Raw genomic sequence first — 60,948 nt, 5'->3', positions numbered from 1 at the left:
AACAAGTCACTAACCAACCAATAAAGGTTTAGGGGTAGAGAGAAGCAACTCAGCCAATGGGCTGAGTACAATATTCTAATTATTTCTCAATCTGTCAATCTGTCACTCGTTCTACTGTGTAACTCCCACTGGCAGGGAAACACTGTGCCTGTCTGGCCTAGCCCTTCTGAGAGATCTTGTCTGGGTACTGTCTGTCTGGCCCCTGGGTATGAGACCAGCTCACTGGGCACAGATCTCAATTCATTGTCTATTCCACATTGGTTACACGTAATTTCATTGAAATTACGTGGAAACAACGTTGATTCGGCCAGTGTGTGCCCAGTGGGAGGGTGCTTGTGATCCATGGTCTACTTTGGGGACTGGCTTGGCTAGAGGAAATAGGGGGGCAACATAATTAATTAGTTCAGACTTAATTGCCATGACATTTCAAATGAGGTGTTTTCATTGGTAAACAACACAGAATGATGCATGTATCGTTGACATTTATGAAAAAGCAGCTACTTACGTGCTGACTTGTGCTAGATTGTGGTGTATAGGAACAGGGCCAAAGTAATAACAGCCACAACATAAAATGTTGTCCTTGGAGTAGCCAACAGAGGGCTTTTGGCAATATCTTGGTAATACAGATGGGTCGTTTCACTAATTAAGTGCCTTTTGAGTAGTGTAACTTTTTATTTCACCAAAATTTTCCCATCTCATCTTAAATAAACAAATTACTATAGTAAGTGCCTATTAAGTGCCAAATAAAGTAACAGGGTTGACAGTAACAGGATTGATGATTTCAACTTAAATCAGCCATATATCCCTCGTGACAGGGGGAATGAAAGCTTCTCTGCATAACATTTCTAGCCTGTATATCTATGAGTAACAGAGTTGACCTGTAATGCTCGACCCGCTCAGTCTTCTACCACAAAACACCAGAAAATGTCCAAAAGAGTAGAACCAGCTCACCTGCATACTTTTACACTATGATTTGACTATTAGATGTTCAATGTTTCACCATATTACAATGGGAGTTCTGTTAACGTAACAGGGTTGACCTTAAAAAGTTGGACATGTATTTTTTTACCTTAAAATGAATCACTCATCACATTAAATCATCTGTAATCTTCAGAAATTACTTAAATGTAAAAACAAGTAGGGCTTTGCAATGATGGTGAAAACTTAGGAAAATATTAGGGTTAAAATCTTCCTAAAAGTCACAGAGGATGCACAAAGGGACAAAAAGCAGAATTTTATTCACATAACAATATCAGATTTAATTGCATTTTCCATGTGGTCTATAAAGGGCAACTCATTTAATAACCGGTTTTTCTAATTCAATATTTGTGCACCATTTCGACTTAAAATATCAAAAGGACGCAAAAGGCACTCATTTCGTGGAATGACCCAGAGAGAAATGCAAAAACTCAAGTGCAGCTTCAATTCAATAAAAGTCAACAGCAAAAGCTCTATGTTGACATTGCATGGAGCCCATGAGTGTTCTAATCTAAAGGTATTTTTGGAGAGGGATGCTGACCCTGTCCCATGCCTTGGCCCTGTCTCTTTCCAGCTGGATGATCTGTAGAGGAGTGTGAGAGAGGGAGTGACATGCCTGGGTGGTGGTACCCAGACCCTCAGGGCAATACCAGAGTTCAGGCGAAGAGATGGGAGGAGTCAAGCTGGCCTCGCTGCCTGCTGCAGATTGGCTAAATACCGAGGCCTCTGATTTCTGTGGACAATTACATATCAGCCACATAAAAATATAGACTACACCCTCGCTCTCTCGCTTCAGTTTGTATTTGAATCTCTCACATGAACAAGTTAGCTAGCTATTACAATGGTAAGATCGACAAGTACAGTTGAAGTCGGAAGTTTACATACACCTTACCCAAATACACTTAAACTCAGTATTTCACAATACATGACATTTAATCCTAGTAAAAATTCACTGTCTTAGATCAGTTAGGATCACCACTTTGTTTTAAGAATATGAAATGTCAGAATAATAGCAGAGATAATTACTTATTTCAGCTTTTATTTCTTTCGTCACATTCCCAGTGGGTCAGAAGTGTACATACACTCAATTAGTATTTGGTAGCATTGCCTTTAAATTGTTTAACTTGGGTCAAATGTCTCAGGTAGCCTTCCATAAGCTTCCCACAATAAGTTGGGTGAATTTTGGCCCATTCCTCCTGACAGAGCTGATGTAACTGAATCAGGTTTGTAGGCCTCCTTGCTCGTACACGCTTTTTCAGTTCTGCTCCCAAGGATGAACCAGACTTGTGTAGGTCTACAATTTTTTTTCTGAAGTCTTGGCTGATTTCTTTAGATCTTCCCATGATGTCAAGCAAAGAGGCACTGAGTTTGAAGGTAGGCCTTGAAATACATCCACAGGTACACCTCCAATTGACTCAAATGATGTCAATTAGGCTATCAGAAGCTTCTATAGCAATGACATTTTCTGGAATTTTCCAAGCTGTTTAAAGGCACAGTCATTTTAGTGAATGTAAACTTCTGACCCACTGGAATTGTGATACAGTGAATTATAAGTGAAATAATCTGTCTGTAAACAATTGTTGCAAAAATGACTTGTGTCATGCACAAAGTAGATGTCCTAACCAACTTGCCAAAACTGTAGTTTGTTAACAAGAAATTTGTGGAGTGGTTGAAAAATGAGTTTAATGACTCCAACCTAAGTGTATGTAAACTTCCGACTTCAACTGTAAGTACTGATGACGCCCAACCTGCTTGATACAGTAAACAATTCAATATTTGAGCTTTTAATTCATTCAGTGTTGACAGTAAAATACTAAAATACGTATTGATAGTTTATCAACGGCACTAAACCTATTGGATGTCCTTTTAGCTGCTCATCATGGTTTTAACCAATGTTGACATACAGCACTCTAAATATTACAACCCGATTGGTAGATTCCACCACTTCAGCAAGCCCGAGGACAAGACTTGACTGTTAATAGTGATGGTATGCAAATTGAAATTGCAAACCATTTTGTCAGACCCCTGACAGAAAACCTGTTTTATATGTCAGCCCATTTACATGCCAGTCAAAAATCCATCCAGTATGAAGCACTTGATAGTCAGCTTGACTTGTACTGTAGGCCTATTATGCAGCAAAAGAAAAATCGGAGTTATGGCTTCTGTAACGCTATCACAACCTGCATCAGTGTAATCAATAGTGTTGTGGTAAACAAACGTAACCTACCACTACGTGTCTTTTATAGTCTCAAGCTTTTAATGTTTACAATTTCCCCCGTTGATGATATTGGTGGTTGTCCCGTTCCCTTGTCGTCCTTCAGTTTTTGCCCCTTGACAGACTGAATGTTCTCATTTTAAATGTACCTGATGTAGCAGATTTAGTTTGACACAGCTGGCTGATAAACATTCCACAGATACACTTGCTTTGCAGGGCTGCTATCTGGCTGTGGATAATGAAGGTCAAACAGGTCTTGTGGTGCATGTTAAAAAGCCGTTCCCTTCCCCATCATCACCAACCGTGTCAAACTACCCCAGAGGTCAATTCCAGAGCAGATAGAGCAATAACACAATTGATCTAGCTTGACTGAGCTTGAAATAAAACTTTATATTTCATGACAACAATTCTGGCTTAGGTTAACCTAAATACCACGACCTGAGGGTGTGTGTTATATGTCAGGAAAACATGTTGCCATATAGTATATTTCTTATTTTGTTCATTTCATCAGGAACCCCGTCTCTTCAGGGCACTCACTGGATGGTTGGCCTAAGCAGGGGGTACAAATACGAGTTCTATCTTTTGGCAGTGTGCCTTGCTCTGTTCCAACGCCTGCCCTGTGGCACAGAAACACCATCACAGCAGTACCCATAAACCTGCAGGCTCTCCCTGCCCCCTCTCCACTTGTCTCTGATCCTGCTGCTGTACTGATATCTATCTCAGACAATGGCTGCTTTCGCTTCCCAAAACATCCTAGAGACAAGCACAAGAGAGTTCATCTGTCACAGGACATTAGCAGCCATGTCAGAAGCTGACTCATCTGACTTAGTATTGGAGTGAAAAACAGCAATACACGTATGATTATTCATATTTGAGCCGTCAATAGGCTGGTTCAAGCTCAAATGTTTTGAAATACTCTTAGACCGTAAAATGTCAAGGCTGCTCCTTTTTTAACAAACATGATTTTTATGCAAACAATAGAGTGAGCATATACATGTAAGTCAATAAGCACATTGCATTTATTCTACACCAGGTTTCAATTTCAAAGGTCTGAGTTACACTAAAGTTCTTGCTCTGCGTGTTTTTCAGTCTGAACAGTGAATAACAGTGGCCGCTAATCATAGCGCTTGGCGCCGCAACACACAGTGGGCCACATCCTTTATAATCAGTCCCACATTAGTCATAGCCAACGTACACAAAGTGATATTCAGTCATAATTCACTGACACTGAAGACAAACGCAATTAAGGGAAAACAATTCATATCTCAAGTCAAATCTGAAGTTTATTGTTAATGATTGTGTATGATTCATTTACTGTAGAAATACTTCACAATGATACCTGGAGGGGAAACTATCTTCAGTTTGGAAATGTCCAGTGCTGAAGCGGTGCCTCTGGGGCTGTACTGATCCAATCCCCCCTAAACATTCCAGTAACTATGTCAACCCTGCAGTTACTCTGAGGACACAACTACCTCCCTTCCAGCAAGCATATCAGGAACATTTTGGATAAAAAGCATGACAGAACCATAGTAGATGATTGCAGGGCTCTCCAACCCCATTCCTAGAGTTCTACCCTCCTGCAGGTTTTCGGTTCAACCTCAGTTTTAACTAACCCGATTCAGCATATAAACCAGCTAATTATTAAAATCAGGTGTGCTAGATTAGAGTTGGTGTGAAAACCTAGTGGTTTATTGGGTGTTTAAATATATATATATTTTTCCCCCCAGACAGAAATATACAGTTAAGAGCATGCACCTCCAGACTCTGTGCAATGAAGCGATGCCTCTAAATATAACTGGTTATTTAAGCTGTAACCCTGTTATCACAGTCTTGAAATGTTATGCACACACCCACACGGCCACACACCCACTCATACTTCTCTGTTTTAAATGAATGTGCAACTGAGCATTTAGCCCTAACATAGATTCATAAATAACTGTAGCACAATAATGGGGATGTAAGCAGAGCTTTCTGCTGTAACAGTCACATTGACGCAAACACATTTGATGGCTTATACAGCCAAAATCCCAACACTCAATACTAAAACACTTCAACGAACAAACAAGTAGTTTTCATTTCTTCCGTGGAACCTTGTCTCCAAGTGGTACTTCATCAATAAGTTTCTGAAATAAGATTAGAAATGTTCAAACCAAGTGACTAAATATTTGGAAAAAGACAAATCATCAAAGCATACCTCCAGTATTCGAGTGTAGTACGTCACATCGTCTTCCAGCTCCCCCCGGGCGTCATCCACTTGGTATCTCCGACAGGCCAGCACCAGCTCGTTGGCATTGAAGAGAGGGGCCGGGTCGATGGAATGGCTATTGATGAGGCTCACCAAGTACTCTCTGTAGTGTTTCCTGGAATAGATTAGACAAAAACCAGTTAGGTTACATCGATGCATGTTTATCATGGGAGAACTCTGTTGTTCTCTAAAGCGCCTTTGAGTCCTTGAAATATACTGGTGGTGGCAGTGAGAGGTAACATACTCGCACAGTCCTGCATGGCCAGGCTGAGTTTGAGCCCCACAGGCCGAGTCCGTCTGCTGCCCACTCTCATCCTTCTGCTCTATCACTCCGCACAGCCCTGAGAGAGAGAGAGAAAGAAAATGATATCTTAGTATTTCTCCATTTCAGTTTTTCTGAGTAAAAATAAAATAACACATAGAATCTTACCTGCTTGAGTTCCTGGAGGGGTGTCCGTATTGAACTCAACACCCTTGTTCTGCAAACAGACAATAACAATAAACAATTATTTGAATGCGGTCCATCTACAGATATTCTTGCAATAAAATCAGTTATGTGAGTCAGGGTGCTATAATGTGGTTATGGTGATTGTAATGGAGTGTGAGCATCCATGTGTGTGTCGTGTGAGTCTCTACCTGCAGCAGGGCTTGTAGTCTGCCAGGCTCCCAGTCCCTCAGGTAGAAGAGACAGTCTCGAGGGTGATGGGCATGCAGGCCTGTCACACTACAATGGATCACTGCACAAGTCTACAGAAGAGGGCGGGAGGAAGAAGAGAAAGAGAAGGAGCAAGAGAGAGAGAAAAGAAAGAGAGAAATGGTGGGAGAGGAGGAGAGGGAGAGAGTGGCAGAGAGAAGGAAAGAAAAACACCCACATTAAAGTGACATTCAAGTCAACTCCCATAAGATAAAACCTTGCCAGGAACTAGCACAATCGATGACACACAAATGAACGACCCACAAATGAAGAACACAAACACACCAAGCCATTTAAGGGACTTACAGTGTGGAAGGGGTTGTTGCATCCGCTGCAGAACTGGTACCTGCACTGGGAGCAGCTGAAGTGCATACAGCCTCCTTTGGACAGGGCATACTGGAACCTGCAGTTTGGACATGCTGAGGGAAAGAGGGAGTCAATTCATGGAAACGATTCCCGGGTATTGGGAGAGTACACATGAGAATGCATCAGGGAAAGGAACTAAATGAGATAATTCCCACAAATGAAGGTCATGGAAGCCGTAAATACTTAGAGGGTCTAACTCGCTCTAACTTGGTAAAAACCGGGTTTAAAGGTAAACACAGTAGAACACCTGCTGAGGTGCAGTAGAACACCTGCTGAGGTGCAGTAGAACACCTGCTGAGGTGCAGTAGAACACCTGCTGAGGTGCAGTAGAACACCTGCTGAGGTGCAGTAGAACACCTGCTGAGGTACAGTAGAACACCTGCTGAGGTGCAGTAGAACACCTGCTGAGGTGCAGTAGAACACCTGCTGAGGTGCAGTAGAACACCTGCTGAGGTGCAGTAGAACACCTGCTGAGGTGCAGTAGAACACCTGCTGAGGTGCAGTAGAACACCTGCTGAGGTGCAGTAGAACACCTGCTGAGGTGCAGTAGAACACCTGCTGAGGTGCAGTAGAACACCTGCTGAGGTGCAGTAGAACACCTGCTGAGGTGCAGTAGAACACCTGCTGAGGTGCAGTAGAACACCTGCTGAGGTACAGTAGAACACCTGCTGAGGTGCAGTAGAACACCTGCTGAGGTGCAGTAGAACACCTGAGTGTCGATGAAAGGTAACAATTCAACATGAATTGTCGAGAAATGAACAGAAAATGACAGACAATATTCAACGTGGTCAGATGCGATAGGAGGGCCAAATGCTGCTTTTAACTGTTTGTCGGCACTGTCCGGTTTGTCCTTATTCTTCTGGCTTAGTTCAGGCAGAAGGCCCACAGTACCTCTATAAGAGTGTTATTCATGATGCTAATGAAATGTACCGGTTTGGAAGAGGAACTATGAGTAAGACCAATTTGATCTCTCTCAGTCCAACACCTAGTAAAGTGTCTGGTCGTTCATACCTCCGCAATGTACCTGCCTTTCCTGGTTAAACGCTACAGTAGCTCTCAATGGAAGAGGTGTTTAAGAAGGTGTGTGTGTGAGAGAGAGACTCACTGATGCCGTTGTCACGCAGGTATCCGGCCAGGCCTTGCCTCTGGTATTCTGGGTCATTCTCTCTCTTCCAGGACTGGTACCGCTCACACGACAGACCACCGTGCTGAGACTCCCACTAGAGAATGCACGGTGACAAGAGAGGATGATATACAGATTAGGCTCCAGCTTCACTCCAAAGAAAAATCCCCTTCGATCACCTGCTCTCACACATAAATAGAGTGGATGTTTGTCACTTACAGGTTTCTTGCATTGTGCGCAGAAGCTGTTCCTGCACTGGAAACAGGTGACCTTCAGTTGGTCTCCATCATAGATGAACCCATAGGAGCACTGATCGTAGGAAGGGGAGGGGAGGAAGGGGAGGGGAGGAAGGGGAGGGGAGGAATAGTTAATGAAATAGAAAAAAACAGAAATACCTTTGCTATCAATTGAGCTCAGGTGCATTCTGTTTCCATTGATTATCCTTGAGATGTTTCTAATTTTAGTCCATCTGTGGTAACTTCAATTGATTGGACATACCTGCAAATGCACATTGCACATACCTGTCTATATAAGGTCCCACAGTTGACAGTGCATGTCAGAGCAAAAACCAAGCAATGAGGTTGAAGGAATTGTCCGTAGAGCTCCGCGACAGGATTGTGTCGAGGCACAGATCTGGGGAAGGGTACCAAAAAATGCCTGCAGCATTGAAGGTCCCCAAGAGATCCTTGAAGAAATCCTGCTCAGGACCTCAGACTGGGGCAAAGGTTCACCTTCCAATAGGACAACGACCCTAAGCACACCGCCAATACAATGTAGGAGTGGCTTTGGGACAAGTCTCTGAATGTCCTTGTGTGGCCCCAGCCAGAGATCGGACCTGAACCTGATTAAACATCTCTGGAGAGACCTGAAAATAGCTGTGCAGCAATACTCCCCTTCCAACCTGACAGAGCTTGAGAGGATCTGCAGAGAATAATGTGAGAAACTCCCCAAATACAGGTGTGCCAAGCTTGTAGCTTCATACCCAAGAAGACTTGAGGCTGTAATCGTTGACAAAGGTGCTTCAACAAAGTACTGAGTAAAGGGTCTGAATACTTATGTAAATGTAATATTTCAGTTTTCTTTATTTGATAAATTTGCAAACCTTTCTAAAAACGTTTTTTTCTTTGTCACTGTGGGGTACTGTGTGTAGAATGATGAGGGGGAAAACTATTTGATACATTTTAGAATAAGGCTGTAACGTAACAAAATGTGGAAAGGGGTCTGAATCCTTTCCGAATGGACTGTAATACTGCCATTTCTTAGCTAGTGAACTGTGATTTTGTATTTTATTATGACAGCCTCAAATGGGGATTATCAAATTATGTCTGGAAACAAACATAACATTTTTCCTTTGCCTTTGTACACAGGAAATAAACTATAAAAACCCGCTCAAGGCTTTTATGTGATTAGAACTCACATGACTACACCAGAGGAACTTGGGGTCTTTGATGAGGGCTTGTTCAGTCAGCTTCTTATGAAACAGATCATACACTTCCGGCTCCAGACACTCCCGCAGCTGCACACACACACGCACAGGAAAACATGATTACAGGTGTTACCATCATACACACACCCAGAAAACTAATCTATGGTCTCGTGAGACAACACTGACAACACCAAAAACTGCATTTGGAAGGGAGAGAAGCCTTGTGTTTTTTTCTCACTGTTTCTTCTCTCTTCAAATAGAGAATCTGAGGGAGATGTTGTGTGACGTTGTTCTCTGTGTGATGTACTACCTGGATGTCCAGGGTGGAGAAGTAGCTGTTGAGGTGTTCGGGGTCGTTGATGTCAGGTTCCCAGCAGACGGGACACACCATGTCTCTGATGTGCTTGTCTCTCACTGCGATAGTGAAGTGCTGCTGGAAACAGCCACAGCACACCGAGCACTGACAGGAGGTCAGAGACTGCATCTGAAACAGGGAAGGAGAGAGAAGAGAGAGGAAGAAAGAAAGGTTTAGGAGAGTTGTGGGGGTTGGATACTGCAAAAGAAAAGAAGAAAAAGGAGAAAAGCTTTGCTACATTTTGAGTAAAGACAAGCTTGTGCTATGACACGCACACAGACACACACACACACACTTGAGAGAGTACCTTGCTGTGGGGAAAGTCTGACAGGCAGATGGGGCACTCTTTGGCCAGCACCCGGCGGATGAAGTCTCGGTCATGTGACTCGCGTACGGCCTGTACCACGTCGTCTAGGGAGTAGGGGGCGGTACGCTCCTGCAGCAGGGACAGGGCCAGCTCACAGCGGCCCCAGCTGGGCAGGTCATACACCGCCAGCAGCCTCCGGCACACACGCTGGCCCCAGGGGGAAGAGGGAGGGAGTGGTGGGGGAAGAGTGAGAGGAGAGAGAGATCAGACCAGTGAAGAGGACAAACAGATACAGAGGAATGACGAAAGGAGAGATATGCCACACTCAAAAATAACTCTTATCACTGTAAAACATCAATGTACATGAGACATCAAGCAATTGTCATGGTGACTAAAAGAACATGTATGACCTGTGGGCCTTTTTTAATGGTGGTAGGTATAAACAGATTATCATCAATAATATAATATAGCTATTCTGTGTTCAGCTAAATGTATGGCCAGAAAAATATAGTGGAGTTCAGAGAGCCCCAGTGACCCACCTGTTTGTCGGGGTGGTTGATGTCGATGGGTGGCTCAGGTTGGTCGCTCCACATGCGTTGGTGGAAGGGCTCCATGAGCGGTCGCTGCAGCAGAGACAGAGCCCCCCGCACCTCTCCCTCGCTCTGCCTCAGAACCTCCTGACACCGCACCTCGTCAGTGAACCCCAGAGAACACAGCTCCTTTACCTGCAAAGGTACATGAGAGACCAAACCCTTCCTTGAGTGTTCGAAGGCTAATCTCCTATATATGGGGCCAATTTCCCACACCAAGATTAAGCCTAATTTGGGACTCAAAATAGTCAGTAGAGAATCTTCATTGAAGGTCTGTTCTAGTCCAAGACTAGGCTTAATCTAGGTCTAGGAAACCAGCACATAGCTGTCAGCAAAGTGAACAAAAGTGACAGTACAACTGACCTTAGACCAGTTCTTAGTGGGCAATAGACTTTCTGACCCGTCTCTCACCTTAGAGTGCCTGTCTCTGAGAGCCTGTTTCACTGCTCTCTCAGTGTCTCCCCCTGCAGACAGCCAGGCCAGCTTGGCCTCAGCCCTGGACAGTGTCACTCCTCCCCTTCTGGTCTGCTCCTCCTCCACACCTGTATCCTCTGAAGTACCAGTACCATTCTGGTTCTGTCCGGCCTTCAGGTCTGCTGCTAGAGACGAAGTGACCGTGGCACAGATCTGGTCGAGCAAGTGAGGTAGCTCCGCTTTGAGCCAATCACAGGGAAGGATGTTTCCGACCCCGGAGACACGCATGCCTGTGTACACCTCCTCTGGACTCACTCCTTTCTTCTCTCCATCCTGACAGACAGACAGACAGGATGGAGAAAGAGTTAACAGAGACAGGAAGAGAGAGGGAAATAAAGAAACCAATTTGTCATACATATTCACTAGGCCTCAGCTGCTGCTACTCACCACGATGTATATTACACACCTAGAGGATGTTAAGGTTATTTTTACACAATGTTTGTTTTCTGAAATCGTTTGTTTTCTGCAACCAAATTGGCCAGCAATGGTACAATAAAGACTTTACCGAATCAAAATCTTAAATTAGCTAATAGCTTGTAATATTACAAGTAGTGGGGTAATGTGATTATACACCATATTATAGATAAAACAGAAAGCACTCACTCTAATGAGCTGGATCAGCTTTAGCCCCTCCTCCTTCATCAGTTTCTGTCTCGTCAAATCAGGGTCCTCCATGGGTGGTTCTTTGGGTTTGACGGACAGCACGGGGACCTTTTTGACCTGGGACGGAGGGTGGAGTTTGACTCGCATTTTGGTGGGCTCGGGGCGGGGGAGGTCACACATCTCACACACTGACGCTGGAGTGTAATTGATGTAAGTACAGAACTGACACATCCACTGCAAAAGGATGGGAGAAGAAGAGATAATTTGCATGAGCTTAGACACTCACAGGAAGAGGAACAACATCAACTGTAATACATGGTGATAAAGGCACAATCTGAAACTTTCATTTCAACTGAAAATGTGCTGCTTCTGCATTGACTTTAACAGTAGTTTACCTGGCTGTCTGGGTCTCCTGGCATACCCAGTACCGGAGCAGCAGGCCGGTTGGGTGTAGGAGTGGGGCGTGTGGGGGTTGCCGGAGGCTTGGTGGCCAGGCGGGGGCGCTCACACACCGCACACAGGATACTACTGCCCGCGTTCAACACCGTACAGCTTTTACACTGCCACTCTGGTGACATACATAGTGAAAACACACTCAACACAGGACTATGGAAGAGGTGAATATTAACTCAACAGCTCATATACACCAAGAGTGTCTTTCCATTTTCAGACAATAAACAAGTATACATAGAAATACAGAGGAGTGAGACTGATTGGAGTGCAAAAAAGGCAAACCACCACTATTAAAACACAAACATTGTTGGTTGGTTGCGTGTGTGTGTGTATACTGACCAGTGATAGTGAAGGGCTGTGGGAAGTCATCCTTAGCAGAGCCAGAGGAGGCCAGGCGTGGTCTCTCACATGTCTCACACAGTATGTCCTGGTTGGAGTTGACCCTGGTGCAGTGGGTACAGTGCCATGACAGGAGGGAGCTGCTGGGAAAGAGAGGGAGGAAGCGAATCTAGTGCCCAACACAGGGACTTGCATTTCAGCAATAATCACCACTTTTGAAAATGTAGCGATTCTCACCCTTTCCTGTCAGTTTCTATTTTGTCTTACTTGTCAGGTCTTACCTGTGGTTCTTTCGCATTTTAGAGGATGTCACGACAGTCCTGTGGTGATTGGCTCGTTCTGCAGAGGAGTGGTACAGTCTATCACATTCAGTACACAGCCATTGGACACAAGAGTTACAGTGGGCAGCCACTGGGAATATAGCACAGATAGTGCAGTTGTCTGCAAAGGGGAAGAGAAACAAGGAAAGTTGAATGCAAGTTTCAGATGTAAAAAATACACACACACACACTTCCAACCTGTGTGTCTGGTAGAGATAGAGGTGGAGGTTGAGGCGTTAGCGGTCCGTACTGGAAGAAAGGCACTAGTGGGAGACTGAGACAGGGAGGCCAGAGACATGTACAGGGGCTGGCTCTCTCTGAGGCTGGAGGGAATAGCTACCGCATCAGAAATGGGTCCGAAGTCATCCTGGAATCATAAAGGAGAATTCAGTCATCTGATGGTGGTGGAAACAACCAGGCACAAAACCACACAAATATAAAAACTGCCAGAAGTAGAGAAAGGTAAACAAAAAAAACATGTAGAAGGCAGAGAGGAAGAGGATAGGTTATGGGAGATAGGAAAAATACCTTTTGGTTCAGTGATGGGATAATTCTCTCAAAGAACTCTGGGTGGGGGTGAGCCTCCTGTGAAAACATCAACGACTCAGTAGTACAACTGACTTTAGAAACCTCTGAAATATTTCAGAATAACTGCCATTGGACCAGACCTTGATGAGCATGTCCAGTTCCATGCGTAGACTCATGACCTCCAAGGTGACCGCTGCGACCTTCTCAATGTCAGGTTCCACGACCTCATCAGGGAAACTCAGGCCGTCTGGCTGCTGATTGGAGTAACCATAGAGACAAAGCACTGCCCTTCCTCCCTGGGGTAGAACAGAGGAGAGGAAAGGATATAGAGGGTTTTATGCAATACTGTTGGCATAACATTAGTGTTGTGGTGTGTGCACAATTAACTTCATTAACAAGGTAGTAGGCTATAGACTCATATTGAACTAAGCCTATATCAACATGATGCCAATAAGATAATAGTGACAAGACAGTAGACTACATATCATCACCCAGAATCTCACCTGCCTGTATTGAAGACATCCTCACCTGAATGGCATCTACTGTTGCTCTGAAGACGGGGTTGTTGTGCTTGACAGCGCGCCAGTACTTGGGCCTACTGGAGCTGGTGAGGTTACAGCCATACTTCTCCAGAATGTTCAGTGCTGTGGACAATCTCTGCAGGGAACCTATGGTCTGGCAGGAGAGAGGACAAAGATGAAAAAAAGTTTGATACAGAAAAAGGTTGAGAAAGGAATAGACAGTGAACAAAAATATGAGCACAATGTATAGAGAGAGAGGGGGGTCACTATTCCAAGATGTAGGCTAAGTGAAGGTAATTATGTCATTGTGATATGGACATTGTTTACCGTTTCAAGCACACTCAAACTAACTCACTTCTTTCCTGATGTTATTGACGCCGTTTTCAATTATCATGGTCTCCGCAGCAATGTAGCGGTATTTGACCGATGGTGGTAAGGGTATGTTGGCCATGGCTGATATTCCTGCACGGACCTCCAGCACTGAGCCAGTGGAATACAGACAAGCTTCCGCATGGCATCGTACCTCCTCTAGCTGGTCTGAAAGGGTACTAGCCATCCTGGAAAAGAGACATCAGTCATCGTCATCACCATCACACAGATCAGATAGCAAATCATTGAGGGCACTGCCACACACACCACAGGCAGGGTTGATGAATATGAGCAAGATGCTTGCCTTACTGACATCCATTCAATCATAAAACGTTACCTGTAAACCCCCGACAAGTGTGTGGCTTATAAATCAACAATGCTGTCATATCAAGCGACACGCACAGCAACCAGAGACTTTTACTGCATCTGCAGTACTCTATATTTGCAACAACACAATTACTAGCTAACTAAAGTTGAAGTGGAAATGATATCTATGTTGAAGTGGAAATGATACCTATGTGAAAATACTGTCATATAAGCAATCTGCTTACCCAGTGTTTTTGCTCAACTGTCCGCAGTGACAGCCATTGAATCACGATGAGATGGCATTTCATTCAAAACACCATGTCACGCACCTCAATACAGACTTGTGCGCTACAAACATGTATTTATATATATATTGTTATATATCAAATGTCATTCTAAAACAAGTAGTAACGGGGTCGTAGTAAAATCTAGCTGCAGTACTAGCTACGAATGTAAACAAACTGCGTGAGAAAAATGCCGTATTCTGCTTTGCGCAAAGAAACTAACCCCCATGCATCGCCATTGTGTGTCAAAACCTAAATCTCAAACAGAGATCCCCGGAGCCAATATGGCTTGGTCTGAGGAAGCGTCGCAAAACTGCACTGCAGTGCAGTGCAGTACATTGTTTGTGAAGTTTTGGTGTCACCTTGTGGTGAAAATGACTAATTACCTAATTTGCCTGTCGGCTCACCTGAAAAATATCCAATTTGATTACACGCTAATTGGTGTGGGGCACGGGTGTTGCATTGCCCACGCGCAGTAGGTGATAAATATGGTGGGGAGGGTGAAGAACGGGAGAGTTTTGTGTTGCTCTCGTTTCGTGCACGCCTACGGTCTCACGGTTTTTTGTTGAACCGTCACGGTCACATGTAAGTCCTTATACACCCCCCACGTCATTTTCATGTGTGTTACTCTGATGGCATAATACATATTTATTGTTGTTCGTGGATGCAGTCAGATTGTCGCCTTATTTGAATGGAAGGCATAGCCTCTGCAACACTACCAGTTTCTACACCGATTTGGGATGCCGATCTAATGACGTGTAGGCTTACGTTAACTTCTTGTTTCCTCTTTGCACTAGACTTGCGGTGTATAATATCCTGTGCTGTGTCTTTCAGCCTTGACCAAGCAATGGAAGGTGATTATTTATTAGTGTACTGGGTTTGATAAATTGTGACATTACTCAATTGAATATTTGTGGTGGGAAGTGTCAAATCAACTAATTAATTTCTTCTTTCATTCAGATATGAATCATTCTTCACACTCAATGGGAGTTGGGCAACCACATCATCCAACTAATCACACAAGACCATTTTTCTATGTTCAACCACCAACTCAACCTTATTATAATATGTACCAATGGAATATGAACCCATATGGCCAGTATGGTCTTCCCCCACCAGGTACAATGGCACACCATTTTTCTTGATCTTAAACAAATGAATTTACATATTAATTTAAAATGTCTTTATTTCCAGTGATCCCTTATGGGCGTCCATATATGGCTCCATATCTATACACTGGTATGCAGTATCCTGGCTATGTGGTTCCCCAGGCTCCGATGCAGCCTGTTGATTACAGTAGGGTGTTTAACCCCCACATCTCCTCTGCGACCTATGGCGTCCAGTACCGCCACCACTACCAGCAACAGGCCTGTGTACTGCGAGAGACCGCATGTTCAGAGGTTCAAACTGATCCGAGCGACACTGTCCACAAGCTGATCGACAGTCTGGACAGGCTCAGAACCAATGAGAAGCCACCTGAAGACAGTGAGTTAAACCCTAAATCTGACCAAGGGTCCCTAACCTCTGAGACAATCACTTCTTCCTCTGGAAATATGGAAGAATTCAGTGGAACGGGTAGGGAGCTGGAGTTGAGACCTCTGCCACAGAGACAACCCCAACAGGGTAAGAGGAGGCAGAGGGACTCTCCTCTGCCCAGCAGTGTATTCAGTGACTCTGCTATTACAGCAGTGGTCTATCATGCAGAAACCAGTCAGAGTTGCCTGGAGGAGATGGCCACGCAGGATTGCTGGTCCCCGGGCTCTGTGGTACTGCCCATCGACAGCTCTTCTGTCCATGAGGAGAGTCTGGAGGAGTCTAGGCAGCAATGCCACTCTGAGAAGAGCCACCTGAATACTGAAGAACCTGGGATGGAGGGGCAGTCCAGAGAACATCCTAATGCTCCAGAGGATGTCAAATGTGACTCTGTGGCCTTGACACAGAGCCTTGAACTGAATGGGGCTTCACATGACCACCACTCACTTGACTGTCTGGCTCCAGAACAAGATTGTGACAAGGTTCTGATACCATCTGCCTCTGAGCTGAAGGACCCTGTAGAAAATGTAGCCTCCAAGGCAGAGTCCTCTGACTTGCCTTACAGAATCCTCAGGCTGCCCTGTGATCAGGTTACAGGCATACTGCTGGACGATCCACTGTGGTATGTTGACTCTGCTGCGTCCAGTCTGGTGCCTCCACCGCAAAGCCATCTGTCCCCGCTTGGGAGTGCCTACTACTGTAGCTACTACCCCCAAGTGGCCCAGGAGCGCCAGAGTGTCCTCAGCCCATCCATAGACGAGCTCTCCTCCAGAGACGAGCTCTTCTCCACTGATATCGAAGATGTGGACCTTATCTCTGGTGGTCACATGTATGTGGGAGGCAGCAAGCTAGCTGAGGCAACCTGCAATACACCTGACCTCTCTGTTAAGGAAAACGTACCAACTCAATCCAACCCAGTAGAAGGGTTTGCAGCTTGTTCAAAGACCTGTCTCAGCTGTGGCCTGAGCCTGGCGGAAGAATTGAGGCCAGACGACTCACAAGGGCTATGTCGTTATGTTGAGCGGGAGGAAACGGATGACGATGTGCTAGAGGAAGATGACTACAATGAGGGAGGGGAGCTGTTGAGTGCCTGTCAGGTGCCTGTGAAGAAACCACATCACCCTAACGGCGTGCCTCAGCCGCCTGCTCGCCAGTTTCATAACAGTAAACCAAAGAGGGGCTGCTGTGAGGACCACCATGAAGTCATGTGTCATGAAGAGCAGGAGCACGGTTACCTTTGGAGTTTTGACTGCTGTGAGGACCACAAAGCGACTGGCAAAGCTGACAAGTATAAAGGGAAAGGAGGACGAAGAAATGCCCCATGCAGGCCTTATAATGGTAAGATTCTTTCCATCTCTTGACATGGTCTGATGTCCCCTTCTAAATAGTGTTTTTACTTTTAATCTTTGTCATTCATTACAAATGTGATGTTGTGAATTTGTCATGTTTCCCAGAGAAACCTTGGAGAGTGGGCACTGTGGCATCAGACCAAGATAGCTGGGGGAGTTCTGGTGCCAAATATAAGCCAAAGTCTTGGAGATCGTACAATGGGTCACAAGAACAAAGTGAGTTTCCTTTTCAAACTGCTGAGTTACTCATTGCCTTAATCAGTTCTCTACTTTTTACTGTTTGACCTGGCTGTTATTGTTGTCCCAGCTCATGCTTCCCTCTCTGTATCCTTCAGTGAGACCCCCACGCAGAAGGCCATTCGTTCAGCAGAGGCCCCGAAGGACTGACTATGACGATCATGAAGAATCCGACTTCTCTCGCTGCCAGAGGGGCCGAGGTAAGGGTTGTTGCAGTATAGAGATACTACTACTTTTGTCACGTTTCAAAATTATCACTAACTTTTTTTTTTCTTTTTTTTTCAGGGACCACAAAGAGAAGGGGCACAAGATATTAGCCTATTTAAGAATTGCACCGCTCCTAATATATTTATTCTAAATGTATTACCTAATATATAAATTCACTTGCACTATGAAATGCACACAAAACACATTGTAATAAATTAATAGACACTCGTAATGTTTTGTATAGGTGGTTAAAAAAAAGAATCTCAGGTGGCAGTTCAACAATGAGCTACACAGTAGATGCCTGCATTTCCACTGCTTGATAATGGTAGCCATGTTGGACGCTGTGTGTTCATCCTAATCACAGCCTGGGCTGCAGCCTCACAGACCGTACTGTGACCCCCATGTTGACCTGCAGACCAGAATGGACCTGGGAGGTGTAGGTCCAGTCTACTCTGCAGCTTTTAAACTCTTTTTCAGTGTCTGTCGTTCACTGAGGATGAAGCCCAGGTAATAAGATGTATCAAGCAGTGGAAATGCAGTGGCTTGGAGAGGAGATGGAAAAGAAAAAAATAGCTGGTTTAGTTTGAAGCTAAGAGCCAGTCAATCTAAATGTGTCTTTTTATTATTGTGCAGATATTTTAAGCATTGCAGTGTAATGTTGACAAACTGACATCTACTTGTCTGCACAGTGTTGTTGTGTCATTAAAATCCTTGCATTGCACTTTAAAAAATGACTTTTTTTTTAATAGACTTGGGCTACATTTGTCCTGAAGAATAGTTTGATGCCTCAGTTTCATGAATGTTGTGGCTAGTGCTCTACAAGTTGGATCAGTAATTGAAAGACTGCCGTAATTGCTGGCTGTCCTTGTATTATGGACTTCATGGAAGAGCAGACCACTTGTCATCTGTACTATTATAACAGCCTTAATCATTGGCTTGTCTGACTTGTTCAAGGTAATCTGGAAGCCAGCACAGCCTTATGCTCACCATTTAAAAATGTAAAAACAAATCTGACTAATGGGTGACGTGTACATAAGTGCACCTTGTGCTGGGGACAAAAGGCCACAAATCTGGAGTTTGTCATAACACAATGCCACAGGTGTCAAGTTGAGGGAGCATGCACTTGGCATGCTGACTGCAGGAATGCCCTTCAGAGCTATTGCCTCCAATGTGGTTTTAGACTTGGCAGTACGTCCTATCGGCCTCACTTAGGCAGATCATGTGTAACCATGCCAGCGCAGGAACTCCAGATCTGACTTCACCTGCAGTATCATCTGAGACTGGGCAGCTGATGTAACTGGGTTTGAACAACCAAAGGATTTCAGCACAAACTGTCAGGAAAGCTTAACTGTGTGCTCGTCATCCTCACCAGGGTCTTGACCTGACTTGTTTATTGTGACCTACCTACTTCACTGGGTAAATGCTCACCTTCGATGGCCACTTGCACGCTGGGGAAGTGTGCTCTTAATGGATGAATCCCGGTTTCAACTGTACCGGGCAGATGGCAGACAGCCTGTATGGTGTCGTGTGGGTGAGCAGTTTGCTGATGTCAACGTTGTGAACAGAGTGCCCCATGGTGGCGGTGGGGTTATGGTATGGGTAGGCATAAGCTATGGACGACGAACACTATTGCATTATAATGATGGCAATTTGAAAGCACAGATACTGTGACGAGATCCTGAGGCCCATTGTCGTGCCATGCATCTGCCGTCATCACTTCATGTTTCAAGGATGCATGTCACAAGGATCTATACACAATTTCTGGAAACTGAAAATGTCCCAGTTCTTCCATGGCCTACATACTCACCAGACATCAACCGTTGCGCATGTTTGGGATGCTCTGCATCGATGTGTGCTACAGCGTGTTCCAGTTCCCTCCAATATCCATCAACTTTGCAGAGCCATTGAGGAGTGGGACAACATTCCACAGGCTACAATCAACAGCCTGATCAACTCTATGCAAAGGAGATGTTGCTGTGCATGAGGCAAATAATGGACACACCAGATACTGACTGGTTTTCCTATCCATGCCCCTACCTTTAAAAAAAAATGTTTCTGTAACTAACAAATGCATATCTGTATTCCCAGTCATGTGAAAACAAATGAGGGCCTAATGTTTTTATTTCAATTAACTGATTTCCGGTTATATTTTTGTGATGTGTGTTTTGTAAAGCAAATGAGTCTGGTTTAATCTGGCTTTTCAAAATGTACCAGTAAACTACCAAATGTTGGTAACATTCAATTCTTTTAATAACATGACATCTAGTGGCCTTTTGAGGTACTTCAGATTATCACAGGTGTACTTATCTCTGGCCCCTCTGAGGTTTTATCATATAAAATAAAAATAGAATGACGGCTGTAAAACGTTATCCTAAATACAAACCAACTTAGTGAATACAATTGGTGTCTAAAATGAGTGTTTTGGCATGAATTTTGAATAGTGATGTTAACCTTTCTGGTTGTAAACTTTTTTTTTCATCAAGACAGATTTTCCAAATGTGGGGGAGTTGAAATCTTTACCAAGGATCACCTTCAGTGCTTGGTTGTCTCCAAGTCTGTCACCAAACAATTTGATTTGCTGGTTTTAAGCATTACACTTTCAAATAGCTCTTTGACGGTTGCTGGATGTTATCGTCCTCCATCAGCACCGGACTGTACCCTACCTGCCCTAAGCTCTCTCCTGGCCCCTTACACTGTCTAAATTTGCCCTGCTAGGTGACCTAAACTGGAACATGCTTAAACCACCTGACCAAGTCCTAAAGCAATGGGACTCCCTAAATCTCTTTCAGATAATTACCAATCCCACAAAGTATGACTCCAAACACCCAGAAAAGGCTACTTTCCTCAATGTTATCCTCACATATAATCCTGATAGGTGTCAATCTGGTGTTTTCTGTAATGACCTTAGTGATCACTGTTTTACAGCCTGTGTTCAAAATGGCTGCTCAGTGAAACGACCTGTCATAGACGCTTGCTAAAACACTTTAATGAGCAAGCCTTCCTTCATGACCTGGCCTCTGTAAATTGGTACAGAATAAGCTTGATTCCCTATGTCGAAGACACTTGGACCTTCTTTATTTGATATTTTCAGTCTTATTGTTAACAGAAACCTCCCCATAAAGAAAATTACAATTAAAAACAGGTTCAGCCCCTGGTTCGACCGTGATCTTGCAGAGTTTCTCCACCTCAAGAATTGCATTTGGCGAAAGGCTTGGCACACGCATACTTGAGAAATAAGTGCACTCTGGCTATTCGAAAGGCCAAAGTTAGTTCTCTCTCTGTAGGTCTACTCCCAAGAAGTTCTGGAAAACAGTTAAAAACCTGGAGAATAAACCTTCCTCCTCACAGCTGCCCATGCCTTAATGTTGATGATGTGGTTGTTACTGACAAGAAGCACATGGCTGAGCTCTTTAATCGACACTTTATTAAGTCAGGATTCTTATTTGACTCAAATCAAATTGATTTATATAGCCCTTCTTACATCAGCTGATATCTCAAAGTGCTGTACAGAAACCCAGCCTAAAACCCCAAACAATGCAGGTGTAGAAGCACAGTGGCTAGGTAAAACTCCCTAGAAAGGCCGAAACCTAGAGAGGAACCAGGCTATGAGGGATGGCCAGTCCTCTTCTGGCTGTGCTGGTTGGAGATTATAACAGAACATGGCCAAGATGTTCAAATATTCCTAAATTACCAGCATGGTCAAATAATAATAATCACAGTAGTTTTCGAGGGTGCAACAGGTCAGCACCTCAGGAGTAAATGTCAGTTGACTTTTCATAGCCGGTCATTGAGAGTATCTCTACCGCTCCTGCTGTCTCTAGAGAGTTGAAAACAGCAGGTCTAGGACAGGTAGCACGTCCTGTGAACAGGTCAGGGTTCCATAGCTGCAGGCAGAACAGTTGAAACTGGAGCAGCAGCACGGCCAGGCTAGCTGGGGACAGCAAGGGGTCATCATATCAGGTAGTCCTGAGGCATGGTCCTAGGGCTCAGGTCCTCTGAGAGAAAAAAATAAATAGAGAGCATACTTAAATTCACACAGGACAAGACAGGAGAAAAACTCCAGATATAACAGACTGACCCTAGCCCCCTGACACATAAACTACTGCAGCATAAATACTGGAGGCTGAGACAGGAGGGGTTAGCCATGCCTTCTTGCCAGTCCAATATTTCCTAATCTCACACCCCTTCTAATGCAACTAGCCCCGATGCTTCTCCCCCTTTTCCCCCTGCCCCGCTACAAAGTTTATCCCTGCAGGCAGTCACTCAGTCCGAGGTGCTAAAGGAGCTCCTGAAACTTGACCCCCAAAAAACATCTGGGTCAGATTGTTTTTACCCTTTCTTCAAGGTTGCTACCCCTATCATCGGATTTCGTGTTAAACGCTCTACAACATAGCTTTCTTAGTGTCCAACAAGCTTTCTCTGTCCTCAACCTTGTTCTGAACACCTCCAAAACAAAGGTCATGTGGTTTGGTAAGGAGAATGCCCCTCTCCCCACAGGTGTGATTACTGCCTCTGAGGGTTTAGAGCTTGAGGTAGTATGGCTAGACGGTCCTTCTCTCAGCACATACCAAAGCTGCAGGCTAAAGTTAAATCTAGACTTGGTTTCCTCTATCGTAATCACTCCTCATTCACCCCAGCTGCCATTTGTACTGTTATCTGTGCCCAATAATGTTTGTACCATGTTTTTTGCTGCTACCATGTTGTGTTGCTACCATGCTGTGGTGTCATGTGTTGCTACCTTGCTATGTTGTTGTCTTAGGTCGCTCTTTATGTAGTGTTGTCTCTCTTGTGTTTTGTCCTATATTTAGTTTTAGTTTTTTAATCCCAGCCCCATCCATGCAGGAATTGGCTAATTAATTAAAGGTTCAAAAAATAAAAAAATAAAAATGATTGATTTTTTTTAAAGAAATGTTTTAAAATGTATTTCAATATGCGTTTGTTGTAAATGTTTTGCCACCAAACTGGTGAGAGATGTCGAAAAAAAAGTAAATAGTTAGAAGAGTTGCAAAGTTAATTGAAAATAATGCCATTGTTGATTATATGCCTGTTTCATTAATTAGGGTATTTTCTCTTGAACCATATGGTCTAATCCCCCTCAAACTCAACTCTCGACCTCGAAGCCAGTTCCACTGCATTTTGTCATTGCGCCCCTCTAATCAGGGACTGATTTAGATCTGGGACACCAGGTGGGTGAAATTAAGTATAAAGTAGAACAGAAAACCAGCAGGCTCCAGACCTCGTAGGATAAGAGTTGAATACCCCTGGTCTAACCACTAGAAACTCAAGGACAATAATATTGACACCAATATTTTTTTAAAGTATACTATATGAATAAATTTTGTAAAAAGTTAATAAAGTGTAAATGACCAAAGTTAACATACATTGCTATAGATTACCTGTTAAATTACCCAAATGACCAAAGATCCCAGTAACTTTGGTAAATTACCGGTAGCTTTGGTAAACCAATCCAAATAAGGAACTGTTTTTCAAACTGAAACCACACCCCTCATAGTCATCTACTTAATGCCAGGTGTGTCTAGTTTCCACTTTCAATCAGCATGTTGTTAGGCAATGCAAGTTGATCTATTGTTTTGGTGGTGATCAGGTCATTTCTTACATTTGTGTGCTCTGTTTTGGAGTTATTTTCTTATTCAGGGAAATTGGAGTTAATTGTTGAAGTGTCACCATTTGTAAGATGCACTTATTATTCAATGACATTGATTGAATTCCGGTCATTAATTAATTACAATGTCAGACTTTTCATTGATTCAATGTATTTCCTTATAGTTACCATCCCTTTCTTTGACTAGTTCAGTTATGGCAGCAACCCCGTTTGAAAATGGACTGCATGGTCGACATGCAAGGCGCCTTGGGCCACGCCAGCCAGTTCGTCAGCCTAACCCTGGTACACGGCACCCAGTGCATGGACCCCAAGGAGTAGGGCCTTATCTGACCGAACATCCGCCCCATGTGCACCAGCCTCGACCCTACTTCTACGTGCAGCCCCCTCCTCCTCCTCCTCCTCCTGTCTACCACTACCAGTGGCCCATGCCCTACAACCCATACTCTGGCTTTCCAGGGATGGGTACGCTTGAATCCTCTTTCATACTCTGTAGTATAAAAGCTATGAAATGTTCAGTCTGGGTGTATAAAGTAATAATAATGATAATTAAACCAAATGTTTGTTCTGATTAATATACTATTGTACAAACTCAAAATGTACACTTCCATAATTTGAGGAACACCATGTTTTTCAGCTGTCTTTTTATTTAATAATTGATTAAATTCAATGATGCTCATCCCTTCTAATTCTGTCTTTAGGTTACGGTATGCCGGGTATGGTTATGCCACCATTCCCTCCCCAACCATACATGGAGGCTCCAGGTTATATTCTTCCCCATGCCCAGCTGCACCCTGCTGAGTACAGACAATACCAGTTTCATCCTGCTGCCATGGTCTACCAGAACCACCACAATAGGCTGAGAACATTTTACCAGAACACCACACCCAGAGAGACTGTCAACTCCGAAGTACAGACTGAACCACCACCTGAAGCGGAGAAAGACTATGCTCCCTCAGCTGCCCCTCTGGCTGGGTCAGATTCTGGAAGAGGCACTAACTCTACCAACTCCACCACCCCATCCTCGCCAAGCTCCAATGCAGAGAAACAGAGCTGCCCGGAAGTAGAACCTAATTCCCCCACAGACCCACCTGCAGGAACCAAGACCATCCACTCACGTAGGACTTCTATAGAGGCACTGGGGAAGCCTGTCCATGGTGGGGGTCACCTAGTGCATCATGATGTGTGGTCAGTTAGCTCCGCTGATGGCATGGTCCCCATGTGTAGCTCCTCTGACCAGGCGGATGAGGTTATCATGGCTGAGAGGTGTGTGTCCTCCTTCCCAGATGTGTTGATCGGCGGAGGTTCGCCATCTTCCAAAATGGAGAGGGCACCCAAATGTGGTCAGATTCTTACCCAAGAAATTACACATGAGAATACCACAGAGGGCTCCAACGTGGTCATGACAGGAAGCTGTGAAGGTGTTACGAACTTAGACAATTGCCACTACAAAATACTGAAGCTACCTTTTATCTTTCATGACTTGATGACGGAGTCAAAGGTGAATGAGTCTGTGTGGTCAGTGGAGTCAATGGCACCATACGTCCCTTCTACAGAGTGGCTGATACAAAATGGACTGATGGCGCCAGAAGATGTGGCACAGGAGTCGTCTGAGAAAGTTTCAGCTGATCAAAGCCAGATGTCCTTTCATTTTAGGCAGGTACCGAAAAAGTTGAATGCGTCAGTATGGTCAGTGCAGTCATTGGCCCCATATGTCCCCTCCAAGGAATTGCTGATAGAGAACGTCCTTATGAATCCTGAGGTGGTGACTGAGAGGGAATCTGATCCTGCTAAGGTCAATCAAGGCCTCCGAGCCAGTCAGGTCATTGATGTAACAGAGAGGAGGAGAAGTCGGCGGTTTTCGCTGACTTTAGAAAATGTGAAAGAGGCTGAGAAAATGTCTGATGAGAATGCTACTCCATACCAGGAGTCATTCCATTATAGGCAAATACAGAGAAATGATAAAGAGTTTGTTTGGTCAGTGGAGCCTGTGGAAAAAGCCAGTGTGGATGGTTTGCCTATTATGTTCTCAAGCAAAAGTACAATGATCCCAAGTCTTGAAGGATCATTGAATAGCACTCAAGGGTCACTGAAACCCAAGGCTCAATGTAGCCCAAATCTGAAGCCTCTGGAAGTTACAGAGCACAGGGCTCAGAGCCCACTCTGCTCTCCAGATGACCCTGAAACATATGCCTCCAAATGTATGGCAGGAGACCAAGAGCCTGGTTACAGTTGTCCAGGTCCCTGCAACCAGGAAATGGAGATTGAAGAGAAGGAGCCTGCCAAACAGACTGGGCCTGTTGTACCCAGTCGACAGGGCTGCAAGCAGATGATCGCAGATGTTAGGATGCTAACGGCTCCTTCCTCAAACAGACAGTTCAAGGTGTGTGGTCTGACGTGTTCAAAGCTACAGGAGAGGAACTGCTCCTGTCATGAGCCAAAGCTAAATGTTGCGAGTTTCAGGAAGAGCCCCACATGCAGACTGAATGAGGGAAATGTGGCCCCTGATCTCCCCAAACCTCAGGAGCAGCAGTGTGGCATTCTACAGAATCCGAAACGACAGATGGGTAAGTAATTTCATAAACTGGTCTGAATTACTGTACGATTTTGATGTACTCTCATTGGTTGAAAAAGTACCCAATTTTCATATTTGAGTTAAAGTAAAGATTCCTTAATAGAAAATGAGTAAAAATTGAAAGTCACACAGTAAAATACTACTTGAGTAAAAGTCTAAAAATATTTGTTTTTAAACATACTTAAGTATCAAAAGTATATGTAATTGCAAAAATATGCTTAAGTATCAAAAGTAAAAGCATAAATCATTTCAAATAGCTTATTATGCAAACCAGATGGCACAATTACATTTTTTAATTTACCGATAGCCAGGGGCACACTACAACACGCAGACATAATTTACAAATAAAGCATATGTGTTTAATGTGTCAGTAGGGATTATCAGGGATGTTCTCTTGATTAGTGTGTGAATTGGGTCCTTTTCCTGTCCTGCTAAGCATTCAACATGTAATGTATACTTTTAGATGTCAGGGAAAATGTATGGAGTAAAACATACATTATTTTCTTTAGGAAAGTATAAAGTTGTCAAATGTAAAGTGAACCTACTTCAATGTACTACTTAAGTAATATTTTTACTCAAGTACTTTACACCACTGTATTCTTACACAAATGCACATTTGAAACGATGTTGGAAAATGACACGTACATTTTACCTTTCTCCTGCAGATTCCAGGAAAGCAAACAAGGCCAGGCCTGGTCATGAATTTTGTGAAACTGGGTATGGCCCGAACAATAATAAAAAGAAACGGAGACCATGGCAAAATGGACCACAGGGTATGTTCAACATATAACTATTTTCCACTGTGTTGGTGTTTGCAATGCTGAATAGCTGATGGTGTTATTGGTTTTGTCTACAGACAGAACACAGGCACAGACTAACCCATCAAACTCCCTTGGACAGTGGAACACCCAGAGGAATGGCTACCAAGAACGCTGTAATGGGTATTATGGCAGATCTGGTAAAACAAGAGGCAAGTAGAACCATTTAATGATCTTCATGAATATTCCAAGATGAAGCCGTATGCTGGAGTTCTGGTGTACTTTTTGAAAAGACAAGCAGATCCTATATAGAAGATATTAAAATGGTCATGAAAATTGTTAACCATTTTGAATTAATTATATTTTTCTCTACAGGAGCAAATGGGGAAAAAAACACAAGGTACTGACTGACCAGACTGAGGACAAATGAAATATATTTTAACTCTATTTATAGGCCTACCTACAACCAAATTAAACTTTTTTTTTAAATAATTCCTTGTATTTTGGTCTTTTGGAGTAATGGAGGCATTTGAGATGAAAAATGTGGATGGAAATGGGCTTTATAATTATGCTTTATCACATCTGGCCGTGATTGGGAGTCCCATAGGGCGGCGCACAATTGTCCCAGCGTCGTCCGGGGGAGGCCATCATTGAAAATAAGTATGTATTCTTAACTGACTTGCCTAGTTAAATAAAGGTTATATTTAAAAAAAAGTAATAATAAGTGTGGTAGTTTGCTAATGATGACAGCTGAATTCTATAGACGCACACAACAATTCGAAAGAAAAATGTATTCACTGTCAATTGCGAAAGGCACAGCAGAATAGTCTAGTAGTACCAGTCTCTAATCTAAAAAAAATACCCAATACGTTTTCTGATAAGGCTGTGAGATGGCCTGAGTCTTATGACTTGGGGGTAGAAGCTGTTAAGCCTTTTGGACCTAGTCTTGGCGCTCCAGTATCACTTTCCATGCGGTAGCAGAGAGAACAGTCTATGACTAGTGTGGCTGAAGTCTTTGGCAATTTTTGGGGGCCTTCCTCTGACACCGCCTGGTCCTGGATGGCAGGAAGCCTGGATGGCAGGAAGCTTGGCCCCAGTGATGTACTGGGCTGTACACACTACCCTCTGTAGCGCATTATGGTCAGATGCAGAGCAGTTGCCTTACCAGGCGGTGATGCAACCAGTCAGGATGGTGCAGCTTTAGAACTTTTTGAGGATCTGATAACCCGTGACAAATATTTTCAATCTCCTGAGGGGGAATAGGTGTTGTTGTGCCCTCTTCATAACTGTCTTGGTGTGTTTGGACCATGATAGTTTGTTGGTGACGTGGACACCAAGGAACTTGAAGTTCTAAACCTGCTCCACTACAGCCCCGTCGATGAGAATGGGGGCATGCTCGGTCCTCCTTTTTAGGTAGTCCACAATCATCTCCTTTGTCTTGATCATGTTGAGGGAGAGGTTATCCTGGCACCACACTGCAAGGTCTCTGACCTCCTTCCTATTGGCTGTCTCGTTGGTGATCAGGCCTACCACTTGTCGTCGGCAAACTTAATGATGGTGTTGGAGTCGTGCTTGGCCATGCTGTCATGGGTGAAAAGGGAGTACAGGAGGTGACTGAGCATGCACCCCTGAGGGGCCCCCGTGTTGAGGATCAGCGTGGCGGCTGTGTTATTACCTACCCTTACCACCTGGGGGCGGTCCGTCAGGATGTCCAGGATCCAGTTGCAGAGGAGGTGTTTAGTCCCAGGGTCCTTAGCTTACTTATGAGCTTTGAGGGCACTATGGTGTTGAATGCTGAGCTGTAGTCAATGAATAGTATTCTCACGTAGGTGTTCCTTTTGTCCAGGTGGGAAAGGGCAGTGTAGCTTGCAGAGCATGATCACAGTCGTCCGGAACAGCTGATGCACTCATGCATGCATGCTCGTGTGTTGCTTGCCTCAAAGTGAGCATAAGTTATTTAGCTCATCTGGTAGGCTCGTGTCACTGGGCAGCTGGTGGCTGTGCTTCTCTTTGTAGTCCGTAATATGTGGCAGGACTTGCAAACTAATGAGAGTCGGAGTTGGTGTAGTACAATTCGATCTTAGTCCTGTATTGCGGCTTTGTCTGTTTGATGGTTCGTCGGAGGGCATAGCAGGATTTCTTAAGTGTCCGGGTTAGAGTCCCGCTCCTTGAAAGCGGCAGCTCTACCCTTTAGCTCGGTGTGGATGTTGCCTGTAATCTATGGCTTTCTGGTTGGGGTATGAACATACGGTCACTGTGGGGGCGACGTCATCGATGCACTTATTGATGGAGCCAGTGACTGATGTGGTGTACTCCTCAATGCCATCGGAAGAATCCCGGAACATATTCCAGTCTGTGCTAGCAAAACAGTCCTGTAGCTTAGCATCTGCGTCATCTGACCACTTCCTTTTTGAGCGAGTCACTGGTACTTCCTGCTTTAGTTTTTGCTTGTAAGCAAGAATCAGGAGGATAGAGTAATGGCCAGATTTGCCAAATGGAGGATAAGGGAGAGCTTAGTACATGTCTGTCTGTGGAGTGAAGGTGGTCTGGAGTCTTAATTTAAAACCTCTGGTTGCACATTTAACATGCTGGTAGAAATGAGGTAAAACTGATGTTTCCCTGCATTAAAGTCCCCGGCCACTAGGAGCGCCGCATCTGGATGCACATTTGTTTGCTTATGCCCTTATAAAGCTCATTGAGTGCCGTCTTAGTGCCATCATCGGTTTGTGGTGTTAAATAGACAGCTACGACAGCTTATGATATACTCTACCTGAGAGCAAAACCTACCGATTTTGTGCACCAGCTGTTATTTACAGATGCACACATCGCCACCCCTTGTCTTACCGGAGGCAGCTGTTCGATATTACCGATGGACCGAAAACCCAGCCAGCTGTATGTTATCCATGTCGTCGCTCAGCCTACGACTCGGTGAAACATAAGATATAACCGTTTTTAATGTCCCATTGGTAAGATAGTCTTGATCAGAGCTCATCCATTTTGTTATCCAATGATTGCACGTTGGCTAATAGAACTGATGGTAGAGGGGGATTACTCACTCGCCATCAGATCCTTACAAGGCACCCCGACCTACGTCCCTGATGTCTCTTCACACTAACAGAGATTTGAGCATTGGCAGGTGTATGAAGTAAATCCTTCACGGCCGACTCGTTAAAGAGAGAAACTGCATCCAGTACGAAGTGAGTAATCGCTGTCCTGATATCCAGAAGCTATTTTCGGTAGTAAGAGACTGGGGCAGAAACATTATGTACAAAATCAGTTAAAAATAATGCCAAAAAAACTCACAATAGCACAATTGGTTTGGTGCCCGAAAAGCGTCAGCCATCTCCTCCGGCGCCATCATTATATCCACATGACTTTAACTTGCAATGTCATGAATAAGGCTATATGGTACTAGTAATATGTCCCTATATGAAATATTTAGCTTTCAGATTACAGCTCTATCCAGGTGTTTTTTGTTGTTGACCAAAAGTATGTAGTCAAACTCACAACTGCTTCTTTAACTCAAATTCAACCTGGACAAAGATTGCCTTAAACAGAAGTGCAGCAATGTCATTCACAAACTTTACCTACTAAGGCTGCTGAGTGATAATGGTCTAGCAGTCAAATTTGCACATTAACTAGATTATTTATTTATCCTTACACACAGTTTAGACAGGCAGCCCAATCTAAACTTTTTTGACCAATCAGCTCTGAAAAATATCTGATTTGATTGGTGGACTACCTGTCTTTAGACCAATCAGATATTTTTCAGAGCTGATGTGATTGGTCAAAAGGCTGATTGGTGGAACAAGATCAGAATTGTGCAGCCTTAATGCTACTGTTTGTTTCTGAGACCAGTGTTTTGGACAGAGCTCAGTGGGCAGGATTTGACCAAGTCTTTTTCCTTTTTCAGTATGAGTGATTTAATGAGGATTACTGCATCACACACTGACTTGACAAATGTCTTCTCTCTAATAGGGTAGATGGAGCCAGTCATGGATTTAACTATGTACTGTGTCAACACAACTGTAAAGAAGAGGTGAGACCAAGAGCATGAAATGTCAATTTGTAAGTCGCTCTGGATAAGAGCGTCTGCTAAATGACTTAAATGTAAATGTAAATGTCTGAGTCTCCCTCTGGATGTGCAATAATCCCTAATCTGCATATAAATATATACACACACACACTGAGGGAACAAGACCGTTTGTGGTTTGACATCTTGTGCCTGACATTGACACAACAAACCAAACTCATGATTATGGAACCTGTCTCACAAAACAAAACCTCATGTTAGCATGTCAGATCTGTCTGAACTGCTACAATTTGCAGTACAGGCCCAAGCTCTTGGACTGCCAACACACCTGCTGCTCTGTGTGCTTGACCCAGATGAAGATGAGCCTGAGTGAGCTGCGCTGCCCCTGGTGTCGCTCTGTCACCACCCTGCCACCTGGGGTCTCCGTCTCCCAGCTCCCAGATGACCCGGACATTATGGCCGTCATCTCTGTCCCATCCCCCCCAGAATACACACCTGTCTTCTTCAAACAGCTGCTTAGTAACACCTGCTACCTGTCTATAGACCACCAAGAGAGGGCCACAGTGTCTGGTGAACATTCAGGTAGGCACCTGCAGGCTGGGCAGACAAAGGAGATGTCTCCAGTGCCTGTGTCTGACGAGGGAAGCCCAGGGTTGGGGGAGGAACATGGGGAGAGGGAGGAAGGTTGTAAGAGCTCGTTCACGACCAGGGCAGGCTTAGTGGTTCTTCTGGGTTTTGTTCTACTCTTATGTACATTGTACTGTAAACCGTGCAGTACAAAAGCAAAAAAAAATGTATTTGTTAATTGACATGAAAAACATAACTGACCCATTTTAGAGCTTTGTGATTGTATTTCTTCAAATCTGTCTTCACCTACAGATGATGTTGGACATTTTAGTAAAATGTAACATTTTAGACCACACACGATGACAATATGATAAACACTAACAACCCATCGGTTAATACAATTACAGCATCAACTGTTGCCTACTTAACATCTATATTTTAAAATGTCAAACTTGAGAAATTATATTTCAAAAATTAAACCATGTTCATTGTCCTGTTAGATACAGTATTGTTGTACACAAAATGTATGTAGAAATTAACTGACTACCTGAATCTGAAATACAAATATTTGAATATTTTCGCAATAAAACATTTGAGAATAATTCTAAACGCATGTTTTAAATTTGATCTGAGCCACAATCTGATTCATAAAGTGGTCTAAATCCTGATTCACCCAACCCGATTCATAAATCGGTTTCAGTCCTGATGCAGATGTCATGACCAAGAGAAGCGATCTCCTCCAAGAGGTAGTCCACATCCTCTGTCTGTGTGGCTGGGTTGGAGAAGACACATCGGAAGAAGTTAACTTTGTCTCCGAGCGGCTGATAACCAATCATGGCCATCCCCTGCTCCATCATCTTGGCTTTGATCTTTGGTGCCACCTTAGAAACCAAACAGTGATTTAGCTTTATAGAGTATGAACAGAAGTCAATGTGCTGCTGCTAGTAATGAAGGATTACATATACAGTATCTAATGGATAAAGAACCACAAAGGTTGAATTAAGACCCATCTAATATATCACTAACATTAGAGATCAAAGGTGTAGCATTACCTTATGGAGTCTCCTGTTCCTCTCAGGACCTGGTGACATGTTCCTTAGACTTGGTGGGATGTACCAGAAGCACACGTTGCTGTGTTCAGGCTGCATGGGGATGTATCACAGATAAAAGGCTTACAACGATTCATCTCACTGAGGAATTATTCAATGGACAAGGGACTTTAAAAAACAGACTTACTTTACTTTTGAAGACGAGTTCAAAGTCTGGTCTTTGTTTGAGTTTGTCAAACAAGTGCTCAGCATTTTCCAAACATTTATTGACCTGTGATTCAAAGCCTTCTGAACCCTAAGAAGAGAAATATAATATATATATATAAAGCACTATAAATGTATCAAGGTGGGAATGAAGTTAGTTTTATTTACCAGTTGATAAATAAATATATAAAATCCATGTGAGTATGTTACATACCTTGGCCTTCCACATGAGCCAGAGCTTGAAGACATCAACATGCCTGCCACACTGAATGGTCTTGTCTCCGGTGTCATAAGAGGTGTCGTAGTGCTTGTCAGTTTGGAAAAGGTATTCAGCACACATCTGATTGCAGTCTTTCAAGAGGCCCTGTGAGTGAGAAACCACTGACTACATTATGCATGTGTATTTCTGAATGCATTCAAATTGTAATTCAGGGTGGAATGTTTTGGTAGTCTTGATTTTTTTATATTCATAGCGTTAGACTACACACCCTTTTCTTCACCAGTATGGCTGAGCATTGCAACGGAGCACCCATCATTTTATGAGGGTTCCAAGTCACAGACCAGGCTCTGTAATAAACAGAATTCAAATAGACCTGCATGTAAGATCCAATCAAGGCAGAACTGTTGAGGGTCAATTCCATTTCAATTGTGAATGGAAACAAAAACCCCAAAATGTAATTAATCCTGGCTGTATGGTAGAGTGAAATTCCGATATCTATTATCCTTTTGGAGAACTGTAAATGTTGGGTGTCCTTAAGTCTCTGTTCTCTCTGGTTACTGTACCTACCGTTCAATCCCTTGTAGTTTCACACGGTGCAGGTTGGACATCAACAGTCCTCCGCCCCAGGCTGCCTGTTAAGAAACAAAGAGAATTTTACTCTAAATACAATCTTATCTTTATATATTTAATATTTTACATGCAGGGTTGTACAGTAGGTTACTTTCTAAATGTAATCCATTAGTTACTAGTTACCTGTCCAAAATTGTAATCAGTAACGTAACTTTTGGATTACCCAAACTCGGTAACGTAATGTGATTACATTCAGTTACTTTTAGATTACCTTCCCCTTAAGTGATATTAGAAGAAGACAAAAATGTATTTTACCAATTGATTGACATCTATTGCAGGATAAATCAATGTTAACGTTTACATAGCTGGCCATATATTGATGTTAAATTTTACTTAATGGGTTGGTTATGTAGGCTTCTTCTAACCCATCGCTTTCTACTACATATAATAATAGGATTAAATTATATATTTACATACATACATCCTACATATACATATATATATACATATATCATTTATAAATCGAGAAATGGATGTAGCAACTACAGATTGCCCCTTTGTCTATCAAAAGTGTGCGAGATTGAGCATGTCTCCATTAGGTCTATGGATTTTTCATTTTTTTAAACGCATGAATTAGATTTAGCAAAAAAGCCCCACATATATTCCATAGGCTGGGATCCACACTATGCAGCTGTTGCAAGACCACATTTTTCACTGACTGTCCATTAGTTTCAAAAACTGATTGATAGGCAGCTTAAACTTCTTGAATTAAACCATTATTGGGTTCAAACACACATTTAGATTTGTCAACAGCCATCCACAAACCCCACAATCCGTAAGGCGCAAATAGCTAAATAAGAGGGCAGCAGTGTGATTCACATTAATGCGCTATGTACAGTAGATATCAATAATAAGTGATATCCGTATCGCCGTAGACTACACCACTGCTGTCATCCTTACTTCCAAGCGTTTATTCAAATTGGATAATATTTGGATGCCGACAGCAGTAGCACCATTGGAAGACATAGCTTGGACTGTAGCCCACAAAAGCCTGTTCCTGCTCGTTTCCCGCTCTTTTCCCGCGTTCCGTCAAACACATTTATTGTGTCGTCATAGTGGTCTCTGATTTATTGTCAGACTTGCTCAGGTGGAACAAACTTGAATTTGCGATTACATGTCATCTGTTACTCCCCATCCCTGTTTACATATAACACATTCTTATGGGGACGGTTTCCCAGACACAAATTATGCTTAGTACTGGACTAAAGCATGCACAATTAAAATATGTCAGAAATAAGGCTAAATGTGTGTCCATGATGGATGCTATAAGGTAAATACATCAACATGCAGCCAGAGTCCATGGTTCTCACAGATGTCTGCGATGGCATTGAGAGGATCAAAGGCTCCGTACACAGTGGTGCCTGCTGTGGCATTGACGTAGAATGGGACACAACCCTGAAGAGAGAGAGAGAGAGATGACAAGAATCATGATGAGTGTATTGACCTTTTCCTGTGAAATAGTCCCTGCCAACACATTGGAGCTCTGGTAGCTCCTTTTATGCACCAGACAATGTTGTTGACTGGTAAACAGAAATTCTGATTTGAGCGTATTCTGTTGGGGGTGTCTGTTTCATCCTAATTTGACTAAATCCATCCCTGGCTGAAAATATATGCTTTCATGTATTTAATTCACAGCCCTGTATCCCTCATTTTGGCAAGAGAAGACTCATTCATCCATTACCTGATCTTTGGCAGTAATGATACTTGACTCCAATTCTGCAGGGATCATTTTCCCCTTGAATAGTAAAACAATGACATCACTCATTTAGCTCTGATGATATTGTCAATGTTCACGATCAACAAATGTAAATCACACTCCCCTCCTTGCTTACCGGTCATTACATTTCACCACCACAACATTTTCACTTCCTATCCCAAGGACTGCTGCAGATTTCTTGACTGAATAATGACTCTAGAATAGGGAAAAAGTATATGTCAGTACATGTTTATAGATAATATGAATAAGCATGACCTAACGTGAATACTGGTGATGCGTACATGTGCTGATGTGAAGAGGATTAGCCTGGGCAGAGCAGTCATCCCTTTGGTCTTCACTTCAGGGAAGAAGTGGTATCTGGCCAGTAGGACACTGTACAGATTGGACATGGTCCCACCTAAGGAAATATATACATTTTATTTTATTTTTATATTACCTTTATTTAACTAGGCAAGTCAGTTAAGAACAAATTGTTATTTACAATGAGTCTACCAAAAGGCAAAAGGCCTCCTGTGGGGATGGGGGCTGGGATTAAAAATATATTTAAATTAAATAAAAATATAGGGCAAAACACACATCACGACAAGAGAGACAACACAACATAAAAAGAGACCTAAGATGACAACATGGCAGCAACACATGACAACACAGCATGGTAGCAACACAACATGGTAGCAGCACAAAACAGGGTACAAACATTCTTGGGCACAGACAACAGCACAAAGAGCAAGAAGGTGGAGACAACAATACATCACACAAAGCAGCCACAACTGTCAGTACCTTTAACAGAATGTGACTGGCAGAACGGGTGTTGTACAGTAGTTCTTCCTGTAAAAGTTGCGCCATACTGCTGCACACCTTGCGGGCTGCCGCACAATTCTATGGCCCGTTTTTTCTTTGTCAGCTATTGTTGCCATTAATGCTAGTTAGTGCTTGTTTGACCACCAGAGGGCATCTTTGAGAAGCAATTGATAGTCTTCAATACTGTCTGTACTAGAGAATTTAAAGTGATTGTAATCTGAATAAAGGCCAAAATAATATTTATAAAGGCCAACATATTTATTTCTGTTTTTAGAGGGAGAGAAACCAAAAACCCAGCGTGCCTATTTTTTGGATAAGGATATCCCGGCCGGCCAAACCCTCCCCTAACCCGGACGACGCCGGACGACGCCGGGCCAATTGTGCACCGCCCTATGGGACTCCCAATCACGGTCGGATGTGAATGGAGGGTGAGGGCTGCAGTAGATATCTCAGATAGGGGGTAGTGAGGCCTAAGAGGGTTTTATAAATAAGCAACACCCAGTGGGTCTTGCGACTGTTATACAGAGATGACCATTTTACAGAAGAGTATAGAGTCCAGTGATGTGTCCTATAAGGAGCATTGGTGGCAAATCTGATGGCCAAATGGTAAAGTACATCTTGCCGCTCGAGAGCACCCTTACTTGCCGACCTATAAATTACGTCTCCATAATCTAGCATGGGTAGGATGATCATCTGAATCAGGGTTAGTTTGGCAGCTGGGGTGAAAGAGGAGATTACAATAGAGGAAATCAAGTCTAGATTTAATTTTAGCCTGCAGATTTGATATGTGCTGAATGGAGGACAATGTACTGTCTAGCCATACTCCCAAGTACTTGAATGAGGTGACTACCTCAAGCTTTAAGGAGAAGGTCAGAGATAGGCGTTGCGATTATACGGGGCAGCAATATTAAAGAAGAAAGGGTTTAAACCATCTGACCCAGTTGTTTTTTTGGGGTGAAGTTTAAGGAGCTCATTTAGCACCTCGGACTCAATGACCGCCTGCAGGGAGAAACTTTGTAGCGGGGCAGGGGAAAAAGAGGGAGGAGCATTGGGGCTAGTTGCATTAGTGGGAGATGAGGAAATGTTTGTCGGGCAAGGAGGCATGGCTGAGTCAAATACGAATCCGGCCTTAATGGAGTTGTGATTAAAGAGCTCAGCCATGTGCTTTTTGTCAGTAACAACCACATCATCAACTTTAAGGGACATGGGCAGCTGTGAGGAGGAGGGTTTATTCTCCAGGTCTTTAATCGTTTTCCAGAACTTCTTGGGGTTAGACCCACAGAGAGAGAACTGCTTCTTAAAGTAACTAACATTGGCCTTCCGGATAGCCTGAGTGTACTTATTTCTCATTTGCCTGAACGAGAGCCAGTCAGCCTGAGTATGCACGTGCTGAGCCTTTCGCCAAATGCAATTCTTGAGGTGGAGTAACTCTGCAAGATCATGGTCAAACCAGGGGCTGAACCTGTATCTAATTCTCATTTTCTTTATGGGGGAGGGTTTGTTAACAATATCACTGAAGATATCAAAAAAGAAGGTCCAAGCTTCTTTGAACAGAGGGAATAAAGCAGATTCTGTACCAATTTACAGAGGCCAGGTCATGAAGGCTTGCTCATTAAATATTTTTAGCTAGCGTCTATGACAAATCAGAAGCTTCTAGTGTTAACGTGCAGAAATCCCAGGCTTTTACGAGAGCTGAAATCAGTGAAACATATATCAGAGCACAAGTCAGAATTGTGGCTAGCAACAGTAGATGGGCAAGGGTGTACATGCACATTTCCAGATATCATCAACAGTAATACAATTAAGGCACGGCAGAGGACAGGGAAAGCTCTGCAGTGTTGATTTGTGACATTTGAATGTGCATTAGATGGCAACATGATCATGTTATACAGCAATTTCATCAGGTAGCATGAATACGAAGCCGGCGAGAGGTGGTTAGAATAGGATCGGGGCCAAAGGTCTGTGTAACCTACAGAGAGTCATGAATACTGTATTATAGGTGGATATCTGAGAGATTGTCTTAAGCTTATAATTTCATTGAACTTCATAACAACTAAACATTATATACAAAATTAAGAGGACACAATGAACCAATTCATTGAAAGTACCAAGGATAAATGTAACAAAGTGTATGTTTGTCATTGGCTACATTGTTTGTATCGATAGCAAGGTCTGAATGTAGCTAACACTGTACCTGGACAGAACACTCCATCCCCCTCTTCCTCTGACCAACCCACAATCTCCCGCATCTTCTTCAGTAGAATCTCCTCCATCAGAATGAACACTGGGGACACTTCATAAGTAAACCTAGAAAAAAGTTTTTACACTTTAACTCATATTGCAGAATGACATTTACCAGAGACCAGATCCCACCATGGGCCATACACTCTTTGAAAAAAAGGCGCTACCTTGGACCTAAAAGGGTTATTCGGCTGTCCCCATAGGAGAACCCTTTGAAAAAACATTTTGGTTCTAGGTAGAACCCTTTTGAGTTCCTTTAACATAGAGGGTTCTACCTGGAACCAAAAAGGGTTCTCCTATGGGGAGAGCCGAAGAACCCTTTTGGTGCCTTTTTTCTAAGAATGTAGTGTAACCTGGGGCTGTATGTATCAAGCGTATAGGAGTGCTGATATAGGATCAGATTCACCCTGTCCATATTATTTTATTCATTATGATTTAAAACAGCGTTTCCCAAACTCGGTCCTGCCCCCCCAAACATGCACCCAGAGGGAATGTACTTAAAAAAAAAAAACATTTCCCCCCTGGGAGCATGTTTTGTTTTTTGCCCTTGCACTACACAGCTGATTCAAATAATTAAAGCTTGATGATGATTTTTTTTGGTTGCTTCCAATTGGCTCATTCATTCCTCCTCCTCTCCCCTGTAACTATTCCCCAGGTCGTTGCTGTAAATGAGAATATGTTCTCAGTCATCTTACCTGGTAAAATAAGGGTTAAATAAATAGGAATGTAAATGTTACATGTTTGTGTTGGCGGTAGACGTCAGCCATTCCCCGGCCAGACCGATGACATCCAGCCCTGATGACAGCTGATTGAAGAAGCGTGGGTGACCTGGGGACAGATGAGGACATTCTGGAACATTCTACTAATCTATAATGTCTATGATGTCTATAATGTCAGCCATTCCCATGGCCAGAACCAATGACATACTGGTACATGGAGTATGGGGGGTAACTGTACACATATTTTTACTTGACCGTTCGGTACTGGGACTTCGGTTCCCGAATGAATACATTAAAAAAACACACAAAAAAAACACTAAGCCTACAGTATAAGCTTAGAGTAAATCTGAGCTGAAAAAAACAAATTTCAGGCTATTCTGTTAAAACAACTGGAGCCTATGCACATTTTGTAGTATAAATTAAAATCTTAATTGGCAAATTTCATAAAGTCCTTTTGCAGCCAAGAACTAGAACCCTGCCCTAACCCTAGCCTAGCTAACGTTATCCACCTAGCTAATGTTAGCATTAGTGACCTAGCTAACCTTAGCCACAACAAATTGGAATTCATAACATATCATACGTTTTTCAAATGTATGATATATTGTATTGTATTTGTAACATACAAATTGTAATTCGCAACATATCATACAAAATGGATGATGAACATCCACAAATTAATACATACCATGAAACTTAACATATCATACTAATTGGAATGTCCCAGATTTAAATGTAATATGTTACATCTACTCCTGAGTCCAGGTTGGCCTACATCACCCACAAAACGAAAAAACAGCACAACTTCGTCTCCACTCTGCAATAGGGGAGAGTTGTCTATCAGTTTTTTTGCTGCTTTGGGGAGGGTTGTGTGATTTTTTTTATTGGACACAGAGGAGGGTAGTGAGTTTTTCCCCCCTGGTTTACATTCACTCTTTGGCAGGTTTTACTATAGAATGTCTTCCATTCTATTCATATTTGCTCATCTGCTTGCATGCACCTCACGGTGATCGGCGGTCGTCGTCACCGGCCTACTAGCCGCCACCGATCCCTTTTTCATTTTCTGTTTGTTTTGTCTTATTAGTTGCACCTGTGTCTTTTGTGTTTACTTGATGGGCTTCCTTATTTATAGCTAGGCTACCCGCCCTTGTTTTGTGCGGGATTACTATTATGTTACATGTGTATGAGTTTGGTGTTCGTGCTCCGGACCTGGTACCCTGTGTGTTTGGGTTGGTCCCCATTTTCCGCGCCCTGTGTTGTGGGCATTGTTTTCGGTGCGATATTAAAGTGCACTTCTTCCTGTGGAACTATATGCTCTCTGCGCCTGATTCTTCCTCACTCACCTAGTTTCCCGTGACAATATCAACGTGTTTTGATACATCCCTTTTACAATTCGCTTTTCCGTGCACTTTCCTTATAAACTGGGTGGTTTGAGCCCTGAAAACTGATATACCACAGGTATGACAAAAATGTACTTTTTACTGTTCTAACTATGTTGGTAACCAGTTTATAATAGCATTAAGGCAACTCTGTGGCTTATGGCGAATATACTGTACCACGTTGCGTTGTGCTTATGAACAACCCTCAGCCGTGGTATATTGGCCATATACCACACCCCCTCTGGCCTTATTGTCCAGATCTGCAATAGGCTAACTAGCAATCATAGCACACATAAAAGCATTCAAAGCTGCATCAATTCTCAATATGAATCCACAAGAACAAATAGGAATAGCTGAGGAGAGGCCAAGTGCATCAATGCGCATGAAAGAACAGTGGTAGCCCGATTACCAACGACATTGAGACAGACTACAGGGATGAGGTGAGGGCCCTGGTGGAGTGGTGCCAGGAAAATAACATCTCCTTCAATGTCACCAAAACAAAGGAGTTGATCATGGAATTCAGGAGAGCGCTGAGGGAACACCCCCCCATCCACATCGACGGGACCGAAGTAGAGAAGGTGAAAAGCTCCTTGGGGTACACATCACTGACAAACTGAAATGGTCCACCCACACAGACAGTGTGGTGAAGAAGGCTCAACAGCGCCTCTTCAACCTCAGGAGGCTGAAGAAAGTTGTCATGGCCCCTAAGACCCTCACAAACTTTTACAGATGCACCATTGGAATATATCACCACCTAGTATGGCCCTCTTGGACATCTACAGCACATGGTATCACAGGAAGGCCAAGAAGATCATCAAGGACCTCAGTCACCCGAGCCACGGCCTGTTCACCACATTACCCTTCAGAAGGCGAGGTCAGTACAGGTGCATCAAAGTTGGAACCGAGAGACTGAAAAACAGCTTTCATCTCAAGGCCATCAGACTATCAAATAGTCACCACTTGCCTCCGCCCAGTACCCCTAGTTACTGCCACTAGCCGGCTACCACCCGGTTACTCTAACATGCACCTTAGAGACTGTTGCCCTATGTACAGCACATAGTCATGGAACACTGGCACTTTAATAATGTTTGACAGAATACTGCGGACTCAGTTGTTGTGTGTTGTTAGATACTGCTGCATTGTGGAGCTAGGAACACAAGCATTTCGCTACACCCACAATAACATCTGCTAAATATGTGTATGTGACCAATACAATTTGATTTGATCTTGTTTAGGGACAATACAATTATCTTACCTAGACTAGCCTACAACACCACAATGCAATGAATAATTGCATTATTGTTTTCAAGTGAGTATAAAATTCTACTCTTGGCTGCAGTGAACATTTTTTATTTGAATAACGTGCAAAAGCCCTGTGATATGAATGTTTCTTTACATTTAGATCAGTTGTGGGTCTACTCTCGACAGTGTATAAGATCTAGAAAGGTATAGTAGCAGGCCAGTCTGGCTGTATTTTTACCTCTGATACTGATATGCGTGATCTGTTGCAGATCATTATTTTCCCAAGTCGTTCTATAATAATGTGGCCATAGAGATGGGTTGGCTGATAATGTCACAAAAACTATGTTCGCTTCCATAGGGGAGAAGTCAGCCTGTTGTTGTGATTCTGTTGTTGTGATTCTGGGTTGCCAGATTACTAGCAAGAATGACAAGAAACTGCCATGTGGGGAATTGTAAGTGGCTCATTTTCAACTTATTTCAACTTGTGTTTTGACAGATTTCACATTAATGCTAATATGGCAAAACATTTGCTAGATAGTTAACCACCAACTGTAACAATGTATTTGAGAGACAACAAGTGGTTATTGTGCAAATGTATGTATGTTTTCAATAAACATTGGAGACAAAATATAGCTTACATATAGCTTACAACCAGTCACAATGTTTTCATCTGATTTGGCTACTTCAAAAGTCTCCTGTAGGCATGTGCAAGTTCGTCCAAAATATAATTCCAACATCCTCAAAATGGCTTGACATTAACCCGGTATCCATCCTTTTAATGCGAGTAAAGTACATGTTGGATAAAGCATTTCATGACCAGCCTGATGTAAACAGCTAGCTAATTTATTGGTAAACTTTCCAAATGTCGACAAAACAAAATACACTTAACAAGGTGGGATATTTTTGTGTCTGTAAAATTAATTATGCAAGAAATGGCAGTAGAAAAGCTTTAATGATCAAATATTGATATAATAACCATCATATTGCGTTAGAGGGGTTGCGTTAGAGTACAGAAATCTGTATTTTAAACTATTTCACCTGTGCTGTCATAAAGCATTATAACTCATGATCATCTTGAATCAGGAGTACCAATACTTTGTATTTTCTTAAATAAACAAAAAGGAACTACATTAACTGTTGGCATTTCCTTTTCTCGCTGTACCTGAACTGAACCCTAACCCCAAAACTGCAATATGTACTGAACCTTGGGCTTGGTAAACCGTTACACCCCTAATGGAGTACGTTTGGCAAAACAGTCAACAGCTCTTACGGTACCTGTTTTGACTCCATACTTCAAGGTGTCCCTGCAGTCGACCAGGAGTTGTTCCAGGTTCTCGGGCTGGTCTGGGAGCTCCAGACTGAAGCCCTCCAGGCCCTCTCTGAGTTGGTGAGGGTGGTGGAAGTCCAGGACTTTGGAGCTCCGTCTGAACGACTTGCAGACATAGCTGAGGAGAATGTTCACCAGCTCTTGGAAGAAACTTTTGGTTGTGTCCTCACCACGGAGAGCAGGGAGTAGATCTAAACATAAAAAGGACACAGTCAGGGCTCTAAATTAACTTTTTTAATTGGTAGTCAGTGCTCATCTTTAAATAATTAAGAGCACCAAAAAGTATTTAGGAGCACCATAAAAAGGTATTGATTTCAATTGATTTAGCCTATAGGCCTGAGAGCACATCCAAGAGCACCTTTCCTTTTTTCCAGTGCCATCTTAAAGCATACTGGTGGTCTCGTTATCAGGTTGTTAGTCAGCTAGGTAACATGACTGGATAAGGTTGTTTGTTATCTAACAGTTAGCGGCCCGCGAGTAGATTTTAAAAGGTCCAGAACACATGTATTGAAAGAAAAAGTTATTTGCTCCGGTAATATGATTCATGTTAGGCTAGCTAATGCTAAAGCGGCCCACAAGACAATACAGGTATTAGTCAAAGCATATGAATATTGTATGTGAATTTCCATATATCAATGACACTACCAAAAGGGTTGAATTGTTCAGCAACATGTGCAGTGAATGCTAACATGGCTTGTGTGGTGAAAGGTACATAATGCATTTATTTTAATCTCGCTATCAGGCCACTGTATGCTGTGACATGAGCCTGGATGGTGACACATCTTCTTCAAGCTGCCTGACTGAACACTGGGGCCTTAAGTGGTACCAGAAGCAAGGGCCCTATCTGGGAAGGGCCCTACCTGTCTCACAGCCATTCTGTCAACATGTATTCTATTAACCACTCAAATTCATGTAAAACTGCAGACGCAAGCACTGACTTACACTGAGTATACAAAACATTCTTTACACGGAGTTGCACCCTCTTTTGCCCTTAGAACAGCCTCATTTTGTCAGGGCATGGACTCTACAATGTGTTGATGCTGGCCCATGTTGACTCCAATGCTTCTCACAGTTGTGTCAAGTTGGCTGGATGTCCTTTTGATGGTAGACCATCCTTGATGCACACAGGAAACTGTTGAGCATGCAAACCCAGCAGCGTTGCAGTTCTTGATACACTCAAACCAGTGCACCTGACACTGACTACCATACTCCGTTCAAAGGCAGTTAAATCTTTTGTCTTGCCCATTCACCCTCTTAATGGCACATATACGCAATCCATGTCCCAATTGTTTCAAGACTTAAAAATCATTCTTTAATCTGCCTCCTCTTCATCTACACTGATTGAAGTGGATTTAACAAGAGATCAATAAGGGATCATAGCGTTAACCTGGATTCACCTGGTCAGTCTGTCAAGGACAGAGCAGATGTTCTTAATATTTTGTACACTTAGTGTATATTTGGCATTGTGTTTTAGGTTATTGTCCTGCTGAAAAGTGAATCTGTCTACCAGTGTCTGTTGGAAAGGAGACTGAACCAGGTTTTCCTCTATATTCTACATGTCCCATTCTTTAATCTTGTCTGGGGGTCTAAAAAGGCAACAGTACAGGCAGGGAAAAGGCTAGTAACATAGTCTGGGAGATCAGGCAATAGGTTGATAACAGGAAATCCAAGGCTAAAGTACAGGCAGGGAATAGGCAAAAGGCTTCGTTAGTGAGGCAGGCAAAAACTATCATACACGAGAGGATTAAATTACTGGAAAACCAGCGCTTCGACTAGAAGTGTGTCACAAAACAAACAATCTCTCACAATGATGGGGGGGCAAAGAACTGAACTAAATAGTGTGTGATACTGACATACAGGTGTGTGAACAGGTGATCAGAATTCAGGTGATTGGGATCTGCATTCAGGGGATCCACGTGTTTGAGAGTGTGAGCTGAAAAGTGAGCTGCGTTCAGGGGATCTACGTGTTTGAGAGTATGAGTTGAAAAGTGAGCTGCGTTCAGGGGATCTACGTGTTTGAGAGTATGAGTTGGAAGCAGACGTTACAAGAATTAGGTGCAACAACTTTATTTTGTCCCTTCATTATATCAGCATTGAACACGTCCCCCTCCCTAGGAGAAGGGATGACCGTGACAATTTATTGTTAAAATGAGAGGCCGTTTGGATCTTTAATTTAATTTGCTATCCATTGTAAATACTGTTTGTAGGCCTATGTCTATGATCGTATGTTATCCATTCATGTTTTTTATATGTTCTATTTACAGTATATCTGTAAATAATCAACCAATATAATCAAGCCACAGCCGACCATGATTACAGACACCTGTGTGTGTCCTTTCAAACTATATAAAACGATTATAAACTGGGTGGTTCGAGCCTTGAATGCTGATTGGCTGACAGCCATGGTACAGCAGACCATATATCGTGGGTATGACAAAACATTTATTTTTACTGTTCTAATGACATTGGTAACCAGTTTATAACAGCAATAAGGCACCTTGAGGGTTTGTGGCATTGGGTTTTGCCTAAGAACAGCACTTAACCGTGGTATATTGGCCATATACCACACCCCCATGGGCCTTATTGCTTAAGTGACTTGCAGTGTTTGTCAATATACCCTGATGAAGACAGCTTGGCTGTCGAAACTTTGGTTATTAAATTATTTCATCTGAGCTCCTAGAGTGTGCGGCTGTCCTTTTTTTCCCAAGTGTTCTACTCCACTAGCCAGTACCTCGCCTAAACAGGTGTACATTTCTTTCACCTTCAGGATAGAAAGCCAGACCATGTTGATCTTGTATGTGTCTTCTGCATCTGCATTGTTTGCTGTTTGGGATTTTAGGCTGGGTTTCTGTATAGCACTTTGTAACATCGGCTGATGTAAAAAAAGGTTTAATAAATACATTTTATTGATATGTGTCCCAAATGGCATCCTACTCCCCACACTGCTCTACCTTTGACCCTATGGGCCCTAGTCAAAAGTATGGCACTCTATAGGGAAAAAGGTCCCATTTGGGACGAAGACCTCGAGTGCAGTTTAACTGATGAAAAGGCTACCAGCAGTAGCTTTCATCAGCCTCATAATGCAGCTTTTGTTGGCCTGGCTTTACCTTTGTTGTATATGCAGCTGAAGTCCTTGGGTATGCAGGTGTTGTCACTTGTCTGTGGAGAGTTGATATTGTCAGAGGAGCTTCTCTGTTTACTCTCTGCCAAAATCTGCCCACCAGGTGTAGATTTTTCTGTGATGCTTTCTGGAACAAATAAACGCAGAGTACATGATGATCCGACACCAATATTAACATATCTGCTGTAAATTGTCATGAAGAATTATTTGAGTTTTGCCTGTAAAGTAGAGACTGAAGATCAAAGGAAAGTGTACTAGTCAGGTGGGTTGTGAGGGCAGGGTGGGAAGAAGCATCTTAGTCACCCGTATATTCTTTGATTGAAACCATGTAAGCAACAGGAAACTCAGGCCATGTAATCAGGAGCAAAGTTTTGTGTGTAACCCAGTCTGCCCGTTTTGAAGGATCAAAATGGCCAGGACCAGGTCAGAGAAATGAACAGACTGTCAAAAGATTGTGAGTCTGGCCTGGAGGGACGATTGTGTGTATGCAGTTAATAGATACAAACCTAACAAAAGTAATTGCAACACATTATTAAAACTAAAAAGTAGTCTGACTTGTTCTTTGTCTCCACTCAACAATATCAAGCAAATACAGAGTTCCCAACCAGATCACATGTTGCATATGTTATTTACATACCATGTGTACCATGTAAGTACAAAATATTGTTCAAATAGATTGATATGCTGACACAAATACGATTTCTTATTCATGGATATCATAAGAAACTTGTAAAAAAAAATGAGCCTAAAGCTTTATCTCAGGGTTTACTACTTTACCTGAGCGAATGTCTCAAAACACATACAAAAATCACATCATGACATAACTGACATAACCCCATGGATATACCATAGAGATACATCTAAATAATTGATATGCTCATTTGACTCTGACCTGGTAGCTGCAAGTAATCCATAATGTGTCCACATATGATTGAGTTCTGGGAGTGAAGTTTGTCCAGTATCTTCCTGTTCCACTGCTGCCCCTCCATGAGATGCACCTGGAATGGTTTTGTGGAATATATAACCCCCTAGGGGAACTAGGCGTGGTGGTGGGCGCATTATGACACAAGGCTATTCAACCTGAATGAAACAATGCTATTCCAAAAACCTTTGAGAATAAGAGCCTCCCCAAAATGTTTCTGACAATCACTAGCTACCACATCAATTCATTATGATCTCGTCTGTCTTTTTTTGTCCTTTTGTGTGTAATTATTTGGCTCAAAATATGTTTGTGTGTGCTACTCAACCTGCATACAGTACTCTGAAGGATCAAAAAGAGACTGTTGTGAATGTTTCCTTTGATCTGAAGACATGATTGGAATAATATATTAAAACTGGCAACTGGATTTATATGACATTAAAATAATTATTATTGTTTGTGAGAGCATGTTTAAGTGTCTAGCTCAATGTCTTTCTTGATACACATGGTCTTACTCATAGTAATGAATTTCTTAATCTTGAAATGTTGGTAATAATTCTAGATTCTCATCTGAGAAGGGTGTTATTTGCAAACAAGACATTATGGCGTTATCTATTATAATATGACGAGCAAAAGCTTGAATTATTTTTTGGACAGGGCACAATTAATATTTAAGATTAATAAAGTTGTTATTAATTTTTCCCTATCTGTAATACACATGATTTCCAGGGTTCTGGTTGTGTGGGTTGATGTTCACTAGACTCGATGCTAAACTCATATCTGTTGATAGGGATTGACACCAGACTGGAGGTCCAAGGACCAAGGACACTGTTGTAATTTGTGAAAGACTGATTCTTTAGCAGCAAAGTTGGTTTGACTTCCTGGTGCATTATTCTCTGCTCCTGTGCAGGATACTGTGCTCCCTGTTTGCAAACTTGTATTAAACCATATTGATTTAAGATGGACTATATCCGTAACTGCATTTCTCTTTTGTTCACCTGAAAATTCTCTTTTAAGCTTGGTGACGAGGATGGGATGTGAACAGTCAGGTGAGCGAATGGCTTTGGTCAAAAATAAGAAAGATAAAGCTGAGAAGGCAGCTGTGTTAATACAGTGTGTATCAACACAGCTGACATACTGTTTAAAAAGCTTTTTGGATCTCCTGTTATGAATACTCCAGCACCCTCCACATTGCGAGGATACCGACACTGAGACTTTTTCTAAAATGTTTTATGAGGTTGGAGAACACATTGGGAGGGATCTTAGACCATTCCTCCATACAGAATATTTTGAGATCCTCAATATCCTACGTCTGTGCTTATGGGACTGCCCAAAACCACAGGTTTTGAATGGGGTTGATGTCTGGAGAATTTGATGTGAGCTTGGGGTTATTGTCTTGCTGGAAGATCCATTTGCAGTCAAGTTTCAACCTCCTGGCAGAGGCAACCAGGTTTTTGGTTAAAATGTCCTGGTACTGGGTAACGTTCATGATGCCGTTGACCTTAACAAAGGCCCCAGGACCAGTGGAAGCAAAATAGCCCCATAACACTAAAGATCCAACACCATATTTTATGGGGTTCTTTTCTGCTTATGCATCCTTATTTCGACGAAAAAAATGACACCAACCCGCTCTGACTCCATTCGTCCTGTCCACAAGGCTGCTGGCTGTGCTTTGCTATCACTGAAATATCTTGAAGATTGCCCATTATTTTGTTTGTGTAAGGACCCCAAAAATGGAGGCAGTGGGGGAACCTATTCAAGTAAGTAAATACATGTTTTAAATGTTAAAAAACAATCGAGCTGGCTACAGTAGGCCACTTTACAGGTTAACTCAATTGAGCTGCTAGATAGCTAGCCAGCTAACTTTACACCGTGTTTAGGTAAGTTAATTAAATGTCATCATCTATGCCACCAGCTAGCTATCTTCCTATTAGCTATCTATATTGATGTAATCATTCTAAATTAAAAACACAGTCTCCAAATGCATTAGTGGATAGCAGCCATGGTACATGGTGAAATTGCAGCTTCAGCTGTCGGTAAAGAGAGAATGTAGGCTACTGGATAGGGCAGGTCATTTTGTGGGAGGACATTCTGAAAAGATTCTCCAGTTCCAGTCCCTAGAGAGGGAAACTTTGAAGACTGAGAGAAAATAGGAACATAATATACAGTGCTGTCTAACTTAAGTAAAATTAAGGCTGTTTTCTGTTCTCAGATATGGAAAGCTGAGAAAGCCTGTTTGCAGATGAAGAGAGAGGTCCCAATGAATATCTAAGAGACTAGGGGTATGTGCTATATGCCAGCAGGTAGCCTAGTGGTTAGAGCATTGGGCCAGTAACCGAAAGGTTGCTACATCGAATCCCTGAGCTGACAAGGTAAAAATCTGTTGTTCTGCCTCTAAACAAGGCAGTTAACCCACTGTTCCTAGGCTGTCATTGTAAATAAGAATGTGTTCTTAACTGACTTGCCTAGTTAAATACATTTTAAAAATGGTTATACTGTATGTGTAGGCCTACCTACCTTAGCAAATGTAGTATACTAAAATACTGTTAAACATCCAACACAATGTATAAACCAATTAAAATTGGAGCAGGTCAACACCTGTGCAGGGTTTTGTTTCAGCTCAGCTGTAACACACCTGATTCAACTGCTCAAATCTATTAAGTTGATAATTAAGTGTGCTATTGCTGGGCTGGAATGGAAGTCTCCTCACCCAATAGATCAGGTTATGGAGCATTGTTGGCCCTGCTTTAGTAATAATAGCCTACTTGTGACTACTCAATTGTCTATTGTTGTTTACACTAAGCTATCTAATCCTACTCATATTAGGAGTTATCTTATTTATACATTTTGAAGTGATGAAGTGTTGATTCTTTGAAGTGAAGTGTTTAAACTTGTTTTAACTGTTAAACTATTATTCAAAATGATCTAGTGTCACTGTTGATTAATCATCACAATCCTGCATTAAAGAGGGGTTCTGTCTCTAATGTGTCTGTGCTTCTGTGTTGTATTCTCAAATTAATATTTCCTTTTTGTCTAGTGGTAAGATCTCCAGTTTTATTTGATTGTCAGTATATCAACTATGTGAATACATTTTGCAGCTTATTGCGTGCATTGCGAATGCAGCCATAGGTCTCCAGTATGATGACATTACTGTTATTATCGGCATCTTCATCTGAAGCAGAGAATAGCTAAACTCACACATTGTTTACATGTTGAGCTATATGTTTTCAATTATTCCAGATTTTGTACATGCCTTTTAATTTAGGTACAGTATGAAAATAAGGAAATGGCTACAGGAGATAAGCTTTACAGGTAACATTTTACGAGGTTCATTTTGTTTTATTTTATTCAATTTATCATTTTTGCTAGCAAAATTATTGCAGTTCCTATAGACAGTACATGGTTGCTCGCATCACTGACCCTGGATAAGCTAGCGACTGGGCTAACACAGCTAAACTTTAAGGTCAATAATATGCTTTTTTTTTTAAAATGTTGTTGGCTTCATAATCATGAGAGAAATTGAGGTAGCTGGTAGCTAGTTAGTTAGTTATACCTAGGTGTGACGTAGAAGTCCGTCACTGGCCGCGGGCAGCATTTGGTTCTTTAACGCACACACATATTCATCACTCCTCCCTGCTCCATTATAAGATAAGTTAACAATGTGGGTCGACACACAAATTAACTTCTGTCTTGGTGCATGCATTTCACACTTGTCAATGTTCATATTTGAGAGATACAATAATTCTTATACTTATCAATGTTGTGGATGAGCGCATTGTTTGTTTGTTCTGTTCCTCTCTCTCCATCTCTGTAGCTTCCGGGTATGCTGGAAAAGGACCCGAGCTAAGGGAATTGGGTTGGCTTTATAGTGCCTGTCTCAAATGGCTCATTAATGCATATGGGCATATTGAAAGATATTGTCAGTAGTGATGTAATGTTGTAAATGTTATGTTGTGATATTGTTTAAAACCGTGTTGCAATGTATATCCTTTAGTATGTTTAGTTCATGGAAAATGTAGGTTTGTATTGTTAATTGATTAATTAACCAGGGTTAATTGTTCTGAGGGGAGGGGCTAGCCCTACAAAAGGAGCCTCTCTTTCAGTCATGGTGGAGGTTATTTTGGATTGAGCTGTGGATGGGGCAGCATTGTTTTTAAGCTGTCCCATAAGGTAGACGTTGATGGCAGTACTGTTGTTTTTTGTTCCGGAATTCACTTGTAAATAAACACCTTTGCACAGAAGAACTTTTGCGGTTCCGCCATCTTTTTATTTTGATAGAGGTTAGGTTATCCAGTTTAGCCTTCTGGCCTACTCTACGTGACATATGGTGGCAGTGGTGGGATGGCGTACCGCAAATCAGTGAATTCCAACAAGAGAGGTAAAGGAATGCGTACAGGATTGCGTTCTCAGCAACAGCATCAACTGTCAGAAAAGGTACCTGAAGTTGAACCGGGGTGGAATACCATGGAATCGTCTGGTGAAGAAGAGGTCAAGTATGAGAGATTAGGAGCCCGACCGCGGGGCCAAAGACAACCAGAACTGGGTGAGCTGCTGACTGAAGGAGCAGTTGGGGGACCAGAACCACACCCAACCATGGTAACCCTTTTTCAGCAACTTTTCACCTGCCTTGAGAGGAGGGACGAAGACCTCAAGCAGGAGTTACGTGGCCTACGCCAATCTATCCTCACAGCTCCCCACCAGGCGGAACTCGTCAGTGAGAGCCCAAGATTGGGTCTTCCAACACCAGGACGACAAAGGCTCGATGCAGCAGGGACTTCAACTCCACAGCAGGCACCCCAAGCAGTAATGAGGCCAGCACCAGGAGACCAGTCCAGCAGTGTTAACGTCCATCTTCCAGCATTCCTGAGGGAGGAGCCAAAGATGCCCTCATACCAGCAGGGGAGGACATTGAAAACTACCTGCTGAGGTTTGAGCGCATGGCTAAGACGTGGCAGTGGCCTGAGGTAGAGTGGGCCTGCAGGCTTGTCCCATTGCTCACGGGCAAGGCCTTAGAGGCTTACACAGCAATGGATGAGGGGCTGTCCAATGTCTACAAGGGCTTGAAGGAAGCGCTGCTGGTGAAGTTTGACATCTCACCGGAAACCTACCGTCAACGCTTCAGAGCTGCATCAACGCCATCGGGTGAGTCGCCAACAGAGACGTACCACCGCCTCAAGGGTCTCTACCGACGATGGGTTCGACCGGGGGAGAAGACACAGGACGAAATCGGGGAGGTCATCATCCTCGAGCAACTTCTACAAGTTCTACCACACGACATTTGAACCTGGGTCCGAGAGCACGAGCCCAAGGACGGGCTTATGGCGGCCAAGCTTGCACTGCAGTATCTTAATGCACGTAAAGGGGGCCCACCACAACCTGCAGCACCCGCTCCAAGGAGTCTCAGAGACACAAGGGACATCAGAAACGCCAGAGATGGTGGAGGTAACTCTGGGGGTTATGTGTCTGGGAGGGAGGTAAGGGATCATGCAGTTCGCTCTGATGGGAGGGGTCTGACTTGTTTTTACTGCCGGCAGCAGGGGCACAAAGCTTCAATGTGTCCGCTACGTAAAGCCAAGCTCTCAGGTTACTGTTATGTACCCAGAGAGGGGGAAGGTGTTCAGAATAGACAGACTCGGGAAGGGTCATGCTTGGTACCTGTAAAAGTGAATGGTAAAAGTCTTACTGCAATGATTGACACCGGCAGTTCCCTGTCATTGATCAGAAAAGGTAATGTACCTGTTAATGACATTGATTATGGTCATCAGACACTGATCCAATGTGTCCATGGTGACCAGTCACAGCAGCCCACAGCTGAGCTCACAGTTGAGATTCAGGGTCAGAAATACCTCCTCAAAGTTGGGGTAATGGAGAAGCTACCTTTTGAGATGATTTTGGGGAGGGATGTGCCTGTACTCTCTGATCTGTTGGGAAGTGTGGGGGGTCAGCTATATGAGCAGTCAGTTTGCCAGTCTGATGTCATGATCAGTTGTCACTCGTGCCCAGGCCAAAGCTGGTTTACAACCTCTGCCTGACTTGTGTGATAGTCTGTGCGAGGGGGGAACCAAAGGGCCCAGAAAGTCACGCCGCCAGCGGCGTCTTGAGAAGTATGTGGGAACCCCTGTACCTGTTGCTGATGTGTCTGGGTTAGAGGTGCAATGGGATGTTCCACAAAATTTTGCTACACTACAGAAGTCTGACGCAACCTTGAAATGTTTGTTTGACAAGGCCTTAGCTGGGGACAGTCAATCTTCATGTGGGGGGATTTACACAGTAGACAACCACATACTCTACCTTGGGTCAGAGGCAGATAGCAGGAAGTTGGTGGTGCCATCTACCTGTAGACTACTTGTTCTCAACCTTGCACATACAGTTCCATGGGCAGGCCATCTAGGGCAACATAAGACCTATCTTAGGCTAGGCTCCCGTTTCTTTTGGCCCTCCATGTATACTGATGTACAAAAATACTGCAAATCATGCCCCACGTGCCAGAAAACCAGTGCTGTCCGTAGGTCTGAACGGGCTCCTCTATGTTCACTGCCTGTTATCTCTACCCCATTCAAGAGAATTGCAATGGACATTGTTGGACCCTTGGAGAAGAGTAGTGCAGGTTACAAGTATATATTGGTGATCTGTGACTATGCCACCCGGTTCCCAGAAGCCTTCCCACTCCGTTCCATAACCACTCCAAAAATAATCAGTGCTCTTGTTCAGCTCTTCTCTCGTGTAGGAATCCCAGATGAAATCCTGACGGACCAAGGGACAAACTTCACCTCGCGACTGATGGTTCAACTCCACCGACAGCTGGGCATTAAAGGCTTGAGGACTACTCCCTACCATCCCCAAACGGATGGGCTCGTAGAGAGATTCAATCAAACGCTCAAGAACATGCTGAGGAAGTTTGTGGCTGACACTGGTAAAGACTGGGATAAGTGGTTACCCTTTCTGCTTTTTGCTTACAGGGAGGTGCCTCAGGCATCGACAGGTTTCTCGCCATTCTAACTCCTCTATGGATGGCCAGTGCAAGGACCACTGGACCTGCTGAAGAAGTGCTGGGAAGGTTCCCCAGTAGCTACCTCAGGACAGGGGATTGTCCAGTATGTCCTCCAGATGCGAGACAGGTTGGAACGGTACCGAGAGGAAGCGAGAGCAAACCTTCAGCAAGCCCAGAAGGCCCAGAAGAGAGGCTTTGACCAGCACGCTCGCCACAGAGAGTTTGAGCCAGGACAGAAAGTCCTGCTCCTCCTTCCCTCGTCTACCAGCAAGCTCATTGCGCAATGGCAAGGACCGTACCTAATCGGGAGGAAGATGGGCCCAGTGACCTACGAGGTGCTGCACCCGGACAAGGGTAAGAAGAAGCAAACCTACCATGTGAACCTTCTCAAGGCCTGGGAGGAGAAAGAGGAACTCTCCAAAGGAAAGTCCTTTCTGGTCCGCAGAGTAGAAGAGGATGAGTCGGATGGGGTCACAGAGGCATGGAAAGAACGAGTAGAAGTCATACTGGCTCACCTGGACGAAGGCAAGCAAGATGAGCTGAAGCAGCTGTTTGGCAAGTATCCGGCCCTCTTCAGTCAGAGGCCAGGAAGAACCCTGTCCGCTAGCATCCTTTCTGTGTGCCTGAGAGGCTGGTGGTAGCCCTCAAGGAAGTGGTCCACACCATGATAGAGATGGATGTTGTCGAGCCATCTTCAAGTGAATGGAGCAGCCCTATTGTCATTGTCCCAAAGAAGGATGGCTCTTTGCGCATCTGCATGGACTTCCGTAAGGTGAATGCCATCTCCCAGTTTGATGCCTATCCCATGCCCCGCATTGACGACTTACTGGAGAGAATAGGTAGAGCTCATTACATCACCACATTGGATCTCTGCAAAGGGTACTGGCAGGTGCCCCTGGATGAACAATCCAAGGCCTACACGGCATTCCGGACGCCAATGGGCCTGTTCCAGTTCAAGGTCATGCCGTTTGGCCTTCATGGGGCCCCTGCGACTTTCCAGAGGCTGATGGACAAGGTCCTCCAGGACTGTGACGATTACTGTGCTGCTTACTTGGACGACGTGGTGATCTACAGCCACTCCTGGGAGGAGCACATACAGCATCTTAGCAGAGTCCTGGGGAAGATCCATGAAGCAGGCCTCACGCTTAACCTCCTGAAGTGTGAGTGGGCGAAACAGGAGACAAAGTACCTGGGTTACCAGCTGGGTAAGGGTGAAGTTCGGCCTCAGGTGGAGAAAGTGGAGTCCATCAGGAATAGCCCTCAACCCAGAACCAAGAAACAGGTGAAGTCCTTCCTAGGTCTGGCAGGGTGGTACCGGAGATTCATTCCACAGTTTTCGACCATCGCTGTCCCTCTGACCAACCTCACTTCGAAGGGGGCCAGCAACCCTGTGAAGTGGACTGAGGAGTGTGAGGAAGCCTTCATGACACTGAAAAAACGACTGTGCTCATTCCCTGTTCTCCAGACCCCTGATTTTCAGAAGAGATTTCTCGTGCAGGTGGACGTTTCGGCTGTAGGAATTTGAGCTGTACTGGCCCAAGGGGAGCCAAGAGAAGAGCTTCCTGTGCTGTACCTGAGTCGGAAGCTGTTGCCCAGGGAAACCAGGTATTCTACAATCGAAAAGGAGTGCCTGGCTATAAAGTGGGCCCTAGATAGCCTCCGTTACTACTTTCTTGGGAGGGAATTTGACCTGCACACGGACCACAGAGCACTGACCTGGATCCAGACCATGAAGGACCGGAATTCTCGTGTGACCAGGTGGTATCTGGAGCTCCAGCCCTTCAGGTTCTGTGTCCGTCACAAGGCAGGAAAAGAGAACGTTACTGCGGACTACCTATCAAGGCTCCCGTACATGGTCGCTCCAGGAGAGGAGGAAGGTAATGTGACGTAGAAGTCCGTCACTGGCCGCGGGCAGCATTTGGTTCTTTAACGCACACACATATTCATCACTCCTCCCTGCTCCATTATAAGATAAGTTAACAATGTGGGTCGACACACAAATTAACTTCTGTCTTGGTGCATGCATTTCACACTTGTCAATGTTCATATTTGAGAGATACAATAATTCTTATACTTATCAATGTTGTGGATGAGCGCTTTGTTTGTTTGTTCTGTTCCTCTCTCTCCATCTCTGTAGCTTAAATAAATAAACACCTTTGCACAGAAGAACTTTTGCGGTTCCGCCATCTTTTTATTTTGATAGAGGTTAGGTTATCCGGTTTAGCCTTCTGGCCTACTCTACGTGACACTAGGTATATTACAAGATTAGTGTTAGGGTTGCATCAATTCGAATCTGGTATCAGGATAAATATGACATTGAGTCACCGATTGTATACTATGTATTTTTTATTAGCTAAGCAATAAGTGGTAAATGCAATTTTCGTATATACAGGCTCTCTGTCCCACCTCGCAGGGCAAGCAGAGAACTGATTTGTTCCTGACAAAATTATTATAATATACTCTGACAGAGGTAGTTCCTGCTTCCGAGCCGGCCTGTCAGAGTAGAGACTGGGCGTGGTTTAAACTCACCCAGCCTATCGTTGATTGTTGGCGCCCGAGCTGGTCCCAGCACCCTGGGCGCTTCAGCGGTCAGTCGTTGTAGTTGTGTAGAATATACAGTTATCAGGCACCTGGCTCCTGTTATCTAACAAAATACCGTTTGTTCTTGCAACACAACATTCTGAATGTGCCCCCCAACTCATTGCACAGTTCCTGTCTTCATGTTATTCTGTATTTTTCCATCATGAGAAAGGCACATGGCCCTGAAACTGTTAACAATGTCTCAAGTCAGCTATGTTGCATAACACATACATCCACACAAGCCAACAGCAAATAGTATTCCATCACTGTCACGAACCTCGCTGAAGAGGGTGCCTCTTCCGGTTCGGGCGGGGCTCGGCGGTCGTCGTCACCGGCCTATTAGCTGCCATCGATTCCTTTTCCGTTCGTGTTGGTTAGTGGTTAATTGGGTACACCTGTTTTGTATTAGGGCTTGTTTGTAGGGTATTTAAGGGCACGAGGCCCGCTGGGTATTTTGTGCGGGCTTGTTTTTTGTTACTCTGTGTTTGATGGTGTGATTTGTTTTCTTATCTTTATTCTCTGGTCTTTTTTGTCCTGTTGTTTTGGACTGGCAACCTATATACGCCCTGTGTGTTGGCGTGATCATTTTTCGGTTGCACCGGTGTAATAAATTTGATAAGACAGAACCCTGCTCTCTGCGCCTGATTCCATCCACCACTCTTAGTTTTTCGTAACAGAAGCCCCCACCGAAGAAATGGAGTCAGCAGGAGCAGCGACCACCCCTCTCCCCACTATGGAGGAGCGCGTCCATCACCACACAGCTGTCCTCCATCGGATTGGTACGGCGATGGATCAGATGATGGAGAGGATGGAACGATGGGAGAGGAGTGGTCTACCGAAGTCTATCTCAGCTCTCCCACTGCCGACACCACCTTCAACACCTACTCCACCTACGTCGTCCTCTGGGTCCAGCGCACTGCGTCTCTCCCCCCCCGAGGGAGTACGATGGAGCAGCGGCTGGGTGCCAGGGATTTTTGCTCCAGCTAGAGCTCTACCTGGCTACCGTGCGTCCGGCTCCCTCGGGTGAGGAGAGTGTGGGCCTCCTCATCTCCTGTTTAACGGGCAAGGCCCTGGACTGGGCTAACGCGGTCTGGAACAGTCCAGACTCGGCTCGGGACAACTAACTGGAGTTCACCCGAGCTGTGTTCGATCATCCACCAGAGGGTAAAGCGGCGGGTGAGCGACTATTCCACCTCAGACAGGAGATGAGGAGCGCGCAGGACTTCGCGTTGGAGTTTAGGACCCTAGCTGCTGGTGCTGGGTGGAATGACAGGGCCCTGATGGACCATTACCGGTCTAGTCTCCGGGAGGATGTCCGCCAGGAGCTAGCTTGCAGAGACACAACTCTCTCCCTGGATGAACTTATAGACATGTCTATTCGATTGGACAACCTGCTAGCTGCCCGCGGGCGTTCAGAATGGGTCCTGTTAATTCCACCTTCCAGCTCTCCCACTCCCACTCAGATGGATTTGGGAGGAGCTGCATCTAGGGGGACCAGAGGGGGCTCCTCCTGCTCCTATTGTGGACGGAGAGGACACACTTCGGACCGGTGTTGGAGGAGTCCCTCTGGGAGTCGAGATGGTCGGCGGAACACTCCTCGGCCACCCCAGGTGAGTAAGCACCAAACTCACTCAGAGCTCCCTGTTGGTCACATGTTTTTGTAAATTTTTTTCCCTGCGTTTTTCCCCTCTCCTCAGCATAAGGCGCTAGTCGATTCAGGCGCAGTTGGGAGTTTTATGGATCGTGGACTCGCCCGTAAATTGGGTATTCCGTTAGTGCAGATAGACCCACCTATCCCCGTGCACTCCTTAGATAGCCGACCGTTAGGGTTAGGGCTGGTCAGGGAGGCCACGATTCCGCTGGACATGGTAACGCAGGGGAATCATAGGGAGAGGATCCGTTTCTACCTTATTGATTCACCTGGGTTCCCGGTGGTGTTGGGGGTTCCCTGGCTGGCTATTCACAATCCCGCTATTTCCTGGAAACAGGGGGCTCTTAAGGGGTGGTCAGACGAGTGTTCAGAGAGGTGTATTGGAGTTTCCATCGGTGCCACGACGGTGGAGAGTCCAGACCAGGTTTCCACCGTGCGCATTCCCCCAGAATATGCCGATTTGGCTATCGCTTTTAGTAAGAAGAAAGCGACCAAATTACCACCTCATCGACGGTGGGATTGCGTGATACACCTCCAGGAGAACGCTGCACTTCCCCGGAGTCATGTGTACCCACTGTCACAGGAGGAGACGTTGGCTATGGAGACATATGTCACGGAAGCTCTGAGACAGGGGTACATTCGGCCCTCCATGTCACCCGTCTCCTCGAGTTTCTTTTTTGTGAGGAAAAAGGAGGGAGGTCTGCGTCCGTGCATTGATTATCGAGGTCTCAGCTACCTCTCATCGCTACGGCGGTGGAATCATTCCACGGAGCGCGTTTCTTCACAAAACTGGACCTCAGGAGCGCGTATAACCTGGTGCGTATTCGGGGAGGAGACGAGTGGAAAACAGCGTTTAGTACCACATCAGGCCACTATGAGTACCTCGTCATGCCGTATGGGTTGAAGAATGCTCCAGCCGTCTTCCAATCCTTTGTAGATGAGATTCTTAGGGACTTGCACGGGCAGGGTGTGGTAGTCTATATTGATGACATCTTGATTTATTCTACCACACGCGCCGCGCATGTTTCCTTGGTGCGCAGGGTTCTTGGGCGACTGCTGGAGCATGACCTATACGTCAAGGCTGAGAAATGTGTGTTCTCCAAACCAGCCGTTTCCTTCCTGGGTTATCGCATTTCCAGCTTGGGGATGATGATTGAGTGTGACCGCGTTAACGCCGTGCGTAATTGGCCGACTCCGACCACGGTAAAGGAGGTGCAGCGGTTTTTAGGGTTTGCCAATTACTACCGGAGGTTTATCCGGGGTTTTGGTCAAGTAGCGGCGGCCATTACCTCACTGCTGAAGGGGGGACCGGTGCGTCTGCGGTGGTCACCAGAGGCTGATGGAGCCTTCAACCAGTTGAAGGTACTGTTCACCGGAGCTCCCGTGTTGGCGCATCCGGACCCTTCGTTAGCATTCATAGTGGAGGTGGATGCGTCCGAGGCTGGAGTTGGAGCCGTGCTGTCTCAGCGCTCGGGCATGCCACCGAAGCTCCGTCCCTGCTCTTTCTTTTCTAAGAAGCTGGGTCCGGCGGAGCAGAACTATGATGTGAGGGATCGGGAGTTACTAGCTATGGTAAAGGCCCTGAAGGTGTGGAGACACTGGCTTGAGGGGGCTAAACACCTTTTTCTCATCTGGACTGACCACCGTAATCTGGAGTATATTCGGGAAGCGAGGAGAATGAATCCACGTCAGGCTAGGTGGGCCATGTTCTTTACACGTTTTAGATTTACGATCTCTTACAGACCAGGTTCCCTCAACACTAAGGCCGACGCGCTGTCCCGTCTCTATGACACCCAGGACCGGTCCATCGAACCCACTCCCATCCTTCCAGCCTCGGCTGGTGGCCCCAGTGGTATGGGAGGTGGACGCGGACATCGAGCGGGCGTTGAGGGTTGAACCTGCGCCTATACAGTGTCCAACTGGTCGAAGTTACGTACCGCTTGGTGTCCGTGATAAATTGATTCGGTGGGCTCACACACTACCGTCTGCGGGTCATCCGGGGATTGATAGGACAGTGCGGGGTCTTAGGAGGAAATACTGGTGGCCCACTTTAGCTAGGGATGTGAGGCTCTATGTCTCCTCCTGTTCAGTATGCGCCCAGAGTAAGGCTCCTAGGCACCTTCCTAGAGGGAAGTTACAACCCCTCCCGGTTCCACAACGGCCATGGTCCCATCTCTCGGTAGATTTCCTTACTGATCTTCCCCCATCTCAGGGAAACACTACCGTTCTGGTCGTTGTGGATCGGTTCTCTAAGTCCTGCCGTCTCCTCCCATTGCCTGGTCTTCCTACGGCCCTACAGACTGCAGAGGCTCTATTTACCCACGTCTTCCGGCACTATGGGGTTCCAGAGGATATAGTCTCCGATCGGGGTCCCCAGTTCACGTCCCGGGTTTGGAAGGCGTTTATGGAGCGTCTGGGGATCTCGGTCAGCCTTACGTCTGGTTATCACCCCGAAAGTAATGGGCAGGTGGAGAGAGTAAACCAGGAAGTGGGTAGGTTTCTGAGGTTGTATTGCCAGGACCGGCCAGGAGAATGGGCGAGGTACGTTCCGTGGGCAGAATTGGCCCAGAACTCTCTTCGGCATTCGTCTACGAATATGTCGCCATTCGAATGCGTACTGGGCTACCAGCCGGTCCTGGCTCTGTGGCATCAGAGTCAGACCGAGGCTCCTGCGGTGGAGGAGTGGGTACAGCGCTCTAGAGAGACCTGGCGGGCAGTCCAGGATTTTACAAATAAAATGATAATAAATCAATCAACCATTCAAGCCCATGCCTTGTAGCAAGAA

General features: G+C 44.2%; 4 protein-coding genes across 12 annotated transcripts; 2 read left to right on the top strand and 2 right to left on the bottom strand.

Moving 5' to 3' along the window:
• Window positions 1-4,458: 4,458 nt before the first annotated feature.
• LOC118402089 (E3 ubiquitin-protein ligase RNF31-like) lies at window positions 4,459-14,751 on the bottom strand. Of its 5 annotated transcripts, none has more exons than XM_035799984.2 (23): window positions 14,458-14,751; window positions 13,893-14,094; window positions 13,520-13,691; window positions 13,157-13,312; window positions 13,017-13,073; window positions 12,687-12,855; window positions 12,450-12,609; window positions 12,169-12,311; window positions 11,772-11,944; window positions 11,377-11,610; window positions 10,711-11,046; window positions 10,249-10,434; window positions 9,710-9,916; window positions 9,358-9,531; window positions 9,039-9,137; window positions 7,841-7,930; window positions 7,604-7,718; window positions 6,439-6,551; window positions 6,075-6,185; window positions 5,869-5,917; window positions 5,683-5,779; window positions 5,388-5,553; window positions 4,459-5,316 (listed from the first exon to the last, which is right to left on the bottom strand). In XM_035799984.2, exons 4-23 carry the CDS (start codon window positions 13,190-13,192, stop codon window positions 5,266-5,268), a joined length of 2,766 nt encoding a protein of 921 aa, XP_035655877.1. In that variant the 5' UTR covers window positions 13,193-13,312; window positions 13,520-13,691; window positions 13,893-14,094; window positions 14,458-14,751; the 3' UTR covers window positions 4,459-5,265. The 5 variants fall into 5 exon arrangements, with proteins under 5 accessions (XP_035655877.1, XP_035655873.1, XP_035655874.1 ...); XM_035799980.2 differs by having other exon boundaries at window positions 13,545-13,691; XM_035799981.2 differs by having other exon boundaries at window positions 12,169-12,308; window positions 13,545-13,691.
• Window positions 14,752-14,970: 219 nt separating this feature from the next.
• Window positions 14,971-18,543, top strand: buc (bucky ball). The gene is made up of 7 exons (XM_035799270.2): window positions 14,971-15,081; window positions 15,294-15,350; window positions 15,457-15,615; window positions 15,691-17,367; window positions 17,484-17,594; window positions 17,714-17,815; window positions 17,901-18,543. Exons 2-7 carry the CDS (start codon window positions 15,344-15,346, stop codon window positions 17,930-17,932), a joined length of 2,088 nt encoding a protein of 695 aa, XP_035655163.1. The 5' UTR covers window positions 14,971-15,081; window positions 15,294-15,343; the 3' UTR covers window positions 17,933-18,543.
• A 4,825-nt stretch (window positions 18,544-23,368) lies between these two features.
• LOC118401683 (uncharacterized) lies at window positions 23,369-27,267 on the top strand. 4 transcript variants are annotated; one of them, XM_035799268.1, is made up of 6 exons: window positions 23,369-23,427; window positions 23,638-23,907; window positions 24,144-26,009; window positions 26,683-26,790; window positions 26,874-26,987; window positions 27,151-27,267. In XM_035799268.1, the coding sequence occupies exons 2-6, from the start codon at window positions 23,640-23,642 to the stop codon at window positions 27,180-27,182; spliced, it is 2,388 nt and encodes a 795-aa protein (XP_035655161.1). In that variant the 5' UTR covers window positions 23,369-23,427; window positions 23,638-23,639; the 3' UTR covers window positions 27,183-27,267. The 4 variants fall into 4 exon arrangements, with proteins under 4 accessions (XP_035655161.1, XP_035655162.1, XP_035655160.1 ...); XM_035799269.2 differs by having other exon boundaries at window positions 23,380-23,427; window positions 23,633-23,907; XM_035799267.2 differs by having other exon boundaries at window positions 23,381-23,512.
• Window positions 27,268-30,564: 3,297 nt separating this feature from the next.
• On the bottom strand, window positions 30,565-47,294 carry gad3 (glutamate decarboxylase 3). 2 transcript variants are annotated; one of them, XM_052476940.1, is made up of 15 exons: window positions 46,915-47,294; window positions 46,009-46,149; window positions 42,850-43,092; window positions 38,975-39,065; window positions 38,191-38,303; window positions 35,477-35,592; window positions 35,311-35,390; window positions 35,160-35,214; window positions 34,757-34,873; window positions 33,416-33,480; window positions 33,117-33,195; window positions 32,843-32,992; window positions 32,612-32,719; window positions 32,428-32,517; window positions 30,565-32,256 (listed from the first exon to the last, which is right to left on the bottom strand). In XM_052476940.1, the coding sequence occupies exons 1-15, from the start codon at window positions 47,009-47,011 to the stop codon at window positions 32,059-32,061; spliced, it is 1,743 nt and encodes a 580-aa protein (XP_052332900.1). In that variant the 5' UTR covers window positions 47,012-47,294; the 3' UTR covers window positions 30,565-32,058. The 2 variants fall into 2 exon arrangements, with proteins under 2 accessions (XP_052332900.1, XP_052332901.1); XM_052476941.1 differs by lacking the exon at window positions 46,009-46,149 and having other exon boundaries at window positions 30,566-32,256; window positions 46,915-47,293.
• Window positions 47,295-60,948: the final 13,654 nt, after the last annotated feature.

The sequence above is a fragment of the Oncorhynchus keta genome, chromosome 23 (genome assembly GCF_023373465.1).
Source record: "Oncorhynchus keta strain PuntledgeMale-10-30-2019 chromosome 23, Oket_V2, whole genome shotgun sequence".
Classification (NCBI taxonomy): domain Eukaryota; kingdom Metazoa; phylum Chordata; class Actinopteri; order Salmoniformes; family Salmonidae; genus Oncorhynchus; species Oncorhynchus keta.
This window is presented reverse-complemented; position numbering and strand designations above follow the sequence as displayed.

What these genes read in the sequence shown, in the direction of transcription:
- LOC118402089 (XM_035799980.2), bottom strand. Translation starts at nt 14,093, where the DNA reads ATGGCTAGTACCCTTTCAGACCAGCTAGAGGAGGTACGATGCCATGCG. An exon ending in CAACAGTAGATGCCATTCAG is followed by an intron (nt 13,313 to 13,544) that starts GTGAGGATGTCT and finishes GTTCTACCCCAG; the next exon opens with GGAGGAAGGGCAGTGCTTTG. An exon ending in AGCTGATCCAGCTCATTAGA is followed by an intron (nt 11,047 to 11,376) that starts GTGAGTGCTTTC and finishes TCTGTCTGTCAG; the next exon opens with GATGGAGAGAAGAAAGGAGT.
- buc (XM_035799270.2), top strand. An exon ending in CCCATGCAGGCCTTATAATG is followed by an intron (nt 17,368 to 17,483) that starts GTAAGATTCTTT and finishes CATGTTTCCCAG; the next exon opens with AGAAACCTTGGAGAGTGGGC. An exon ending in CAATGGGTCACAAGAACAAA is followed by an intron (nt 17,595 to 17,713) that starts GTGAGTTTCCTT and finishes TGTATCCTTCAG; the next exon opens with TGAGACCCCCACGCAGAAGG.
- LOC118401683 (XM_035799268.1), top strand. Translation starts at nt 23,640, where the DNA reads ATGGCAGCAACCCCGTTTGAAAATGGACTGCATGGTCGACATGCAAGG. An exon ending in GAATCCGAAACGACAGATGG is followed by an intron (nt 26,010 to 26,682) that starts GTAAGTAATTTC and finishes TTTCTCCTGCAG; the next exon opens with ATTCCAGGAAAGCAAACAAG. An exon ending in CAGATCTGGTAAAACAAGAG is followed by an intron (nt 26,988 to 27,150) that starts GCAAGTAGAACC and finishes TTTTCTCTACAG; the next exon opens with GAGCAAATGGGGAAAAAAAC.
- gad3 (XM_052476940.1), bottom strand. Translation starts at nt 47,011, where the DNA reads ATGGAGGGGCAGCAGTGGAACAGGAAGATACTGGACAAACTTCACTCC. An exon ending in GGATGGAGTGTTCTGTCCAG is followed by an intron (nt 35,593 to 38,190) that starts GTACAGTGTTAG and finishes ATATTTCCTTAG; the next exon opens with GTGGGACCATGTCCAATCTG. An exon ending in AAACTACAAGGGATTGAACG is followed by an intron (nt 33,196 to 33,415) that starts GTAGGTACAGTA and finishes TGTTTATTACAG; the next exon opens with AGCCTGGTCTGTGACTTGGA.